The sequence below is a fragment of the Pinus tabuliformis genome, chromosome Q, assembly GCF_031772625.1.
Source record: "Pinus tabuliformis cultivar Carrire ecotype Pingquan chromosome Q, CPIR1, whole genome shotgun sequence".
In the NCBI taxonomy this organism is placed as follows: Eukaryota; Viridiplantae; Streptophyta; class Pinopsida; order Pinales; family Pinaceae; genus Pinus; species Pinus tabuliformis.
The window spans coordinates 1055749301-1055821389 of record NC_142296.1 but is presented as its reverse complement, the minus strand read 5'-3'; the positions used below and the strand labels follow the sequence as shown (position 1 = coordinate 1055821389).

Sequence of the window (72089 nt, the reverse complement as noted above, 5' to 3'; positions counted from 1 at the left end):
TTCCATCACTGCAAATTTTATTGATGAGGTAGAACTTGATGTGGTACCACTTGACATTTGTGGGATTGTTTTGGGAAGCCCATACTAATATGTGAGGAAATCCATCTTTCATCGCCATGAAAACAAGTATCACTTTTTTAAAGATGGGCTTGAATACATTGCTAGAGCACATAGAAAGAAGTTGAATTTATCTCTTGTGAATGCTGGACAAATGAAGAGGTTTGTAAATTCTAGTCAGAGTTTTACATTGTTGATGATTAAACATAAAGATGTTGATGAATTTGAAGTCTTTCAAGGATATGAATCAAGTTTGAAATCTGATTTCATTGAGGTTGCTAATCCATGTGATAAGATGTTTCAGGAGTCTAGCATCTTGTCTCCTAAAAGAGGAAAACAATATGAAGTGTAATTGCAACAAAATGCATCATTGTTGAACATTGGTATGAACAAGATGCCAGTGTTAAAGAATGCAAGGGTCAAAAAGTAGATGCAAAAGATATTTGACAAAGAGGGCATTGGTTCCAAAATATCTTCTTGTGGGTTTCATAAATTTTTGGCCTTGAATAGGGATGGTGCATAGCGATGACGATCACATTGAGTGAAGTGTCAAGCAAAATACAATGCTGGACATGCTAAGCATCATTATGACTACAGTGTTCAAGGTGAAGTGAACTTGAAATTGAATAAGTCTTCTTTGATTAAAGATCGAGGAGGAAATGTTCAGATTCCTTCAAGGGCAGTTTTATTTTCTGAATATCTTGAAAAATCACAGCAAGATATTATCTTTGACAGAAAGACAAAGACTTTAAGAGTGAAGTACCTTCATGAGGAGCTCAAAGCGACAAAAACAAAGAAAACCAAATGAGTTGAAATTGGAAGGGTAAGTAAATTGTACCCTCATTTGTTTGTTGATTGAAAATGAGATTTTGGAGGTCCAAAAGCTTCCAATGGGAGGAGTGATCCAAGGGATCAATTTAGTGCTCAAAATTCAAAGTGTTCAAAAGTGCTTGAAACTTGTACCAGTGCATAGATCTCGGAAACCTAAATCCAATGAAACTTGTTTCACTCAAAACCACTATCGTTTTCTTCCGATATCGCGTTCTGATCAAATTCCCAAACTGACAAAATATTAAAATTGAGTTGCAGGTACACCCAATCAACAATCCATACGCTAACTAGGAAGGTGACTAGGCATTTGACTATACAATTCGGGCTAATGGTTTGTTGACAAGTGTCTCCATTTTATTCGTTCATGGATGGTGCAATTCTATTGATTGTGGGCTCATTGATGTGCTCCAATGAGGAAGAGCCACGTGGTTCAATGGCTAACTACCAAGTGGCCTCCCAAATGTATTGTAAAAAATTATTATGGGTCAGACTGCGCCTAACAGGAATCGAAGTCAAGACATTTGCCAAGCAACAACAAGCCTCAAACAACGCAGTACACAATGTGACTTAACCATATGGTGGTTGGGTTTGTATTTAAGTTTTATGTGCAAAGGTTATAGCAATGTAAATTTTGAAACAGGAACTCATACTATTACTTGTTTCGTAGAGATAGCAAAAAAGTGACCCGATTTTCAAAAGGGGTGATGTAGAACACACATTTTTTTTTTAGAGCATAGTTTTTGGCACTTTAAATTTTTTTATGTACATTACGTTTTAGAATGGTAGTGATTTTCATGCTGATTTAAAAAAAGTGGTAATTCTGCATCAAGCCCTTTTTTTAAAAGACCTATTTTTTACTTTAAATTTTTTAATGTATGAAATGTAAATAATTATTTTCTAAATTTAATAATTTTTGAAATGGCCTTCTTTTTCATTTTTTTTTTTGTAGTGAGATTTTTATTTTTTTTGCATATTTAAAGAAGAAGGTCGATATTTTGAATTTTTGATATTCTGCATATTTATACACCGTTAATTAATTTTTCAATCCACATGAAATAATTGTCTCTAAAAAACAATAATTTTTAACAATTGACATAAAAATAACCATTTTCAACATAAATATAACTAAAAAACTACACATTTTGATAATTTTTTGCTAGAAATGACATGTCAAAATCACAATTTATATGAAAATTTTAACTAAAAATGGCTAAATAGTAGTTTTTTTTATGAATTTCATGTCAAAAAAAAAATAATAATCATTGTTTTTTTCAAAAAATAATGAGTAACATAAAAATTAATGCGAAAATCAATAATACAAATATTGAATGCATAACAACATTAATTGAGTGCTTATTCTTCTCATATAATGTCAAAGTCAAAACATTACAAGTATAACTAATTAATAGTTACAAAAAATGAGATTGCTTTTCAAGAATAACTTAAGTTTAATCAACAATGTCACGTAATCCAAACTCTTCGTCCTCTAGAGTTTCATCATTGTCTTCTTCCACAATATTTTCTTCTCCATTTTGCTCGTTTTCCTCTTCTAATGGATCTTTGATGTCTGTGAATCTCCCAATGTATGCCTTTCAAATCATTCTGTGTAATGGTGGTTGGGGTTCCTTTGCCTTTTTTGCCATACGTGTTTCACTAAAGTCCCCTTTCTTCAACCCAATTTCTTGCATTGCATCTGGAAGAAATTGAAGAGCATTAATTATTTGTTGAATAAAATTGTGTTGTATTGGATCTTTTTCAATGGAAATGCATTTTCTTCCTTTTTGAAGGCAACATACTAGTGTTGTACCTAATTATCAAGCACAAAATAAATAATGAAGTAAATTAGTACAATGACATATAAATTAAGAAATAACATATTGAAATTCAATTCCATATAATAAAACTTACCTGAGCGAGAAAATAAATCCAGAACCCAATCTCCTTCATTTGAACATATGTCTATAAGATAGCTAATCAATAACTGTGGTTTTTGATAAATGTTAACTATCTCTCCTTTTGCTTCTTTGTCTTCATATGTTAGTTTTCTCACAACAGAATCATAACTCAGTATTTGGCTATGACCTTTTCCATCTACCCGATTAAAAATCATAGACATATATCTATCATCTTTTGCCCAACTATCAATATGGATGAACTCACAATAACTTATAAATGGTTGATCTTCATAGTTAAGAAGATTTGACTTTTGCCTGTAACATGAAATAGTAAAAGTTCAATTCAGTTGTACATAAATGAATTTGTTAACATTAATCAAATATACATTTTAAACGTCTTACCATGTCAGTTGCATCATTGAATTTGTTTTCCCCTTAAAGCTTGACAATAACATTGCCAATTATGTGTCTGAATGAAATGTCACAAATCTCCGTAATGGTGATGACGTGACTTCTAGAAATCCCACAACCACTTTACTAAGAGCTTGATAAGTATAAGGGTCACTATCATAGTCAATGTTTGGAATATTAAAACCATGGGGAATATCTGCAATAACTAGGGCATAATCCCTTTTAGGTATGAGTTTAGCAATGTTTTCACAGTCGCCTTGTATTACTTAACATTGAATAGTGTGAAGCCCGTTCCAAATGAAATGAGTGAGTTGGGTCAAGTTCAACATTCTTAAGACGTTGCTTCTTCAGTCTTTCGATCTTAATTTTTTCAATAAAGGTTATGAAACTATATAGTGCTCCATTTGCATCCTTCTTCATCTTTTATAAAATAAAAAAAATATGTGTAAGTTATAAATTAAAAATAGTATACAGATCAATAAAAATGAATGTATAAATCAACATACCTTTTTAAATGCAAGATAATTTTTTTTTAATGTTGATGTAGAACTTGAATTTGGATAGTTGCGTACAACATCATCCCAACTATCTTCATTCAACAATTTAACCATTTGTTCTTGAATTTTCATGTAAACTTTGTGACTGCATAGATAAAGTAAAAAAAGTTAATATAATGATATGTATAACAAATACTACCAAGAACAATATGTTATATTTAAAAGAAAATTATAATCTAGAAATAAATAAAAATAATTCAACAAACTTACTTTTGAAATTCCTCAGACATTTCCTCCAATGATAATTCCCCTGACCTCACACAAGATAATATTGCTTTGACAATTTTTTCATCCTTCACTCCTTGCAATGCTCTCCAAGGTGTGATAGAAATATCTTCTGGAAGCTACCTCATTTCAAGACCTGATTTACTGTTGCTACATATCAATGGTTTAGACCTTTTGACTTTCTGGTTTTTAATGCCAATGTTCTCCCACATGCTAAAAATCTCATTAATAAACTCCCATATCTCTGCAGTTCTAATTGCCAATTGGAAAATGTTATCAATACCTTTGAATAAATCACTAACTCTATCGCCTTTTGAATTGATTTTCTCTTCAATTTGATAGCCTACTTCCATACAACATTCCTTTTGGAAATCTATAGTAACATTTAGCTTATCCCTGCCACATTTTTCTTCAAATTCACTATGAATAAATCTAACCCTTTGGATGAAAGTCATAGACATCCTATATTCATTATCTTAATTATGATCCCATGCCACTAACTTTTCTTCTGTATCTGATAAAAGAGCATAAATGATACATTTCATTGTTTCAAAACGTGAGTTATTTGGATATTCCTCCATCAATTGTCTTTGAGCTTCTATAGAATGGTTCCCCCAAGCACATAATAATTGTATTAAAAACATTCTGACTTATCAAATGCTTCTTTGTTGGGAACTTGAATTGGATCAACAAGAAGCACATAGTTAGCCACATGAGCATATGGATTGTACCTCGTCAATGTCTTCAAGTTGTGAACATGCATATGGTGTGGCTTTTTGATTTGATATTTACATTGTCCTTTACTTGCTTTATAGATTTGTTTGACATTAAGCTGAAATGTACGACCACCCTCAATTAAGTTTCTCTTTGTCAAGTTCTGTCGAATGACATTTTTTGTTTTTGTTTTGATAATGACATCCTCTCAATCAGCTCCTGGTGTAATGATTTCTCTGCTTTATTTTGAAGTTTCACTAAGTTCTTGACTGTTGGTAATGACTACTTCAAAATGTTCAACTTTACTTTTCTTCCTCATAACATTCTCATCATTAACTGGAATAGATTTATTCTTGGGCATTGTTACTTTTGGTCTTTTATGGCTCTTCTCAATGCCAATTTCATCCTCAATAACGACAACATATTATTCACTTCCAGCTTCAACTTCCTCATCTTCAAAAGTATCCTGTCTACCTTTGCTAGATTTATCCACTAGAGGCTTTTTTCTTTTCTTTTCTTTTTTGATCCCTTGGATGTAGTTTTGTAGCATCATGAATTACTACATTTTGCTTGTTTGCCATACCTTCTTCTGACACTAAGTAGAAACTACTTACAACTTTCATAATATCATGCTTTATGAAATGAATGTCTCCCAACCTAATTGAACAAATTTCAACAAAATTATGCCAAACAAAATATCATACGACAATAAAAAAAAAGTTATAAAAATATAGTGAGACAGTTACAAGAATGCAAAACACAAATATAAATAACAATACTTATGATATTTTGTGTCATCTCATTTACGATTTGTTTACACAACTTTGTAGATACCTCTCTCGTGTCATACAATGAATATGATAATTAGTATTTAATCCTTTCATGTGACTTGGGCGGTTTTGTAAGTATGTAAACAACTTCATTGTCCGGTACCGAACACATGTCTATGACCTTTCCCATCACCTCATAAATTCCATTATCATTAGGTATATCAACATATAGATATATCTGCACATTTTGGATTTCTCTTTCTTTCACATACCAGACATTTGTTGGAAGTTTCACTTCTTTTGATTTCTTCTAGTATGAAATCATCTTCTTATCGTTTGAAGCACTTGAAAGATTTGTAGCCATCAACTTAGGTGGGGTTCGTTAAACATTGTTTTTTGAAGATCCACCTTTAAGAGTATTTGGTCCACAAAGATTCACAAAAATATTCTTTGATACCATTTTCCTAAAAAAACAAGACACATATAAATCAGTGAATCACAAAAAAATAATAACTTGAATTAACAACGAAAACAATAAATGATAATTAATTTTTTAAACCATAACAATTTAAAAAAAAAAAAAAAAAAAAAATTTAAAAAGACATCGTCATGCCGCCTCACCCTGAAAATTGGCCAGCCAACCGAGTCGATCGTTGGGTCCGGCCCCCCTACCCCACCCTGGCGGCCCAAAAACTGCCCCCCCCTCTCGATCCCAAGCCCCATCCCACCCTGACGACCTAATGACCCGCGGGGTGGCGGGTTAATTCTGAGAATCGGCCTGTCACCCTCGCAGGTCGTTGGGCCATCGAGGTGGGGTGAGGTGATTCTCAGCCAGCCCCCACCCCACCTCGGCGGCCGATTCCACGAATCGGCCCACCACCCCCATGGGCCATTGGTTCGCTGGGATGGGGCAGGGGCTGGCCGCCACCCCCGCAAGCCATTTGGCTGTCGGGGTGAGGCGGTGTGCTGGGTAGCCAGCTCCACTGCCCCTAACCCACGGGCCTGTTTAGCTGCCGTGAACATTACCATGCCCACTGCGGATGTAGTGGGTAAATTTGGCCCACAAAAAATTTTAATTTAAAAAAAAAATAAAATAAAAAAAAATAAATAAATAATAAAAAAATTCATTAAACTTATTTAATTTTAAAATGTGCAAAGAAAATAAATTAATTAACCTTTCAAATGCGAAAATCCTCCGTTGAATATGTTGTTGATAGCAATGTAGTTTCTCCACAAATCCGCTCCAAGTCTTTTAATGAACCTTAGAAAACCTTGATGTGATGTGAGTAATAGTGATAATGGAATTTATTATATGGGTGAAATTATGGAAATGTTTTACTGTATGGTTAATGTGGGATTAATTTGTTTTAAAAAAAATTTAGCATGTTAGTTTTTTTATGGTGATATAGGAAACTATGATAAAGCGAATATTATGGAATTGTTTTACAGCATGGTGAATGTGGGATTAATTTGTTTTAGAATATATTATAAAAATTAAAAAAAAAATTCAATTGTCTACTAAATATTATATAGTTTAACTATTAAATTAATTTAGGTAAAAGATTTAGTTTACAATTTTAAACTTAAAGATTTATTTCGTCAAAAAAAAATTAGTTTAAATTTTTCAATAAATTGTAGAATAAAATAATGGAGGGAAATACATGAAACGAAATTTTTGGAGGGAAAATTTCATTCTTTAAGCTATATAATATCATTAGGATATTTTGCATTTGTATCATTCAACCTATTCTATTTGAAAGGGATGGATTCTTCTGATAGTGAAGTTTTGCTCTGTGAAGCATCAACATCTTTGTTGCGTAACAACTCTATTTATATTGATGAATATAACGGAAATTCTTCCACTATGAAGAGAGAGTCAATTCTTCCACTTAGTCCTAATCCTAAGGACTATGAGAGCAGCACTGATGAAAGACAGGATGAAGAATTTCAAATAAATAAAGATTCACGGTTTCCACTTAGTCTTAATCCTAAGGATTATGAGAGCAACAGTGATGAGGAGCATGATGAAGAATTTCAAAAGAATGGAGTATCATGATGTCCACTTAGTCCTAATCCTATGGACTATGAGAGCAGCAGTGATGAAGAGCATGATGATGAATTTGAAAAGAATGGAGTGTCATGGTGTCCACTTAGTCCTAATCCTATGGACTATGAGAGTAGCTGTGATGAAGAGCATGATGACGAATTTCAAAATGACGGAGTGTCACGGTGTCCACTTAGTCCTAATCGTATGGACTATGAGAGCAGCAGTAATGAAGAGCATGATGAAAAATTTCAAAAAAATGGAGTGTCACGGTGTTCTCTTAGTCCTAATGCTATGGACTATGAGAGCAACAGTGATGAAGAGCTTGATGACGAATTTCAAAAGAATGGAGTGTCACGGTGTCCACTTGGTCCTAATCCTATGGACTATGAGAGCAGCAGTGACGAAGAGCATGATGAAAAATTTCAAAAGAATGGAGTGTCATGGTGTCCTCTTAGTCCTAATCCTATGGACTATGAGAGCAGCAGTGATGAAGAATTTCAACTGAATAGAGTGTCACAGTGTCCACTTAGTCCTAATCCTATGGACTATGAAAGCAGCAGTGATGAAGAACATGATGAAGAATTTCAAAAGAATGAAATGTTGTTATGAGGAATTTGGTATCTACAGATGAATACTAATTCCCTAGGTAGGTAGCTATACCTAGAACAATAGATTTAAAGTGCTTATCCTTTTTCTATAAACGATAAATAAGACAAAGGGATCAGAAGACCTACTTGTTATTTCACTTTCCTTTTGTCTCCTTTGTTTGACTCCCATCGCTCCTTTTCAAACTTAACTCGCTCCAAAAATACCTGCAAGCATAAACAGAAGATAGAGAACCAATCAAATAAAAAGATCTATCGAATACAAGTAAATGGAATCAGATACATTCACACATATAAACATCATATATCAAGATAAGCATATGGAAAAAGGTGTAAACTGCTTTATTAGATAGAAGGAATAATTACAACCATGAAGTCTAATCCATTGCCACTCTTCTAGCTTGGGTTCCAACCAACATCACATCAATAGCACAACACTTCAGTAGCATAACACTACTCACTTACAAACTCAATGCTCACTCCAATAGTATCATAAATGAGGGTTTTGAATGGCCTTCAAAACTTAGAGTTAGTTACCATGGAAAAAGGGATGAGAGGATAGGAGGTAACTTAACTCATTCTTCATCCATTTTCGAGCTCATAGGAGATGATAAGTGTGGGAATCTTCTAGATGATTCCAAAAGATGAGAATATTCCTAGAACCCTATGTCACTTTCACTCAATCTCGCCCAGCGTAGGTCAAAGTGGGCCTAGGTGCTCTGCGGAGCACCCTAACATGGGCTTACCTACACTGAAGCACACTTACCCCTGTCCAAGGCTACGCTAGTCCCTCAAGGAGGTAATTCTGGAGGGTTTCAGGCCAAAGAACTCTCAGAGAAGGAGGCATTCAAAGATGTGACTTCTCTAGGGCATATAGCAACTGAATTAGGTTTTAATGAGCCCTAATGGTACTGATCTGAATGATGGGAGTGATGTGCCCAAATGGATCCGTAGAAGCTTCCCCCTAAAGCATGAAGTCGACAATAATAATATCGGGTGATATGCTTTACGATGTGATGAGGAGTTTTCGAAGTGGTTGGTGACCTGCATCGATTACAATACATAATATCATGATATTTTGATTTTTTTTCATGAATTGTTGAGGGAAGGCATGCCCATGCTTAGCATATAAACTTTCATTACAAGTACATAGATAGTCATCTACAGATATAGATCCATGATCGGAATGACCATCAATGTAAAGTCATTGTATGAATGATTTGGTACTTTCATGAAATCACGGCATGGATGGATGAAACTAGATCGGAGGTATTCTTTCTCGTTCAATCTTTCGCTCAAGTACGAATCTAACCATGTGAATATGTGGCCTGAATTCGAACAGGAAAGACACCGTCTGATTACCAGCCAATGATGTAAGCTGTTAACAGACGTGAGAGAAATCACCAATAATGATAATGATCCTCAAGGTACTGCAATACATTATGCATGGTGTGAATGGATGTTTTGATGTCGAACACCATACAAAGTCTTTCGGTCAAAGGCTAGTGATGTCAACCTATCACCGGAAGCGAGAAACTTTCCATTGATGCATGCAGGACTCAAGGTACTGAAAGGGTGTTTCTAAGTCAACTTCTTGGATAATGTGCTGATTTTGACAAGAAGCGACTCATCGCAGGAGGGCCTTGATGTATCCCACATCAATGACACGAAATGAGTGTAATGATTTTGGAGACGGAATTTCACTGACGACACAAGGTTCAAGAATGGCAGTCATGAAAATGAAGGTTTATGAGTATTGCAAAGGATGAATTTTAACTGAGTTACTTCTCTTGAACATGTCGGCGACACTAAATGAATTGGAAGCATTGACCCAAAATAAGAAGTAATGGATGGTATGATAGACCAAGGTATGATGACCATCAAGTAGATAACCCAACCCATATAGTCACAATGAAGAAGTGAAAGTGTCATGTTCAAGAGCAACTTGCTGCCATAAAGTGGTTTATCCCTTTTCCCATTTTCCCCATTCATTGTTGATCAATACCTCTTTATTTTTATCAAGCTTGAGGAGGATAACATATGCTTGTTGTATAATTCCACCCTTCGGGTGAATCCATCGCTATGTGATGTTTTAACGAGTCTAGCGAAGGTGAAACTCGATCTTGTCATGATGGACAAGTTTGTCGCTATTTGATGTTTTAACGAGTCTAACGACAATGATAACTCGGTCCTTTTCATGTTTAGAGAGTTTGAAAAGGGACAAAAAGGAAACTCCACAAGCTATTTTTCGTATATTTTTCTCTCAAGTTTGAAAAACCGTAAAAAAATACAAGAGAGAACCTATTGACCATGTTCAATCAACGTATTCCTTTTTTGTAAATAATCTATCTCAATTCGGAAAAGGGTTAAACTTATACTGAGTATATGTCATTTCCAATCCGTTAACGAGCTGAAAAGGACAAGCGCTCAACATATTTTCATATTTCGAGAGTCTGAAAAGAGCTTAAAGAGAACTCCACTTTGAGGAACGACTGGTGTCTAGGATAGCAACTGGTTCTGGTGATGTTGGAACTTCTCAAAAAATGTTGATTTATGTGAAGAGGCTGGCTAATGAGACCACTCATTGCAATTGTTCCTCAAAAAAGGTAAAACAACCAAGTGAAAGTGTGTGATCGGCCAAGCAGATAGTGACGATGGAAGGAGAAAAACCAAGGCTCATCTGACAGAAGAGGCTGATAAAATGGCAATCGCGAGGGTTAAAATGGAGATGGGTTCATTTTTACACGAGCTTGAACCATAGGGAACTATGCTTGGATTCAATTTCATGTTTACACAAGCTTGAAACGAAAAAACTATGCTTGAGATTGGTTTTCGTGCTCCCAACATGATGACTCGATTCTAAGTGCATGCCCCTCAAGCTTCATTGCATTCACCTAAGTAGGCTACTCATGGCTATGAGGTGAATGGAATGAAGGTTCATATACGAGAAACAGTGAAAGACTCAACTAGGATTTTACGAGATCTACTCAAAGACTCGACTTGGAACTTTGCTTTAGGGGACCTTGTTTCATTTTTTAATGAGCTTGACATAAGGCAAGGAACTCTGCTCAGATTCCTTGTTTAATTTTTTAACGAGCTTGACACAAGACAAGGAACTATGCTCATACTCCTTGTTTCTTTTTTTAATGAGCTTGAAACAAGACAAAGAACTATGCTCATACCCTTTGTTTCATTTTTTAACGAGGTTGACACAAGACCAGGAACTATCCTCATATCCATGGTTTCATTTTTTAACGAGGTTGACACAAGACAAGGAACTATCCTCATGGACCTGTTTCATTTTTTAATGAGGTTGACACAGTGAAAGAACTATGCTTATCTTTTTTCACAACCCATAAGAGGTCATGATTTCCAATAGATTTTCATCAGATAGGATAACAATGCTCTGGAAGGCGAGATCTGGTTCCAATACCCCGAGTACATAATATACAACATCACGTAATTGATCATCCGTTGATGTAGGCATGGAACGGGTTGCCAAATAATTAACCCGTGGCAGCGAAGATACCATTGGGATAAAAGAACTATTTAGGGAAGATGGTTGGCTGGAAGCCATATTTGGACTGGAAAATGAAAGCTGGTCAACGGTGACAATTCTACCTTCATGCGGGAAACACATCACTCAAAAGAGTGTTGAAACAATAGCTCCCATGTCATAAAAATAGTCATGCCCAAGAAGTAAATTGTAATCTAAAGGCCCTGGGACTACCATCATATTGAGATAAACAATTTTTCCTCCCAAAGTAATAGGCAACTGAGGAAGGATCCCTAATGGTTGATTGGTTCCTCTATTAAAAGCCAACAGATTCTGGGTAATAGGCACAAGTGGTGGCGAACCGAGCACTTGCCAAGTAGTGGAGGAAAGGATACTCACAGAGGCACCTTCATCTATAATAGTGCCAGGTACAATCATATTACAAACCTGTATTATGATGTGGAAAGGCACATAAGAAGGAAGACAACATCCTGCCAGTCGATTCCAATCAAAGGAAGTGACCAGACTACTTGGAGGGGGTACCGTAAGAATGTGAGAATTAACCCCTTGAGTTAAGATAGCGGGATGATTTTCCTCCTGTCTTGATGGAACAGGAGGATTGCCCCCAAGCTCATTGGAATCTGAAGAAATGAAAAGAACCTGAGTGGTATCATATTCACTCTCTTCGGGAAAGGTACAATTAATTGAAGGTGAAATCGGGTCAACTGTTTCCTCGACCTGTGATGGGTCAGGTATAGACTCATGAGATTCACATTCATAGAGAGTGGGTTTAACTGATGGTTGATTTGGGTTAGTCACTTTATCAACTAGTGAAGGATTAAGGGAGAGTCTCTTGTAACCAGATGGAAGTCGTTGTGGAGAAGTAGGACGGTTATCCAACAGTTTTTTGGCTTCATCCAGAGAGGGAAAAAGGTGAATGGGGTGATTCCCTTCACATAACCTACAAGGAAACTTAACTTTACCCTTCTCTCCATGAACTTTACTACCACTAGTTGATGGTGTGTCACTAGCATGATCCCTAGAAGTTGGTGACATAGGATGATGTGAACAAGAAGACCATTCTTCTAAGATTTGAGGAATTCCATAACAATTTCGAAGAAGATGGTCTCCCATACAAAGTTTGCAAGGATATTGAAGTTTGCGAGGATTATAGGACGGTTTCTCATTGGAAGTTGCAGTCAAAGAAATGATTTCTTGGTTTCTCCCTGTTGAATTTGTTTCTTCTTCTTCTTCTTCCCTTTCTTTTACTATTGTCAATACTTTCACCATGCGAAGAGGAAGGAGGGGAGGAAGAAACAACCGAGGAAGAAGGAAAAGGGTCAACTTTAGGATCAACTGGAGGTTGATTTTGTCCAGTTGTAGGAATATTCACTTGCGGGGCCAAGGAGGTTGAGAACAACCATACTGGCAAACCGATGGTAAGTCCCGAAAGGGACAATGTAGCCATATAAGGAGCACCAATATTTCCAAAAGGAGGAAAAGGACTAGGATTCCCATCAAAAGGAATTCCTTGATCGGTGGACTCCAGAGTTGTTGCCATATGTCTCAACCTAAAATCAACTAAGGAGCGACGTGGCGAATTTTATCTGCGGTCAATTAATTTAATTTAATCAAAATAACATAACAAAACAAAATAGGGATAATCTAGGCAAAAGGATTACCAAGAAACTGTGAAATGTAGAATACCTCCCAGCGAACTAAGAAGTATAGGCAGGCAATCTCCCTGAATGTTGTGTTCGGTGTATCACAGTGTACAAGGTGGTCGACTCCGTTACCTAAGGATGGATAGAAACCTAGTGTTGTCCTCCCATATATACCTGAAAGTACGTGGAGGCCCAATCCGTATTAGTGTTGTCTAATACGAAACCGCACAGTGAGAGCATTCCAATATACTTTACGTACTGTAAAATTTCCCTATATACCTGAAGGTACGTGGACGAGCTATGATATACTCACGTACGTGGAATGGGGTGTCGCACTCGGGATGTATTGCAGATAAGTTAGCGATAGCTACTATGTTTTACGACGCTAGAACACGTCTCTAGCCTAGAACCTCTAAATGTTTTGCATTAGGTGACAATGCTCCATTAGGTTAATTGATGTTAATTTTAAGTTGATCTTGATTAAGAATTTGCCTTTCAAGGTTCATCACGTGAGGTATTTTCAATTCCTAGAATGCAACTAATATGATAAGCATCCTTTTCATTCAATTTAACAATGAAAACCTTAGCTAATAGTGATAGAGAAATCAAATTTCTTTTAATCAAAGAGAAAAGAGCACAATCTAATGCAATTTCCCTAAAATATTCCTATGAGCACAAACAAACTCTTTTAATGCACAATGCAAGTTTTTCTTTTCAATTCCCTTAATGTTTTGATGAACAAAAGGAAACTAATACACATACAATCAATCAATTTTTTTGCAAGAACGAAGACTTTACGACAGTTCCGTTTCGAAAGAAAAGAAGACTTTTATGACACTTTATTTTGAACAAAGATTAATCGACTTTAAACTAACTTTGACAATCAATTGATAGTGAGATCATTTAAGAAACACTAAACAATCAAGGACAAAGTAGGGCTGACAAAGGAAACACAAATTGATTTCAGAGACACAAGCATCATTTCTCTTTCAGCAAGCATAAAGAGAAAGAAATTTGGTAAAAAACCCAATCCAAAGGTGGAAATTTGACGTAAGTTGGATCAACGCAGGTCTGAATGGGAGACAGTGTGCTAAATTGCACTGTCTCTAAGCCAAGGGTGCACTGATCAGCGTAGGTTTGAATGGGAGATAGTGCATTGATTAGCGCAGGTCTGAATGGGAGACAATGTATTGATCAGCGCATTGTACCCTAACCAAGGGTGCACTGATTCCAGCACATTCCTAAAGTAGGCATTCTAGTGCAAATTTTGACCAAAAAACTTCAAAAGGTTGAAACAAGATCAATGGAAGCAAGTAAGGTCTACTAGAGTGTACTAGGATGAAGGTAAACTACCCGAAATGATGATTGTTCCCCAATATGGTCGCCATTTTGTTATGAGGAATTTGGTATCTACGGATAAATATTAATTCCCTAGGTAGGTAGCTATACCCAGAACAACAGATCTAAAGCGCCTATCCTTTTTCTATAAACGATAAATAAGACAAAGGGATCAGAAGACCTACTTGTTCTTTCGATTTCCTTTTGTCTCCTTCGTTTGACTCTCATTGCTCCTTTTCGAACTTAACTCGCTCCAAAATTACCTGCAAGCATAAATAGAAGACAAAGAACCAATCAAAGCAAAAGATCTATTGAATACAAGTAGATGGAATCAGATACATTCACACATATAAACATCATATATCAAGATAAGCATATGGAAAAAGGTGTAAACTGCTTTATTGGATAGAAGGAAGCATTACAAACATGAAGCCCAATCCATTGCCACTCTTCTAGCTTGGGTTCCAACCAAAATCACATCAATAACACAACAGTCTGGCAGCATAACACTACTCACTTACAAACTCGATTCTCACTCCAACAGTATCTCCTTACAAATTCTCAAAGTCCAGCTCCCGATCACTTAGATGAGTGCTCAATTTATAGGCCAAAGGAGGAAGTTTTGTCATAAATGAGGGTTTTGAATGGCCTTCCAAACTTAGAGTTAGTTTCCATGGAGGAAGGGATGAGAGGATAGGAGGTAACTTAACTCATTCCTCATCCATTTTCGAGCTCATAGGAGATGATAAGTGTGGGAATCTTCTAGATGACTCCAAAAGATGAGAATATTCCTAGAACCCTATGTGAATTTCACTCAATCTCGCCCAGCGCAGGTCAAAGTGGGCCTAGGTGCTCTGCAAAGCACCCTAACATGGGCCTACCTGCACTAAAGTGCACTTACCCATATCCAAGGCCGTGCTGGTCCCTCAAGAAGGCAATTCTGGAGGGTTTCAGGCCAAAGAACTCTCAGGGAAGAAGGCATTCAAAGAGGTGACTTATCTAGGGCATGTAGCAACTGAATTAGGGTTTGATGAGCCTTAATGGTACTTATCTGAATGATGGGAGTGATGTGACCAAATGGATCTATAACAAGTGTCACAGTGTCCACTTATTCCTAATCCTATGGACTATGAGAGTAACAATGATGAAGAGCATGATGAAAATTTTCAAAAGAATGGAGTGTCACGGTGTCCTCTTAGACATAATCCTATGGACTATGAGAGTAGCAGTGATGAAGAGCATGATGACGAATTTCAAAATAAAGGAGTGTCATGGTGTCCACTTAGTCCTAATCCTATGGACTGTGAGAGAAGCAGTGATTAAGAGCATGATGAAAAATTTCAAAAGAATGGAGTGTCACGGTGTCCTCTTAGTCCTAATCCTATGGACTATGAGAGCAGTAGTGACGAAGGATAGGATGAAGCACTTAGTCCTAATCCTAAGGACTATGAGGGTAGCAATGACAAAGGAGAGGATGTAGCATTTTCAGTAAGTAAATAGTCACATTTTCGACGTAGTCCTAATTCTATGGACTATGAGAGAAGCACTGACAATGCACATGAGGAAGAATATCCAATAAACATCGAGTCAAATTTTCCATTTACTCCAAATTCTAAGGACTATGACAATAGCACTAAAGAAGGGGAAGATGAAGAATATCCTCCAAGTCAGTATTTGAAAAGCACAAATGATCATAGTGTGGATAAAATTCCTCAGAATGATGATGAAAATGCTTATGAATGATGGAGATGTTGCCAAGAAATATGTATCGAGGAGTAGGAGAAAACCTTTTCATATCAATCCAAGATGTTCTAGTTATACAAGGGGTAGAGTAGAATATTTGACGAGAAGAAGTTCTATCAGCGCTCTCATTTCAAGTGAATGTTGTCAAAAATATTGCTTGAAACATATGGATTTCAAATTTGCATTAGAGAAAAGGAAGAGATATTTGTTAATGAATAAAAGCATGCAAAATTAATATTTAGTTGGGTGCATGAAATCTACATTGTTAGGTTATGATTATCATATTGGGTATTTATTTATCTGTAGAAACGCTTTCAAAATGTTTCATTCGATGGGTAATTTTCATCTCTCGAGAATCCAAGAAAATTTGGAAAAGGATCCCACATTTTATTCAAAAGTATGTCATAAACGACAGTTTGGGCCATTATCAAATACTGCAATTTCATGGATGAAAGATTTCTTTTCAAAGCATGGAGAGTGTATGCCAAATAGAGAGACAATACATATTCTAGATAATTTTTCAAGACGATAAATCTACAACTTATACAAAGAATATGCAGAAGGTTTTGAGGGACATGGCCAGTTTATTACATATCAATATTTTGTGAAGGTATGGAAGAAAGAATTCAACAATGTTCGTATTCCTAAGAAGACAAGGATGGGGATTTGTAGTACATGTGCTTCTCTTAAATAAAAAAGGGACAAATGTGAAGGGTCAGAAAGAGGTAAGTATTCATAACTTTAACTTTTAAAATTGTATAGTCATCAACTATGAAAATGTATTTCTTAATGGCTTTCTTTTATGTTGTGTAGATTCAATTGTCAAAGAACTTCAGGAGCATCACGAACAACAAACAAGTGAAAGGAAAAAGTTCTACAAGCATCGAAAGAAGTGTTATGATAATCCGAATAAATATTTGGGTTTGATAATTGATGGTATGGACCAGAAGAAAACACTTTTACCACATTTTGTTCGCACACCCAAAAATTTATAGGAGGAAAATTTTATTCAGTATCACTTGGTTGGTTGTATGGTATTCAATGGGAAAATGTTGCCAAGGGTGTACTTCACAGCTCCAAATATTCATAATGATGCAAATTTGACAATAACCATAATTCATGATGTGATTTCTCATTGGTCTGGTAATATTCCTGAAGTTTTGTATCTACAATTGGACAACACTTGTGGAAATAAAAATCAGGTTGTTTTTGGATATTTAAACATGCTTAGTGAATTGAGAATTTTTCAAAAGGTAAAGGTTGGTTTCCTTCTTGTTGGGCACACTCATGACCATATTGATCAGAGGTTCAGTCGTTTTTTAGTCACATTGAGGAGGAAGGAAGTTGGGAGCTTGCCATCATTAATTGAATGTATTAAGAAATCATACATGCCAGAGCCTACTTTTGATGTGTTGGAAGAAACTGTTGACATGCGAAGGTATATTCTTGGATCACATGGTGAGGAGAAATGCATTGAACAACTTAATGACATTAGCTTCCAACATCAATTTCGTATCAAAAAAATTGATGGGAAAACACTAATATGGGGGCAAGAAGTATTCAACTAATGCAGAATGGGCACTGTCATCAGGTTTGGAATTTTTGAAGATCATTCCAGATCATCCAATATTTGCATCAAAAATATTGTTATTACAATCAGTTGGTGAAGTTCATAATGCATGTAGACAGAATAGAGATATAAATTATTCTGATTGCCTAGAATAAATTTAAAAATGTATTAGATATACATATGAGTACTTTGACATTGCTGATTCAGTTTGGTGGGAGTCATTTTTCAATAATCAAAGTGATATCATTTCAACAACAACAAATGAAGATTTACCTTTGAAAAATCCATTTATATGGCCACAAAATGTGTCAAATGAACATGAGGAAATAAACATTGTTGAACAACAACAATCTCAAGGTATTATTAATTCTTCACAGGCAGAGGAAAGAGAGATGTATATTGGTTCCAGAAGATCTCGTGCACAACGTGAAGCCATGGAAGACCTTTACAGGGGTTCAATACAGGATATTAAGGAGGGTTGCATGATTGCAGTGCTAGAAGATGGAGATCCCAATGACTATCCATTATGGGTTGCTAAGGTTATAAAGGTCTTTACAGAAAATGAGGATGTTACAGGTGTTGAAGTACATTGGTATGCAACAAATACACACCCATTCAATGGTGTGTATAATCCAGAGATGGTAGTTGACAAAAAAATGGCAGAAAGAGAAAAAGAAAGGGTACAAATATAAATTGCCACTGCACAGACCTCTTAAAATTGGAGGATGTTGACATACTTGTTTATGACTTCAATTTAACAAAGAGAGGAACTCTTCACTTCAAGACGATAGAGATTCTGAAAAGGTTGTTACTAGAAGGAACAATGTTGAGATGGGAGTCTGCTGAAACCAGTTTTAGATCCAGAAGAATTTTGAAACCTGAAATGGTGGGCATGCATGTGGACTCAGATGGGGCACTAATTGATGAAAGAGAAGAATATGGAATATCTTCGTCTGCATCCAGTGATTCATCTGAAGATGTGAATTCTAATGCTGTGCAAGAAAATATGAGTGATTTTGAATAATTGTCTAAGACAGTTTATATAACTGATGCTTGCATCTTATCTTGAAATAAAAATTTTGATTTCCATATAGTGTTAAATTAGAAATTATGAGTCATTTTTATGTTGTTGGATTATATGTCTTAATTATGATGATTTTTATTGTTTAGAATATCTATAATGCAACATTAAATTAGAGATATAATGTATGTTTCATTCAATATACAAATAATGACATTTTGATTAATTTAGTCATGTAATTTGTTCATAATGTCATGGTTTTTTAATTTTATGGTTGAAAAAATTCCAATTTTTTTTGTATTTTTAATGTTATGGTTGAAAACAATTAGAATTTTAGCAATCTTTAGTGTGATGTTATTATATGTTTAACAACATGGATGAAAACTAATAGAATTTTAATGTATTTCAGATTCCATTATTTTATCTTTATGGTCATTACTAAAACATGTTGAATTTATACTTAGGAAAGAAAAATATTATTCTACCAAAAACACCAGTGTGTTTTTTCCTCATAAACAACTGTTTTTTTGCACATAAAAATTTGGTTTTACTGGCATTTTTTAAAAATGTTGAAAATTGACCCTAAAAAAAAAAAACTATCGTTCTAGTATCAACACTTTTCGTTTTCAAGGTGTTTTTTGCATGAAAATTTCGTTTTCAATGCCATTTTTAAAACATGTTCAAAATCGGCCGTAAAGAAAAAAACCATCGTTCCAGTATACACACTTTTTGTTTTTAGCACTGTTTTTGATGTTTTTTCGGGGTTTTTTTGCCAAAGTTCCTTTTTTGAGTTTATAATTCTCGTTTCAAAGTTTACATTGTTTTATGGAGGAAGGGGCTAGGTCTAAACCCTAACCCATGGTCACACCCCACACCACAGGACTGTGGCGGAGGGGACCTAGGGCTAGGGCTTAGCCCCGTCCCACAATCCCAATGCCACACCACAATATCACATCAGACCACAAGAAAAGAACCTTGGCAGAGTTAAATGGGGGCTAGCCCCGGGTCACAAGACCCATCGCATGACCACGAGCGAAGAGCAGAGGGGGCCAGCCCCAGGCCACATGGCCCGTTATATGACCTTACCACCGAACAATTGGAGCGCGTCCATAATGTAGCACTCAATGTGGAAATATAGCGATAAGGCCTAGTTCTATGGGGTGCATGAGACCCTGTGTTTTTCATTAGGGGCCCAGCCCGTAGGGGCGGGTGGTTAGCCCCAGCCCCTGGGCACATGGCCCCCATACGACCTCAAATTTCAGAAAGTGAACAAGTTAATTGTCTGACAATTTCGCTTGTCAGGTGGGATTGTAGGCCAAGTTTGCGCTCCGTTTCCAGATTTGGGGTGCTCAAGCTAGATTTGGGTCAAATTGTAGGATGGTTAGGTAGGGAAATTGGGAAAAACTTGTAACATGCATAACTTTCTCAGTTTTTGGCCAAATGAGGTGCAGAAATAACCCATATGGGGGTTTTTTATAGTTCTGGATCCATTGGAGACATTTTATTTACATTATAAGCATTGTAAAGCCATGAAAACATAAATTTTGAGCACTTAATGAAAGAGACCCTGCAATGGAAGCTAAACCAAGGGATGTAGCCTATGAGAGGGGTGAACTCCTTTATCATGTTTGTTGTTATGTGTTTCTGATATGGTATTTTGTCTCTGTTTTGGCTGTTAATTGTGTTTAAAAATCACTTGTTTGTGTGTTTAGTAACTTGATCCATTACCTAAAACACATATAAAAAAATTCACTTGCAATTTGTTCAAATCTTCAAGTTTTCATACACAGACCAATGAGCACCCTAATGAAAATACTGGTTTTTACATCAAAAGACCACACCTCACCTTGGTTTTAAAATAATGGCCCCAAAATTTATATAACCTACTCGTCTATCTGACTGGTAAAACAATGAAAGAGTTATTGTGAATTTCACATTTTAGACAACATAGGGATAAATTTGACCAAAAAAATTGGATGAAGAAAAAACATGCATGTGGAAATTGTGCATAGTGACCTATGTGGTCCCATGAGAATTTAGTCATTGACAAGTCCCAATTATTTTATGATATCCATCAATCCCCTTCCAAGAAAAAATTGGTTGTGCTTTCTCATGTACAAGCCATTAGCTATGAAGTCAAACCCACATATTTATACATCATAGATTCGAACAAATATTAGCTCATGCATAATATCCAAACCCTTCTCAAAAAATTTTGAAGCTAAAAAAGCTCTATTATCAATGAATCAGGTGCACCATGTGAACCCCATAAAAATGCATGTTGGCAGTCACGTCATGAATATGCAACGTCGTATATTCTTTGTATATACAACATAATTTGGTGCATTTTAGGGCTCACAAGACATTTAGAGTGAACATCAAGACCAACACACTTATTCTAAACTTATAATATATAAAAGGTCTCTCTAGAGATTCACATTCATTACTAACTGAGAAGACACTCCAAATGCTCAAAATATCAAGAGAAGCTCAAATATCGATCACCTTCGCCCATCAACCTAAACAAGGATTGCTTTTTCTGAAATAAAAAAGACAAAATGTCAGCATTTAAACAAATTTCTCCAAAGAAATATGAGCAAAGATAAATCTCCAAATCATGAGAGAATTGACTTCCTACCAATGCCAAGAGATCGATCGCTTTTTATGTGTCGCTTGGTTGATTGAACTTGCGGCAACAATCTTTGAGTCCTTGGTGATACAGAATTGGGTTTCCCATTAGGAGTTGTGGAAAGAGAATGTCTCCATATTATAGGAGTTCCCTTCTCCTGAACATCTGGACTCGACCTTAGAGAATGACCACGCAGCTTTGCTTTTGTGACTAAGTAGCAATCATGCAACTTGGAATCAATCAACTACCTTGAGAAGCATGTTCAATATGCTCAATTTTAACAAATCCAAATGAACTGTCTCTTGTGGGTTCATGCTTCTATAATGTTATTTAGCATATCCTCCTGCCTTAATAGTATTTTACGCCTAATAATAACAGCATTGTGATATATACCAAATTGAGTATCTAAATTCCTTTACCTTGTAGCATTTCATTGTAGCATAGTCCTTGCCTTTTCTTGATATTGTAACATATTCTTTGCAACATCCAATACAATTATTAGTATTACAAATTTAAATATATATTTAATGAAATCTCAACCTTTAAACTTTTATTGCTAATATAAACCAATTCCGCTCACTAAAATGTTGTAAAGAAAATGTAATTAACTTTTTTTGTGAGGATTTCTTATTTCATTGACATGATCATCAAAATGCAAAGCTTTCATCTGGTCAAAGAGGATCTGTGTGTTTTTCGGCGAAGAAGACGGAGTTGAGACTTGCCTTGAAACAGAGAATACATCACCGGAGTTGAGACTTGCCTTGAAACAGAGAATGAGCGACATCATCAATCATCACGCATAGAAAATTATTATTTGATAAGATGAGATTAGGGGAGAGATTCCTAATGTTGTGCAGGGACTAGTAATTGATATAGTACTGGTCCCACCAAACTACCATAAATTGAGACTTTTGAAACCAATATTTAAACAAAAATAAATAACATTAAGTATAAATAGGTATTAATTTATGTCCAAAATTTCCCCATACATTGACTGGGCCCACAACTGTCCATAAATAGTATTTTACTAGTTAAAACTGCAAACCATATTGACCCAACTAGAAAACAGCTAAAACCATAAAGGCTTCCAAAATGGCCTATTCCAGAAGTACAAAGCAGCAGTCACTTCAACCCCCACTCATCAGAACTGCAGCTTTGCATCCCAAAGGAATATGCCTACCTGCACATAACAAAAGGGAATGTATGTCAGCCATAACTGTTGTGTTGTTCAACAACTAAACACCCTATGTTCAATAAATGACACCCAACCCAATAACATTTAAACCCACTTTGTGCAATAAATGACACCCAGACCCAATAACTGCAATAAATGACACCCAACTCACTCTATTTCTCATTAAAACAAATCAAAGCACATGGATCAACAAATAACCAATTCCCAACCATTAGATCACATCAAATTAAATCCAGACCACACATTCAAAATGAAGCCATTGAAATCCATGTGCATCCATGTCCACCAATTAAATTCAAGTGCCCAAAACTATAAAAGAAGTCCACCCACTGTTGAAGTTGCATCTTATGCTTTCAAACCATTTAGCAAACTTGAAGACAACATCACAAAACAGTTGCCAATATATTCAGTTTAGTTATATGAATTACAACTCATTCTTCTTACAGTTCTGTTTTCATTGTTTTCATTTATCAGATTTCTTACATGATCTGTCTGGCCATAACTACTAGAAGGATACCTGGATGGTTTCACAAACAGCCATTGAAAGTCATTGTTCTTACAGTTCTGTTTTCATTGTTTTCATTTATCAGAGTTCTTACATGATCTGTCTGGTCATACTAAATATTCACAGTAACTAAATATTCCGAGGGAGGTTTTTCTTGGTTTTCTTGAAGATAATAGGGACGCAGTTCAAAAGAGTTCCATGCTACTGTAGCAAAAATAAATTCAAAATTTTATTTAATAACCATGCGGCAACAATGATGAGAACAAGAGCAAACAATCTTGATTATAATTTATCATAAACTAGAGACACATCAACAGGGCTCTTTAGTGCCTTCATTACATAGGTAAGCCTATGTTTTTGGTAGTCATTGCTTGATGCTGGATAGTGCACAGAAAAACTCTGTTTGGCTTTAACGTTCAAATTCTCTCTGATCCAGGAGTCACCCTTGGATCTCATCATGAATTATTTTGGCGGTTGAAAGCATTTTAATTTAAATTGGCCACATTGAGATCAAGATCAGAACAATTGAACAGCAACGCATATGGAAATTTACAGAAACCAGAACAATCAAACAACAACGCATATGGAAATTTACAGAAACCAGAACAATCGAATAGCAACGCATATGGAAACCAAGATGACTCTAACGATTGCTTCCGAGTCAAAGTTCAATTCCAGTAATCAGAAATTATCCCAATACAGTTTAGCGTCAAAAGAGACTTCACTAATTTGAATGAGTATGGTATCAAAAATCATTGTGGTATTGGCATGGACCATTATCTTTGTTGTGTTTTATAGTGAGATATGGGCTCAAAGGAATCATGCTTTGAGATGGTCAAAGGAGGAAAACAAAACATTGATAAACTACTTGACAGTTATCCTGGTTTTCATCACTTCTGAGATTTTGGCATTGCGTCTTTTTATTCTTCCTTGAGATTGTTGCTTGCAAATTTCCTCTTCAACTACTATTTCCAAATCAAACCTATGGTCTCTCCAATGAACGCAAAATTGAAGATTAAACATATTCCATGCAAGTGGCATGTTTTACTTAATCAAAGTAAAAAAATTTATGTGGTGTGATCATGGGTCCTGGTTATTCATGTATTTCATGGACACCTTGATATGGTATTCCATTCTCACATCCTTCATTTTTTGTGGGAATATTCTCCCATCTTGGTGAGATAAGGAATATTAGACATTTGAGGTTGTGAGTGCTATCCAAAACCTAGAGAAAATATTAAAATGTAAATCCATCAATGTGAAAACTAATTTTTGCAGGTGGCCCTAGAAGGTGAATTTTGACTGCTTATTTCAGGAAAACGAAGAAAATTTTTGAAAATCCACGAGAAGTTGCAGTACCGAGACATTTCTGGCAATGCCAACTATCATAGAATCCTACTTGAATCCATATAAAAGTTGCTAAATTGATGAACTATGGATTTACTTGGAATGACATTGGCAAAATTTTGACACTACCCTATTAAAGTTAAACATTTACTCTCATTATGAAAACAGATGAATACATGGAAAAATAGCTTAATTGCAAAATTTCCTGGATCACTTTGGGTTTGGGTTATAAGAATTTATAAGCAAGTGTTACATTGTCGGTCATTTGGTGCCATTGTCAGCCTACACAACATATGTACTCCACAAAGATCATAAAGAGTTACAATTGGAACTAGTGGACTCTTCAAGGAATCTGGCACAGATAGATTTACAAGGGTTTAAAGCAAAAAACCTTAGGTTAGGTATTAATGGGTGGCATTGTCAGCCTACACAACATACAGATTCCATGAAAACCATGAAGAGTTACGACACGGAATTATGGACTCTGCCAGGAATCTGGAAAAGATATATTTACAAGGGTTTAAAGCAAAAACACTTAGGCTATGTATCAAAACCCCCGATCCATTGTAAGGCTATTAATACATGCAAAAAACAGCATTTCAAATGAATCTAAGCCACATCAACAAGAAACAACATCAGAAACACAAAACAATTTCATCTCCATTACAAAAACAAAATCCCACTTCACCACTGAACCCTTAATGGGATAGACAGAGTATCAAGCCATCCCCAAGGGTTCCAATATCGTTCTGGTCTCCCCCACCAAATAAAGAAGAGAGGCAGGGGAAAAAATCCAGGTGATTTTGACAAAAAACCTCGCTCTCAGAAACCTACATCTAAACCGAAATAAGTCCCCAGGGACAATCGGGTCTGCTTCTCCGAACAACATCCAACCAAACAAAAGATGAATGAATAAAACTCATTACTAAAAAAGATAAAACTTGATCATTTCTAAGCACTCATTCCATCGAATCTTGAAAATTCACATATCAAACTTCAAAGATATGAAGTAGATGACTTGACTCGCCCTAATCAGGGTATAGATTGGTAATACCAGCATCAGATTTTTCAAAAAAACATCACAAAAAAACATAATGATTTACCAACATTGGAGCTACATGAAAACGAGTATAAAGGATCGAACCCATGACATACCTCTACAGAGAAGTTGCAGTACTGAGACATTTTTGGCAATGCCAAACAACAAAAAAAATGGAAAATGATATTTGAAACAACTATCATAGAATCCTACTTGAATCCATATAAAAGTTGCTAAATTGATGAACTATGGATTTACTTGGAATGACATTTGCAAAATTTTGACACTGCCCTATGAAAGTTAAACATTTACTCTCATTATGAAAACAGATGAATACCTGGAATGGTGGCCATGGACTACAATGGAGAAGTTGCAGTACTGAGACATTTTTGGTAATGCAAAACAACAAAAAAAATGGAAAATGATATTTGAAACAACTATCATAGAATCCTACTTGAATCCATATTAAAGTTGCTAAACTGATGAACAGGTAGGCAATTGAGAGACTACGAAGTAATGCAATTCGATTTCCTGTAACATAAGTAATGCAATTCGATTTCCTGTGACATAAGTAATGCAATTTGATTTCCTGTAACATACATGTTGATAATTTCCTGTAATAAAGGATGATAATTTCCTGTAATAAAGGAAAAGTATTTTTGCAGAAGTAATAAAGCATAATTTACAAATATTCTAATGTCTAAATGCATGCAATAATTTTATAGGTTGTTGCATCTATGGCAAAAGGAAGTTACTCTGCTCGTACAAGGAGAAGTGGTAGGAGAGTGACAAGGGGTGTGCAGCTGCAATGCACATCGTCTGATGATAACAGGGCAGCTAATGTCAATGCCAACAATGCACCATGGAACATTGTTGAGGATGACCATGTGACAGTAGCTGATGTTAACACACCATCATCCATAGAACCACCATCAACAACAGTCCAAGGGCAAGCTCAACTAAAAAGATCAGTGCTATAAGAGGATGCACAAAAGAACAAATGTTAGTTGCAATTGATGACATAGAGTTTAATGGATACTCAGTTCGGGCATCTGTAAAAAAACATGGTATTCCTCCCTCATCAATACATTATTGGATAAATGGATTGACTCATACAAAACGTAGAGGGCCTCTTACAATTATGATTGAGGAGGAGGAGGCCGAGGTGGTTGAGTGGTGTAAAGAGATGGCCCAACTGGGACATGGGCTAGAGTTGATACAACTCAAATCAACAGTTGCTCAAATCTGTCAAGGGAGGCCAAACCCATTCAAAGATGGGTTTCCTGGTAAATCATGGTGGTTTGGGTTTAAAAAAAGGCATCCAGAACTTGTATTGCGTACTGCTGAGGGCCTTGACAGAGGCAGAGCATTAAATTTGCGCCCTGCAGTTGTGCAAAAGTTCTATGACACACTTTCTAGTGCTTACGATAAACATTCTTATGGAGCAGACCATATATGGAACTGTGATGAAACAGGTTTACAGGCAGGGAGGAATTGTGGCATGCGGGTAATTTCCAAGAGAGGGAGCCGAAATGTGCCAAATATTTTGCCCAAGAGCAGGGAGTGGATAACTATTTTATGTTGTGTCAATGCAATTGGTACTTCAATCCCAAGATTTTATCTATTCAAAGGTAAAAATCAACTGAAAAACTATATACAGAACTGTGAACCAGGTGCATGCATGGCTGCACATCCCCATGCATGGATGACTAAAGAACTGTTTCTACGTTGGCTTTTTCACTTTGCTGCATCAGTACTAGGTGGCGTCTCTCCTAATAACAGACACATTTTGATATTAGATGGCCATGGGAGCCACATGGCTGTACAAACAATTGAGGAAGCAAACAATTTAGGCATCGATCTGTTGACATTGCCAGCTCATACCACTCACAGACTGCAACCCCTTGATGTTAGTGTGTTTGGCCCTTTCAAGAACTATTTCAAGTCGGAGCGCGCTGCATGGATGGCAAAGAATCCAAGGGTTGAGGTGAAAAGGTTTGAGTTAGCAGAGCTTGCAAGTATAGCTGTTAAAAGGGCTTTGACACCATCAAATATCAAGGCTGGCTTTAGGAGGACAGGAATCTGGCCACTTAACTATGATGCTCTTATGCATGATACTGGTTGTAGCCAAGCGTTTCATGTGGATGGTCAGGAAGAAGGGAATGCCCGAACAGGTGTTGAAGTGCAAGAAGTAGATGACCAAGATGATGTTGTTGCAACTGGTAATATGATTTCCCTATCTCAAGGACACTTATATGCTGAAGATGATGAAACTGCATGTGAAACACAATATAACAATGAACAAATTCGCAGTAACATGGAGATCGTTCCACCAACTCAAGAACATGAAATTCCTGTTGCTGATATTGTTAATGATATTGTTGAACATGCAGTTGACAATGACCAATTGACATTGCCAAGCCAAGTAACCCCACCTTCATGGCTAGCAAAAGCAATGATCAATATGAATGCACATAGTGTCTCAACAACCAATGAAGAAAGCATGAACATGCCCTCACAACCAGCAGAATTGAACAGTGAAATTGTTCATTTTTTTGTGGACAATAGATCAATGGAAGAAGATGAAGGACATAATGAGGCATCAAATGAAGATAATGATATAGTTCAATCTATTCCAATAGATACTGAAAGGGAAGTACCAAGCGATGACATGCAGGTGGGAGGGGTGGAGAAGACACTTGGACGGTTCCTAAAGCTACCAGTAGAGAGAGTATCAATGAAAAAAAAGCAAGGTGCATCGGGTAGTCTTCGTCTGCGCTGAAGCTCATAGTTACTCACCTCAGAGGACTATATAAACCTGTTAGTTGAGTCTGAAAAAAAAGAAATTTGAAATGCAAGAACTAAAACAGAAAAAGAAGGATCTAGTCAAGGAGAAGAAGGCAACAAGGATTGTTGCAGCACAACGTCGAGCAAATGAAAGGATTGAAAGAGATAAAGCAAGGCAAGTTAAGAAGCAACAAAAGCAAATGGCAAGATAGGAAAAGGAAAAACGAAAGGCACAACAAATGCTTGAAAAGGAACAAGGGATGATCAACGATACAAGAATAGCTGATGAAACCAGGATTATTTCAAACTCATTGGACTCCATTGTAGATAATACACCATTATTCCGAGATCTCATAAACATTCAAGTGCCCCACTATTAGACTAAGGGTTTACCCACTTGCCTTGTTCCTACCAGAGTTGGTGTCAATTCTCTGTATGCTCATTACACACCTCCACTTAATGTAGGGGTCAGTAGTGCAAATGTGAGGTATGGGTACTCAGTACCTCCATGGTTGGAAGCTGCAAATTGGAATCAATCATATGGCAGCAATCAACCATTTCCTAATCAGCCCTTGACTGGTAGGCCAACCTACCTGGCTCAAGAAGGTAACTCGGGGAGTTTTGGCACTCAAGATTCTCAGGGCCATAAAGAATAGGGGTGTCATATGTTTTTGGTTCTAACCACATTATGATGTGGATTTTGGATGGATTGTATCTTTTTCTTGGCACAGAAACATTTTGGCTTACAACACTAGATTGTATCTTTTTCTTGTCACAAAAACATTTTGGCTTACAACACTAGATTGTATCTTTTTCTTGTCACAGAAACATTTTGGCTTACAACCTAGTAGTGATTTCTTGTGGCAACCTAACTGTGTGTTGAAAAGAAATTTTCAATGGAATATGTCTTTCTGTAAAATATTAATTTGAATCAGAGCAGGAATAGAGCACTGGAAAATAAGTTGTTGGTCAATTTTGACAGCGTTGCATATGCAGCATTCACTCCAAAAAAGAAAATTGCTTTGATGTTGATCTGAATCAGAGTTGATTCATGATTCACTCACAATTCCTGTTAGATGGAGTCATGGACACAACCTTATGAAATGCAACACATAACAGGCCATAACAATAAAATAACAGATTCAATACACGATTCCCATATACTTCTTACGATATACAGCACTAGAAAAGAGCAAACTTTACTCAAAATAACGAATAATGTACCAATAACATTTATGACCGTTTTCCAAGTAAAATCTTATAAAGGTGGTCAATGAGGCCTTGACAATGACCAACTATATCTGCAACATTCCTTCAAAAAAAGAAAATTGCTTTGATGTTGATCTGAGTTAGAGTTGATTCATGACTTAGCAAGCATAACTCGCAACTGTTGTTGCATGGATACAACCTTATTAAATGTAACACATAACAAGCCATTAGAAAGATAGTTCCAACATCTCATTCTTACAATAAAATAATAGATTCGACACTCCATTCCCATATACTTCTGAAGGTACATAGCACTAGAATAGAGAAAACTTAACTAAAAATAACAGATAATGTACTAATAACAATTGAGTGTTTTCTAAGTAAATTTTTATAAAGTTGGTCAATGAGGCCTTGACAATGAGCAACCACACCTATGGAAGCTCGTACTCAATTACCAAAGTACTCTAATGCAAGTTAAACGTTAGCAGAAAAGGACTATGGATATCCTTCATTCACAAGCAAACACAACCGCAACCATTCATGGGTGGGGCAAATGAAATTTCACCCATCTGTGAAAGAACTAGATGGTGCTAAGCCAAAATAATTTATCATCGTCCTCAAGATCCCTTTCCATGAACATCTGTGCTTACGGTACAAGAATGAGTATTGAAAACATAAAATAAATATTGGTATTTCTGCTTTAATTTTCCCATCTCGTCCCATTTAAGACAACTATGAGACAATATCCATGATAAGCTTCTTTCTCACAGAATTAAGCAGTAATTTCCAGCTTCTAATGAATCATAAATTTTGAAAAAATAATCATGTCTATCAGCATAACATACATGCAAGGCTTAACTTGCAGTTTCAACAGGCTAGACAAGCACCAACAAATAAGAAGAAAAAACTATGCTTGCCAGTCTAAATAATGTTCAAGTCAGTCAACTGCCTCCCCTTTCAAAATTATTCTTAATCCTAGGTGGATGCAGTCCTTAGGATATTCAATCTAAGGCTTAAAGTGTTGAGATAGGGAATTTCCATGTTAATAATCTAGGTTTGAATCAGAGCAGGAATAGAGCACTGGAGAATAAGTTGTTGGTCAATTTTGACAGTGTTGCATATGCAGCATTCACTCCAAAAAAGAAAATTGCTTTGATGTTGATCTGAATTAGAGTTGATTCATGATTCACTCATAATTCCTGTTAGATGGAGTCATGGACACAACCTTATGAAATGCAACACATAACAGGCCATAACAATAAAATAACAGATTCAATACACCATTCCCATATACTTCTAAAGATATACAACACTAGAAAAGAGCAAACTTTACTCAAAATAACGAATAATGTACCAATAACATTTATGACCGTTTTCCAAGTAAAATCTTATAAAGGTGGTCAATGAGGCCTTGACAATGACCAACTATATCTGCAGCATTCCTTCAAAAAAAGAAAATTGCTTTGATGTTGATCTGAGTTAGAGTTGATTCATGACTCAACAAGCATAACTTGCAATTGCTGTTACATGGACACAACCTTATTAAATGTAACACATAACAAGCCATTAGAAAGATAGTTCCAACATCTCATTCTTACAATAAAATAACAGATTCGACACTCCATTCCCATATACTTCTGAAGGTACATAGCACTAGAATAGAGAAAACTTAACTAAAAATAACAGATAATGTACTAATAACAATTGAGTGTTTTCTAAGTAAAATTTTATAAAGTTGGTCAATGAGGCCTTGACAATGAGCAACCACACCTGTGGAAGCTCGTACTCAATTACCAAAGTACTCTAATGCAAGTCAAACGTCAACAGAAAAGGACTATGGATATCCTTCATTCGCAAGCAAACACAACCGCAACCATTCATGGGTGGGGCAAATGAAATTTCACCCATCTGTAGTGTAGTATAGAATTTTGGAAAAGATTTATGTAATCCTTTACTAAGGCTTTGCAGTGTACTTAGCAGAAATGGATTGGGTGAGTTCGAGGTATGAAATCCTTTACTTGGGCAATTGCCATCTAATTGTGGTTCAAATTCATACTTTTAGAAGGGTTCTATCTTACTGAATCTAAATACTGTTGCCATTACAGCTCTGTGTGATTGGAAATCTTTGCCCTGAAATTGTAGAAGAGGCCAAAGCTATGGTTCCATCCCTTAAGGTAAGCCTAAAGTTACATGTTCTTTATGATCGAAAGGATGTTTCCTATTAACTCGTGAAATTTGATTAACATAACTACGCTATTGCATTTTTATTGGTGTAACTATGTTTTGCGATTTGCATAGTCACTTCATTTATTTTGGCTTTTATATCTTTAAAGGCATAGAATGTATGTTATACCAATATGTAGTGCCTTAGCAGTTCTAATACCACTAGTCATTGTTCTGAAATGATTTTTTTTTATATGTTATAGACAAAGGGACGTGCATGTGATGATGAAAGAACTGAGAAAATGCTTAATGATCTTGCAATGATCAGGAAATTTGAATAGGATATTCTAATTGATCTGCTCTACTACATGGTGCATATACGGCTCGTGGAAATATTGAATGTGCTCTTGGTGAAAAATGCTTGAATGAGGCATTGTTCAGAAATTTTTAATTTTTGTGTTTGTCCTCTCTAAGGTGAAACAACATTCTGTGATACCTGTTGCAATTAGATATATAAATATGGTACATATCAAGATCTAGTTCACACACTAAAGCTTCCCATTACTGAGATGCATAGCTCACGGCCTATGTTTCTTTGTCTGTATATCTTTGACAGTTTTATAAAGCGTTTGTGACTAGTGTTATGGCTTTAAGTAGTTTAGTTACAACACAAATTTGGTGGAAGCTTTTCTTGTTAATAAAATCTTTAGCTTCCGGACAAAATGTGATTATTTGTGATCAAAGAGTCTTTTCATTGTATCGTCAAAGTTTTTATGCATCGTGTATCTCTATATGTAAGGATTTTGCATTTTAAAACCCACAATTTCTCTCAAATGAGAGCTACTTTTAGTGTGCGACTTTGCTTTCTACTTCTATAGCTAACTATGTCTATAGATAGTGAATTGTTTCTTTTTATATTATAAATTTTCTGTCTTGAAAACTACCCCTTTCTTGAATACAAACCTTACAAAAAAAACATGGAAGGATCCGACTTGGCTATGGTCATTCTACTCAAAGAAGCTGAGATTTAGAATGACCTGATAGTTGTTTAGAAGTTGGTAAATGTACATTGTAAACTAGTTGTGGCATAGTAGCATACATTAAAAGCCCCCAAAAAGGTCTTTTAGCCAGGATGACATGTTGTCTTAAAAGCCCCAATAAAATAAATAAATTTTGAAAACATAAAATAAATATTGGTATTTCTGCTTTAATTTTCCCATCTCGTCCCATTTAAGACAACTATGAGACAATATCCATCATAAGCTTCTTTCTCACAGAACTAAGCAGTAATTTCTAGCTTCTAATGAATCATAAATTTTGAAAAAATAATCATGTCTATCAGCATAACATACATGCAAGGCTTAACATACAGTGGCGCACCCTACATTTCCTTTCTCAGATAACAGAATTAATAAACCAGTGCACTTTATCCCTGCAAACAAAACCCTAAAACCCTAACTTGCAAAACCCTAAACCCTCAAAACAAAACCCCTAACCTACAAAACCCAAGACCTATCTGCAAATTTAACAAAAATTCCACAAAACCCAAAACCTGTTTGCAAATTTAACAAAAATTCCAATAAACAAGGTGAGGTGTTGAAAAACACATTAGAAATGGCTGGTAGGATTAAAATCCTACCGGACAGAAGCCATGTCCAAGTCCAAAGCTCGCCAAACCTTCGGCAGACCTTCTCCAACACTCGACACACCTGCCACACTTACAACAAGTGGGAAATTAGCAAATGGAGAAAAAAAAAAACAAAAAAAACCACACAAAAACCACAAAAACTTGCCATTACCTGTAAATGCCACCTTCGACCTTGAACTGGTTGAAATTGGTACTGGCTCCTCCCTAAATAGCAAATAACGCTAATTAAACAACCACCCAGGAAACCCTAAACCACCAGCGGTCCAGACTGAACAACAATAGTAGGCGGAAAACCACAAGAACAACAGAAACTCTGTTCCAACCATGGATTCGTGCAAGCAAACAATGGCGGACATTAGCTCAACCATGGCAGACGAAGCGCGCAGGTAATGGAGCCGTCCTGCGCCATCGTCGGCGGAGGGCTTCGAACAAACACCGGACCCGACCAAAAAACCCATAGGGAAACCACACATCGCGGCAAATAGGCGGAAACGAGTGGGCGGAAGGTCAACAAACCCTGTTTTATTGCCTGACATGCTGCACAACATGTGGCAGCCCACGCTGGACGCGTGTCGTACAACTGCATGTGCTGTCCACGTGCTCGTAGGCCAGGTGGAGGGGAGGGCGCACAGGTAATGGCGTCCCTCCCCTAATCTATTTTTTTTTAATAATAAAAATTATGACACCTTTTCGAAAAGTATTTTCACTTCTGAATCAAGAATGAACTGTGAATTTTACATTGTAGTTAATTAGTTTATTTTTGAAATTCCCTATTTTTTTTATTAAATAGAATTAAAAAGTTCAAAAATTTCGATCATTTAATCATTCCGATAATTTCAATCCTGCAATTAATTATTTTTCTTTTATAATAAATGAAAATGTCAAGGCAATTCAAAACCTCAATAATTTCTTACAAAATTTCTCATAAAGTTGAGAAGAAAAATATCAATATTGGAAGAAAAAATTATATGACATTTATATTTTAATGGAGTATTCGTCCTGTATGTCCTTTATGATAGGTGAAAATATTTGAACATTCAAATCCTCAATAATGTTTTACAAAATATCTCTTAAATTGAGAAGAAAAATATCAACCTACTTATTAAAATTGAAAAGGAAAAAATATATAAATTTATATTTTAATTAATTATTTGTTCTTCCTAATAAGTTAATACTCAAGAAAAATACAACCTTCCTATCAAGATTGAAAAGGAAAAAATATATAAATTTTATATTCTAATTAATTATTTGTTTTTTATAATATGCGAAAATGTTTAAAAACTTTAATAATTTTTTACAAAATTCTTCTTAAAATTAAAATGTAAAATTTTTATGAATTTTATATTGTTAACCAAATATTTGTCTTTTATAAAATATAAAAATATTAGACAAAAAAAATACATGAATCGTGCAATCTAATCAATTATTTGTCCTTATTCAATATGTCCATTCAAAAACAGATTTTGGTATTATTTTCATTGCAGGGAGAAGAACAAAGGAGATGGAGCAGTCCTAATTTTCTCGAGAATGGAAGAATCTACACAATGGTTTGAGGGAATGTACATAGTAAATTTGTATATAATTTTATTTTTTCCATTGATTTTAATCAAAATATGATTTTGTTTTTTTCTTCTAAAATTTTAATTATTTGTATATATCTAAAAATTCAAAGTTATTAAAAATTATAATAAACCATAATTTAATTATATTATTTTTCATATTTATCACCATAATGTATGCTAATAATATATTTAATAATATAATATATAAATCACTGATTTAATAATTAATTTATTAAAATAAAAAATAAAAATCATATTTAAAATAAATTTATATGTTTAATTTTTTATTGATTATTTTAAATTGATCGAAAGTAATATTGTCATTTATGGTTCATCAATTCATTTGTATTTATAAAATAAAAATCATAGTTAAATGTAATTTCAACATTTAATTTTTTATTAATAATATAAATAAACTATTTTTAATTAAATTTTAAATAACAATTTATTCACTAGCGTTATAAACATAATGTAATTATTTTTGGTGAGGGTTTTTTATTTCATTGATATGAATATTGGAATCATGGTTGATGATGATAATTTAATCAAAATGCAAATTTTTTATAAGTTAATAAAATTTTGGTTAAGCATTTAAATTTCACATTAATATTTAGACCAATACGCCTTCTTTTGGAACAGACTTTCGTCGTTCCTTTGTCTCCCGTGCTGACACGTAGAGAGTTATGCCCGCTGGACTTTTGTCGCGGTAAACAACACGATATCTGATCAAATAGTTATACACCTGCTGGACTTTTGGCGCGGTAAACAACACGATATCTAATCAAAGAGTTATACACCTGCTGGACTTTTGGCGCGGTAAACAACACGATATCTGATCAAGTTAGTGCGCGGTTAATCAACCGAATAGAAGAATATAGAAAACAAAAGATACGTTGTGACAAGGTGAAGAGGCTGAATTTTTTTAAATTTTTATTTGGGTAAAATTCTCTTTTTTCACCCTTTTGGTTGTTAACCTAACCAGAGTACTCTTCTATCACCACGGCCACAGCCATTCTAATCTGGAGACTTGGCCTTATGCTCCACCATAAATGATGTCCCTTCTGGGTTGTAGACTGATCAATTACCCTTGCATGTACAAAGATACGTTGTTACAAGGTGAAGAGCCTGAATTTTTTTAAATTTGTATTTTGGTAAAATTCTCTTTTTTCACCCTTTTGGTTGTTAACCTGTGTAGGAATATCTAGACAACTATATTCACCCCAGTGCAAACCTCAATCCTAGTAAGGGATTCCAAGCTATGTGATGCTTACCCAGCATCGGAAGGGCCTAAGTAAAAGCAAACCAGGATCGCACGTCTGCCCGTTTTTCCTGCCCTTTCCTTTCGCCCGCCATAAATCTAGCAAGCGGCGCCTTAGTAAAAGCAAACCAGGTTGATAGTGGGGTCCAGGGACCTTGTGAGCTTCGAGAATCAAAGCAAACCTGAGCGAGAATGTAGGTAACCGTCACACAAAGCCTGGCACTCCAGAGTAGGGTAGTAATGGCGCATTCTGTTGCGGTCCCTGTTTTGCTGTGCACAGCTGTTCTGATGCACCATCAACTTTTCTGCGGTTTCTGTGCTTCCATGACCTGGAGCCTTCTTGGATCAAATTACCAGCAGTCTTGGATCAATCTCACACAGTATAAAGGATCAAATTACCAGCAGTCTTGGATCAATCTCACACAGTATAAAGGATCAAATTACCAGCAGTCTTGGATCAATCTCACACAGTATAGCACTGTTGACGAACAGGTAAGGGCGCTGAAAATCGAACCAGAAGAGAACATCTGCAGGACATCATCAGGTCATCGTCTCTCTCAGTCCTCTTTAATTTTTAACCTCTCTCAGTCCTCTTTAATAGATGCCCACTATCGTTTGGCTGGAATCGAATGAAGTGGAAGTTAAGAGGCATAGAAACTTTGTACAGAAACTAAATGATTTCTCATAGCTGTCATCTTCTGCATTCTCTGATTGTCGCTGCTTATACTCAACATTCAACGGTTATGGTCAGCTGTTTGATGTGGAGTAGTCTTTAGTTCCAGTGTCGAAAATGGTTGGCGATATATCTCTAACTTGAAAGGATATGTGTCACTAGGACCAACAAAATAATACCCATGCTGCCTTGATTGCCAGTGTATATGCCTGCAGCCATTCTAGAACTTTTACTTCCATCTTTATTAGGGACCGACATGTTTTCACCATGGCTTGGGAGGTCTGTACTAGCTGCTTAAATGTTTTTGAACATTACCTGCAGCCTGCTCCCTATTTTGTTCAGGTTTTTCTGTTATGGCATCATATTTAAGCTGTGATTTGGGAGCTATCATAGTGCCTTCATGCACCACTTCGTGGAAGCATAGATTCATTGACTGGAACTTTTACTTTGACATCGAGTTGATGTAATTCCATGTTTTTTAGGCACCGATATGTTCTCACCATGGCTTGGGAGGTCTGTACTAGCTGCTTAAATGTTTTTGAACATTACCTGCAGCCTGCTCCCTATTTTGTTCAGAGGCATATTTCTCTGTTTTTCCAGGACACAAATGGGTGCTAGAATGGTTGACTGGCCTGTCTCCATCGTCTCCAACATAAGTAGGAGCTCATTTAGACACCACTCTGATTCGGCATAATGAGGAGAGAAAATTGCCTAAAAGTCTCCAAATCAAAACCATTGGGCTATGGTTGCAGTTGCAGGAGTCGCAACGCAAACACATATGGCAGACAGCATTTGTAAATGGATAAACAAGAGATTTTTCTTCCAACTTTCCCCCTTACAGTGCAAGGTTTAAGTTGAAACGATTTTAAATAGTTTCAATATCAACACATGAACTTCGAGTTTCACTGATTTCAATTCTCTTGCCTGCTACATTAGTTCTTGAATGGTGTCTTCTTGCGTAAACATTAGATGCATGAATGGTAAGCCTACAAGCATGAGTAAGATATATATTCATAATCCTTTCTGATACATTTTTTATTTTCACTTTTTTATTTTCACAGCTTCAACTGATATCCTAGAGGATAACATCCCCAGAATGTTCTTCAGCCATCCTTCCGAGTCTATACTTAACTCAATAGCTTCAACATTACCAAAATATCCTGCACGGTTTAAGCTGAAACGATTTTAAGTAGTTTCAATATCAACACATGAACTTCGAGTTTCACTGATTTCAATTCTGAAACTTTCATATATTGTTCTTGGCAAAAATTAATCTATAGAAGAGACTGTTATGGCATCATATTTAAGCTGTGATTTGGGAGCTATCATAGTGCCTTCATGCACCACTTTGTGGAAGCATAGATTCATTGACTGGAGAGGACCCTTCCTGTTTGAAAGATGATAATTTTCTCTGATTCGGCATAATGAGGAGAGAAAATTGCCTAAAAGTCTCCAAATCAAAACCATTGGGCTATGGTTGCAGTTGCAGGAGTCGCAACGCAAACACATATGGCAGACAGCATTTGTAAATGGATAAACAAGAGATTTTTCTTCCAACTTTCCCCCTTACAGTGCAGGGTTTAAGTTGAAACGATTTTAAGTAGTTTCAATATCAACACATGAACTTCGAGTTTCACTGATTTCAATTCTCTTGCCTACTACATTAGTTCTTGAATGGTGTCTTCTTGCGTAAACATTAGGTGCATGAATGGTAAGCCTACAAGCATGAGCAAGATATATATTCATAATCCTTTCTGATATATTTTTTATTTTCACTTTTTTATTTTCACAGCTTCAACTGATATCCTAGAGGATAACATCCCAAGAACATTAAATCAGTGATGCATAATAGCTGGTGGTTATTAGTGAGCAGTGCACACACCTGCTGTGCTTAATGAATGAATGGCAGATGTATACACTTTATAAATTTTACCCAAAATTTTATCATTACCGTACCATTCAGTATATTTGAAGGGTTATTTGGGAATCTGGGATTTTAGTCGAATGCCGCTTTCTGACAGATTTGAAGAATTTCCTACGGTATTCATGCTGTCAACCATTTGTGAGGCACTGAAGTCTATTTCGTGGCAATGTTATAGTATCTTAAGCAAGTGCACTATGATTATGTTTTGTTAATTTATTAACAAAATTAAGCCGGCCTCCATTGTAGTATTATTGTTCTCTTGTTTTTCTTTTACTTAATAAAATATGATATCCCTATTGTATCTTACTGTATAAATATTTCTCTGTTTTATTAGAAAGTGCTTCCAGTTATAATGCTCTGAGTAGTGAATGTGATTTTTTTTTAACATATTAGTATATTTTCTTATTAATATGTGTGGTTTTTATATGAAATAAAGTGGATGACTACTCGACCTCGAAGGTTTGGCTTATGCCAAAAAAAACCAATAGCTTCATAAGAAAAGAGAAACTTCAGATCATGCTAAAGTATGCCACTTAAATGAAAAGTGAAACTTTAGAGTGTGCTAAAATATGTCAGTGAAGTGGGGCGTTGAGAGTGATCATAATTGCACTTCTTTGCACTCAAGGCTTTTCGGGTGACCAACAATGTCACTGGTTTTGTGAATGGTAAGTAAAGCAAACCCAATAGCTTCAACATTACCAAAACTGGTTTTGTGAATGGTAAGTAAAGCAAACCCAATAGCTTCAACATTACCAAAATATCCTGCACGGAGAAGCTGAAACCTTCATATATTGTTCTTGGCAAAAATTAATCTACAGAAGAGACTGTTATGGCATCATATTTAAGCTGTGATTTGGGAGCTATCATAGTGCCTTCATGCACCACTTTGTGGAAGCATAGATTCATTGACTGGAGAATACCCTTCCTGTTTGAAAGATAATTGTTGTGGATACAAAACATATGCTCTTACAACTTTTCAATAGCATAAGGTGTGCACTTCAAGGTATACAAACTGTTTGCTATGCACCCATTGTCTCATTGTGCATGGGGAGTTCAGCACTTGCTGCTTATGGTTTTTTTATCATCCTCACTTAACACCTGTTGTGTCAGCACAATTGTTAAGCATTCACCCCTACTTTCCTCTGTGGTGAACATGTCTCCAACATCAACATCTGCTGGTTTCCAAGGAGAACACAGTCCGTAGTAGGGGCACGTTCTCATGATCTATGTATTTATTGGGCTGAGGCTCCTCCCTATTTCTCTTCAACACGTGTCATTCACCTCTAAATTCTGCATGTGTGGTGCATAAGAAACTGGCATACTAACAATACCGTAGACAAAACATGGTGTGAGCACACATTCTTAGAGCAAATTTCCATTGTCCACACCTAAGGATAGGTAGGAGGCGAGTTCATCAGAAGCCCTTCGTCTTTCACATCATACTCCATTTGCCTCTTTTTAACTTTGTACAAAAAGAAAATGGGAATTCATTTACTCCTCTTTTCCAGATCGTTGCATTTAGATGGGTTGGTCAGGCTGCAAATAAATAGAAACTGCCCATGATAGTCTGCAATCTGGCCATTGTTGTGTGACTGATGGAAACTGTTTGTTGTTATGGTCTGGCCGCTGTTTCCAGGGTCCTGTTTCTGACAAGAGGGTGGAGCTATACATGGTCTTTGAATAGCGTGTTCGCTATATGCAATGGCTACTATTCAACCTCCCTATAATGTGCAGAATTGCACAAGCACAAAGAGTACACCCGAATATAGCATATTAAAGCCAAAAAAAAAAATTGTGTCTTGTTCACAGAATAGTTAATATATCGTATATGCCTCGATTGACCCACATCTCTTAATGTGTAGGATCAGTATTAGGATTGGCTGGGAAATTTTCCTATTTCATTGATGTTTTGACGGTACTGTAAGCCTATAAGCATCTTTGAGCCACTTGAGGTGCTTCCGAATTTGAACAATATGTAGCTTGTCCCTGAATCAAATAACAAGCATTTTGTTAATGTGGACTACCTTGGGTGGCTAATATGAGAGGCTATTCTCGCCCCCCGTGTAGGTTGTGCCCTTAAAATTGTTTAACCATCAACAGTTAGCCTTGTTAGATTAGATTCCGCATTCATGTCACATCTCCTTTGACTAGAATTTTGTGTTGTTGTGAAATTGATGAATTGCAGGTACTCCTATCACGGGAAAAAGAAACCTCCTGTTCTATTATGGAGACAACCTTGACAACGAATGCCATTCCTCTATTGCTGAATGGTTGCACCGAGATTCAACCACTACTTCAGATAATCGATGTCGGTTCTGTTACCTCATTGAAAACAACATCCTCGCACTTCCACATTACTCTATCTGATGGAACACATCAACATAAGACTTTGCTACCATCCGCATATGGCCCACAGGTTGTCTCTGGAGACATCCAAATTGGCTCGTTGATTCTGCTCAAAAAAGCAGCTTGCACAGTGCTCCAAAACTCCTCGTAAGGCCCACCATTTGAAATCACCCTCCTTTACTTTTTCCCCGCCTATATGTTTTTTTGCATGGAAAGAAGGCAAACGGAATCTTCATTAATCCAATTCTTACTTGTTTACATAAGGTCCATCCGAGTCGTTGAGCTTGAAGTTGTCAAGCGCTCAGCAGCGTTAATCATGGACACATCGACGTTGCAACATGCACAAGTGGGTTCAGCCCAATTTAGTTCTTCATCAGCTGACGATACCTTGCCCTCTGTAGTTACTCCACCAACTACAGCAGCAACTACAACAATTCCATTCACGGCACTCAACCCTTACTGGAAATATTGGTCAATCCAAGGTAGGGCATCTGCAAAGACATCATTGAAGGCGTACAACAATGTGTGAGGCTCAGGAAAAGTTTTCGGATTTGACCTTATCAACCGTGATAAGGAAGAGATCCACCTTTCTGCATTTGCTGAATTGGCCGAATCTCTTTACAATCTAATTCAGGTTGGGCAACTATACATTGTCTCAAATGGCATAGTGAGAGAGGCAAATCCAAACTACAACCACCTCAAGAACAAATGGGAGATTTACTTGTTTGCTGCTTCCACTATCAATCCATGTCCCACAGATGATCCAACGTTTCCTTACCAAAGCTTTCACTTCAAGACTATTGCTGAAGTAAAAAGTGCAACTCCAAATACAAATGTGGATGTCATTGGTGTTGTTACCTCCATGTCACCTGCATCAACAATTCGACGAAAAGATGGAAGTGAAACATTAAGGAAAACACTCATACTAAAGGACAAGTCGGGTTTAGCATTGATGTAACATTATGGGGAGACCACTGTGATTATATAGGACAGCATCTTTCTGAATTCTACTCTTTCAACAACCCACCAATTCTTGCAATCAAAGGAGGTCGCGTGTCAAGATCTATTTATGCAAATCATGGAATTCCAGAGTTTTGTATGACTGTGAATGTAATCAGTAAATTGGTTGGGCATTCTCTTTTCCTTGTAGTATACATATATGAACTTTGGTATTTTATGGCTAAACATTTGGCTTGAAATAGTTCTGCAACCATCTCTTGCATGTTCGGCATGTAAATAATTCCATTTCTGAAATCACAAATGAATCTTGTCCGTGCAACAAATATGCATACAGTTTTTAGACAACAATGCCATTTCTTCCTCATCATGTTGACAATCCATTTTTCTCATAGATTTAATAGAGTCTTCTTATGTGTTCTATATGTTTTTAGGAAGATATTATGCAGACATGAAATATCTTTGGGTATTGTTGTTAATGTTTTTCTCATAGATTTAATAGTGTCTTCTTTCGTGTTTTTCCCTTAGAACTGCCCTTTCTTGCCTTTCTCTTGGGGAATTAGTTTTTCAATCATGGAGTAGTTCTTTTTCCTCAGTAGGATTTTGATACTGCTCTCTTCCCAGTATATATCTGTATAATCAATTTCTAAATGAATTAATGAAATTTCATTCAGAAAACTGTTATATGATGTTTTCTCATCTTCTCTAGCCCGAGTCTGTGAATGTCGAAGAGCATCCAATAAGTCTGACTTCCTGGTATAATCAGCTTCCAGATATTCTGTTTCTCCATCGGAGCTGGTTATCCTGCCATTGTATCTGCCAAACAGTAATGACTAGCTTGAGCCACCAAGAAATTAAGAATAAATTACCAATACCCAGATTTATTAGCAAGAAGCCTTTGTCAATGACACCTTCATGTTATGGTTATCACTATATCTTTAATGCAGGGTTCTCCATGTATTGCATGTTTATAAACTCTCTAAGACTCAAAAGGAACTGAAAATTGTATGGCAACCCAGAATATGGAGGAGCCGTATGAGTTTAAAAAAGTGGACATTGAATGGATGTGCCAATATAGTTTGCCAATTTATCATGGACTTTTGTTCACGTTCTGTGAAAGAGATTTTTTGTAAATATACATATTAGCTTTTGCAAAGAACAAGAATTACAAAGACAAAAATGCCCCTGCTTATCAAGTATATTTTACACACCTTTGAAAAATAGTATTTTATGAGACATCATGGGGCAACCAAACTCACCTAATGATTCTCTCTCGGTAATCAGTAAGCCCTTCTCTTCTTGATATGGAGATTTGAACCTGCCAACAGAAGTTGAAAAAACTGCATCTTTGGATTTAGACATGTCCATCTCTTTAAATTTGTCACTGCTTTTAAAAGGTGGACTCCCGTGCCAGACTGACTGCGGGGGAGGAAGATCACAATTTTGCAAGCTCCCTTTGATCAGCTCTACGCCACCTAATTCCACCCTTCTCATAAGATTTTGCATTTGTACAGTTCAGATAGTGGTTTATGGAACCTTCAAGCCCAGTACAATCCATCAATTTATCCATTGTGCATGCCTGATCTTGACAACCATCAACAGCTGAAGCTTTAAAGGCAGAGTTTTCCTCATTCACTTCCCGTGGGCAGCATGTATCATTTTTGCTTTGTCCACATGTTTGTCCATTGGAACAATTACTCAAATCTGAGTCTGTACATGCAGGTAATTGAGCTTCAGTGATGCTCAATTTCCTATTGTACAAAGAGTCACAACCAAAATTGATCTTCCCTTTCTCATCCAGTGAGAGGCTTGGATTCATCTTGATCCAACTAGCTCTGTAATCAGATATTGCACCAACGGGAAATTATATTTGAAAGCAAACGGGTTCTGAACCACCAACTATAATCTATCTGCAATAGTGCAAAGCATATCAAAGAAAAGAATTGCATTGAAGGTCACTCCAAAGCAGCTTGGGCATTAGATCTCAGCAGCAAATATATGCAATCCTTCCTTATCACCTGCTACCAGCAGTCAAAACAATAATAGTGTGAATAGTAGGCTGCTCACCCATAAGAAATTTTCAGGCATGAAAAGTCAATCAGGTACCACTAAATTTAGCATCAAGCCTAAACGATGGCATCCTAGCTTACTGAATACAACTATCTGCATAGCATTTAGATTCTTTTTCATCAATTTCTTTACATGGATACTATTTTCTGACCAGAATATTTATAATGCTTGCTATACAAATGAGACAGGCTACACACAGAGAGAAATAGGGGCAGAAATAAGCAGTAACACTAAACCCAAACAAGAAATGAGATGAAAAACATCAAAGGCAATAACTCAATTTCAAAATCTCAATAATAATGATGTATACAATTAACTCTTAGAAGCTATAATATATATACAACTGAGTCATGACTCAACTAAGTCCACTCTCAATTTATTGACACATGTAATCCTACTCATCCTACATGATGCACATGCACATGCTAAATTATGAGGACTTTAGGACAGGTCTTCCCCTGTTAAGATACAAATTTAATTGCCACTGGAAGCTGAATTTATGGACAAATTTATTGTTAAGGAGGGGAAACGAGATCCTATAATCTTCTGGGTCGATTTTCTGCATTATGAGGAGAGATTCACCGTTGTTTGATGATTAGAGGAAGTAGCTGTGCATGCAACTCAAATTTATGGGTTCCCCTGATTATTGAAGATCGTTTTGAGATGGAGGGTTTAGTTTCCTTCCTTGCTGGAATAGACTGCGGGTTCATGGAAACAAATTCTATTGCGTATTCACTGTGTTGGGGGTTGAATTAATTGTTGGTTTCTGGCAACAACCTTTACCATGAGAGATTTGTATTGCTGGAGACACTGTCATAGTCACTGCTGTGTGGATGAAGGCAATATTGCTGAGCCACATACATTCAAAGGCTAGAGGAGGAACGACACATTCGTGGTTTGTGGATTGTAGCATAGCAGACTTGGACACCCAACGCACGAGGATCATTAATATACATCTGTGTAAGGGCATAATCTCAGGGAAAGGCTTGGACTTCTTTTGTTGGAAATAGGGCATCAGAATACTGGGCAATGTACCTATCTATCCGTTAGAAGGAGATAAGGAATCTCTTTTCTCCTGCTGACAACATGTGGAGAAGGCAGAGAGCGAGTTTCCTTTCACTATATTGTGAGTTCCCTGTCCCCATGAGTTGCTGGAACAATTTTTTTTCAACAGGCCGTGTTTAACAAGTTGATGTCTCTGTTCAATTTCTCATCAAGTGGAGCATATTCCAAGTTATTCTAATATGCTAGCTATGACATATTTCTACTTGTTCATACTGTGACTTTATGTCATTAGCATATGCCTATATGTTTAAACATCAAATCCAAACTACATCTACCACAGCCTACATACAGTAACAAAAACCACCAAGAGCAAAATTTGAAGTTGATCTGTTAGAATTAACCAGTCTTATTTGCCAAGATTATCTCATGAAAGTTGCTTGGGCCATGTAAAATTGAGCAGAAATATTGTGATGCCTAAAAAATTGACTTGAATAAATATTGAAAGGTCTAAGTCTAAGACCCTATTGAGCCTATTTGCTGGTGTCATGAGTAAGTGTTCATGCACGTTGCTGAGGGTTTTATGTATTGAACTTTTGTTGGCCTGTTAGTCAAAGACATGGATGAAACCTTCAAAATTTTCCTTAATAAAATAAAAGCAACCATCAACCGATTCAAAACCACTTTTGTACAGAACAATAATACAGAATGACAAATGTTACCTTTGTTTTGTTTATGTTAGTCGATTGTGAAGTGCATTTCCATGTCTGGGTTTTCGTTCTACAACTAATGCTTTTGCATGTTAACATTGGAAGATTCTCAGTTTAGGTGAAAACTTAAAAGTCAGAGCCAATAATGGTATATGGAATAGTTACCTTTGTACAGGATGATATTTTTTCTTAATTTAGGAGACTAATTGTATGTCATGATGTTGATCTAAGTTATCTCTATATGAATATCTGTCATATCTATTTTCCCTGATGAGAGTTCACAGGAAATGTTGGAAAAGTTTCAAAATTCTACAGATTATACTAAAAAAGATATACGATATCTGTTAGTACTGTTTCAAGAAACGTTTGCCTTGAAAGCAATAGTGGTAATATGATTCCCACAAGATGTCAGTCATGCAACTACCTTGATGTTCTATTGAATGTGGAAGAAGGAGCATTTTCAAAAGGGAAATGATCATCATCGTTTCTGGTTTTCGAGCTTCATTATGTGACGGGCATTCATCAGTGCCTTATTACATGAGATATACGTACAAACCCAAACACATCTAATGTGCAAATACCCATTCTTTAAACTGAAAACAGTGTGTTTCAATACAAGAAATGAGGAAATAGGAGGACCTTGTTATGACAATTTATCACAGCTTTTCTGATGCACTTATAGAATCCAAAGATGCATTTCTCCAGCATCGACATATACAGGTCATCATGAAGGTCAGATTTTGCTAGGTTATGCTCGATATCAATATTTTATGCTACTTTTCAATGGATTTGTTCTATTTGGGATGATGAAGATCGGTACAGAAATCTGCATATAATTTCCAGAGTGATGTTCTTTTACGGTGAGAGTGCATTGATGCTCCCGTGAACTAGCCAATTGCTCTTACTTCCATGGAAAACAAGGTTCAGGTGCCAAAGAAACAGAGCAGGGGAAGCCATGGTTAAATGACAATCCATATCTGACAAAGTTTAAAATAAAAATTCTGGAACATGCAAAGGAAGCAATTTTTAGGCATGGAGGAGGAGAGGTAATTCTGTTATTTGTATCTTGCCTCAACTATTTAATGAAGTTACTAGGGTTCTTGCAATGTCTGGTTCTGTGGTCAAGAAGGATGAGATGCTTTTTTCCCGGATTGGCTTTTTGTCCATTATTTCGCATCTTATGAAAAGCATCTTACAATTACTTAATGTTTTAGTTATAATGTGAACCACCAATGTAAGTGATTTGTTTTAATATTTGCAAATGTAATTCGCCGCTTTTCAATTACCATGTTCAATAGTTTCGTTGCCTATCTATAGAGGTTTCCTCCTTTTAATAATCCTATCGGCCTCTCATTGTACCTTTTGGGACAATTGCTAGTAATTACAAATAGATAATAAATACCATTAAAAGTTTGTTTTAACAATTAAAAGTAATATCAACAAATTAATCAAAATTAAATATTGTTCCCAAAATCAATTCATTAAGCTAAAATAAGTGTTTATAAGTGATAGATGATTTTTTTGTAATCATATCCTTTCATTGTCTATAAAAACATAAAGAATGAATATGATTCTTAGACAATTAAAAACATTGCTAGTGTGAGTGGATAATAAATCAAATCTAACATAGAGTTATGGTTCACATAATATTGTGTTATAAAAACATCTGCCTTTTATTTTGACAATAATTACAAGTAGACATAAACATTAATAGAATCTTGGCCCAACAACTATAAGTGAAAAAAACTATGATTATACTAGGCAACACTGAAATCTTCTAGTATTGAAATTTTCACAAACTATAATGTAGAAGAACCATGGGAATTTGATGCATGTGTATCATTCCATGTTTCATTTGCATTGCTAAGCAAATTGAACATGCTTCATCTCATTTTCCTAGAAGCAAAAGAATTTTCCCTTAAGCAAAATCATTTTCCCTCAAATCATTTCTGAGGGTCTCCAATACCATGACCACATCTCTCATAGTTGGTCGTTCGTTAGGTGAATCTTTTGAACAATGCAAACCAACTTGTAGCAAAGAAAGTAGGCATTTGTATATACTAGTTTTTTCAAATTCATCTCCATCCACCTTGTTTAAAAGCTTGTGGTCAATTACTTCCTTCACTTTGTGTGGAAATGCTAGGTTCACCCACTTGTGAAAGTTTAGCTCTCCAGAAAACATGTCACTGGTTGGTCGCTTCCTCGTAAGCATTTCTAATAACAAAATTCCATAGCTATAAATATCTCCTTTGGTAGACACTGCCTCATCTGATCCATACTCTGCATGAAAGATAACCTTCATCAAATTTTACTCAACCAATCAATACAAAATTGCTTATGAGAAAAGACAAGTACAAATCTAGCATTCTAAAATGTCATACCTGGTGCAATGTAGCCCACAGTCCCTTTCAAAGCAAGTGTTGAAGTAAGTGGCTTGGTAGAGGTTCCATCAATCAATCTTGCAATACCAAAATCAGTTACATGCCCCGACATGTTTTCATCTAGAAGCACATTGTTGGGGTTTAAATCACAATGCACTACCTGCACATCAGAGTCATGATGAAGATATTCAAATGCATGGGCCACATCTATGGAAATGTCCAATCGTGTTTTTAGCCCCAAATCACATACATCTTCACCATTGTTATCATCTTTATTAGGGTACAAATGCTCCTCCAAGCTTCCATTAGACATAAATTCAAACACTAATCCTTTGAAATGGGGATTGGAACATGAAGTTATGATCCTCACTAGATTTTGATGTCGAATCTTTTGCAAGACACTACACTCTGCACAAAAACTATTTTCAACCATGTATTTTTGCAAATGGAAAACCTTCACAGCAACAAGTGTGCCATCTTTCAAAATCCCTTTATAAACCAAACCAAAATTCCCTGCTCCCAACAAGTTTTCTTCGGAAAATCCATTAGTTGCTATCTGAAGCTCTTGATACGAGATCTCTTTGTGCTCTAGATTTTGCGAAATGGATTGTGAGGAATCAAAGCCTTGCATACACGTATTCCCTTTCCAAAGGAATCTCAAAAGTAGGCAGCATAATATAAAAACAATTGCTCCACTCATTGGCAATAATACTTTTTCCATAAGTGCAGAATGACCGCTTGGAGTTTTACATGCAACTAAGTGGAATTCTTTTGGTCCGCAAAGGCTAGGATTTCCGATTAAAGACACAACAATCTTTCTGTTTGCAAAAATCCCTCCTTCTGGAACATCCCCTGTGAGATAGTTGAAGGACAAATTCAAGCTTTGAAGCATTTTTAAGTTTTGGAGAGGGACAACTGGTATTGGACCTGATAAGGAGTTGGAAGAGAGATCGAGGTTTGCAAGACTTTGTAAATTTCCGAGTGAGTCTGGAATAGGCCCTTGGATGGCATTTTGAGATAAGTTCAATAATTGTAATTCCCTACAACCTCCAATTGCAAGGGGAATTGTCCCAGTTAGTTGATTGACAGAAATGTCTATAACTTGAGCCATTGTAATTTTACCAATCTCCATGGGTAAGGAGCCTTCTAATAAATTCCATGACAAATTCAAATAGAATTGGAGATGAGAAAGTTTTGCAATTTCATGTGGTATATTTCCTGTGAGCCTATTGTGAGACAAATCGAGCAATTCCAAATTTGTACAATCTAGTAAGTTGGAAGGTATGCTCCCTGATAAATTGTTATGATGAAGATGGAGTCTTCTTAGTTGTTTAAGGGGTGCCAGGGAATTTGGAATCTTTCCAGAGAGAATATTTCTACTAATGTCCAAGAGACCAAGGTTTTGTAAGCTTTCAAAGTCATCAGGGATGTTTCCTTCTAATCTGTTGTTACTTAAACACAATCTTTCTATTTTTTCAAGCTTTCCTATATGTGGAATGGTACCATTTAAAAGATTTTCACTTAAATTTAGAAAGGATAGGCTACTAAGATTGCCAATATGTGAAGGGATGTTTCCTTGTATTCTATTGTTTGATAATGACAAGTGAGACAAATTGGTAGAAAGTCTTCCTATGTCAAGGGGCAAAACACCACCTAGTTTATTGTTGTGCAGTTTTAGTGATTGCAGGTGAGAGCAATTGGTAAGAGATACAAGAAAGAGTAGGTTTGGAGTGTTTCCACTATCGAGTTGATTAGAGTGCAAGTATAATTTTTCAAGGAGAGATAACTTACCCAACTCTGTAGGGACACTCCCACTCAAACTGTTATAACTGAGATCTAATTCTATGAGTTTAGAACAATTTCCAAATGAATTTGGAATGTTTCCACTAAGTTGATTTCCCCATAAATAAAGCATACTCAAATTAAACATATTTGAAAAAGATGCAGGAATAGATCCTACCAAATTATTTTCGTATAGCATAAGCGTTTGTAAGTTGATGAGCAGCCCTAATTCTTGTGGAATACTACCCCTGAGATTGTTCGTTGCCATATCTAAGTAAGTCAAAGTGGATAGATTGGAAAACACAAGGGGAATGGTGCCTGAAAATGCATTTTGACGAAGGTCGAGCGATTGCAAACGGTTGAGTAAACCCAACTGTGGCGGAATGGGATCGACGAGATAGTTTATTTCAATACCCAAGTCAGTCAAGGTAGAAAGATTACCGAAGGAAGAGGGAATGGTACCTATGAGGTAGTTCCCTCCCAAGTAAAGGTGTTGCACATGTGGGAGCGAACCCAACTCCTCGGGGATAAATCCAGTCAGAGCATTGTAGGAGAGCGCCAAGTGAACCAAATTTCTGCAGCGGCTGAGTTGACTTGGAATGGGACCGGTGAAAATATTCTGATCAAAACGCAAAAGAATCAAGGAGGAAAGGTTTCCCAAGAAGGAGGGAATGGTACCTGTGAGCTGGTTGTATTCCACGTGGAGTTGTTGCAGATTTGTGAGGGAACGCAACTCTTGGGGGATACTGCCCGTGAGATTGTTGTTGGAGAGCATCAGGATACTCAAATTTCTGCAACTACCCAGCTGACTTGGGATATTTCCTTCCAAGTCATTATCTGCCAACTGGAGCTCCCTCAAACGAATGAGCCGTCCCAATTGAGGCGGTATATGACCGTGGAACGCATTGTGTGGCAGGAGCAGTGAGCGGAGAAAGGAGAGATTGCCGATCGAAGGAGAAATGGAACCGCGCAGATCCATGTGAGCGAGGTCGAGGGACGCCACTCTGTTTGGATGATGGCGGCTGCAGGTAACACCTGTCCAGTTGCACAAGGGGTTGGCGGGACTCCAATCTATCATGGAATGATGTGGATCGCTGGTAATCAGATTCTTGAATGCTACCAGGGATTGTCGATCATCGGGAAATGAGTGGGTGGGGGTGAAGCAAAAAATGAGGAGCAGCAACAGCCTCGGAAAAGCAAGAGCAAGAGCAAGAGATGACATGGTCGCAGAGATGGAAAGTGTAACGCAGCCTTCCCACAGCATTGGAAAAACAGAAAGAGACGCGGGGCGAGTGTTTCGCAAGAGGGAGCAGAAATGAAGTGCGTTTTGTGAGAGGCGAGGCAACTATTTATAAATAGAAAAAGAGGATCTAGGTGTGTGTTTCGGCGAAGTTAACGGAGTTGTGAGTGGACGTAGGTGTGTGTTTCGGCGAAGTTAACGGAGTTGTGAGTGGCATCATGCATCATCGGTCATAGAATATTATTATTTGAATCCAACTACTTTCCACAAAGTGTTTTTTTTTCGGCGGCCACCATCTCAGAAGTTACTTTTACTTTCAAAGATGGGAAGTAAAGATATCAATATCACTTTCAAAGATGGCAAATTTTTTTTTTTTAATTAATTATAAATATTTCAATATCACTTTTAAAGATGAGACTAAAAGATATCAATATCACTTTCAAAGATGAGAAGAAAAGATATCACTATCACTTTCAAAGGTGACAATTTTTTTTATATAAATTATATATTTTAATTAATTATAAATATTGATTTATTCAAAAGTCTTAACAAATTTGAAATGGAAAAAGTTACATGATTTCTATAATTTAATTTAATTAATTATTTGTCTTTCACAATGCTGGTGGAGTGTCTATTCAAAAAATGGCTTATCCAATGTATTTTCAAATTTGAAATGAAAAATCTACATAACTTCTACAATTTAATTTAATCAATTATTTGTCCTTCACAAAGTTGGTGGAGTGTCTATTCAAAAACCACCTATCTAATATATTTAGAGAACCCCTTTCAACAACTAATTGTTTAATTTAATATTAATAGCTTTTTACTAGAAAAGTGAATTAAAACTAAAATATTATTATTATCATTATCATTATTAATTTATCTACTCATTTTATAATCCCCCAATTCCATTTCCATTTTCCATAATACGCCCTAGTCACCCAACCAAGTCCCAAATTGATTTAGATTGGACCACTATATTACTTGTCTTTCATATTGATCCTTTCATAGTATAAAATTTGGAGGAATTAGCTCATAGGACCATTTTTATCAATCGGTCCCAACTTGGTGAATTGCAGTCTAAAGCCATTCAGAACTAGTTTGGGGCATTAAATGGTGTTATTTCTAGTAGGTTAAAATTTTCCTCTTAAACATCACACCACCTAGTGTTATTCTACACTCAAATACCTTTCCAAGAGTGCAAGAAAGACCCCAAATGAAATTTGTATGCACCCAAAAGTTTACCTTCCTTTTTTTACCACCATGATTGGAGAGGATGCCATGTCAACCTCAATTATACATGGAAATGGAGCTAGTCACATGATCGTGAAGAAGAAGACTCTAGAAGAGTTGTAGCTCTAATTGATAGTCTAAGGAGTCAACATTAACCATTAGTATGCTATTGGGTTGTGTTATATCCAAACCGCTAGGAGGAAAAGGGGTTCCATTCTAGTGGACTGCATTTTGTCTCAAAGAGGAGAAGAATAAATGAGAGTGGATAGAGAAAGAGAAAACAAAGAGGGCTTGTGTATTGTGGCATCCCACAGGCCACGTGTCTCACTCCTTTGTACTTGAATCCATTTCCATCCAGAGAAAGTGAGAGCAGAGTGGCTTCACTTTTTAACTAGGTTTTCTCCCATAAGGGTTACTTAGATCATATCTTGTGTTCAATTTATTTTCTAAGTTTCATTTTTCTATCCTCTATTTTCTATATTTTATATGTTGCATGCACACGCATAATATAATGATTAACAAATACAAATCGAAGGAAAATTTAAACTTCATCACATAGATTTCAAATTTTTAAGTATAATTTTCTCAGATCTTTTGGGAGAAAATTACTAGTAAAATATCCATGACAATTTATTGATCATATTAGTATTAGAGCTAGTTTCTTTGGATATATTGTTGGGAGTGGTAGGGAATCTACATTTATTAAGCTTAATGTCAGAAAATCCTATCCATGGCTGATGAATAAATTAATAACCCTCAATATTCCCACAAAGGAGAGGTTTGTTCAACTGGAAGCATAATTTGCAAATATAAACTATAATGCGAGTCTCCTCATGGTGGTCATGACTAATAAGTTCTAGCTATTCGAAGAATACTAAGGTTATAATACAGAGCTCATATTAGAGACTCGGGTATCGAGAAGAACTAGAGAGGTATCCCAAGAAATAACTTGAAAAGGAACAATCTAATTTGAGTGGCGTCAACCATTCATTGTCCCTATTCAAGATGGAAGAAAAAGTTGGAATAAAGACATATCAAGGTGAGATTGAATTATTTAAATTAAATCATTAGTTGGAGAGGTTTACTTTAGTGTTCACCACATAGAGGAAGAACATAAAATTTTGTTCTCATTTCTGGTATGTAGAGGACTAGTGGATCAAGTGGCATTACTTCAAGTAGAGACATGGACAAATTTTACATGAGTACACCATCGAATTTAGGAAGATGGCAATAATGTTAGGTATATTGATAAAGAACCCATACATACTCCCCAAGTATATAGGGGAATTACACATTCATATGTGGACAAGTGAAGTTGTTTAAACTAAGAATGGTGGATGAGGCTAGCATACATGCATTATACCTATAGGACATAGGCTAGAAGAAAATTAATTCAAGTGGGTCAAAGTAGAAGGAGTGTCGGAAATATTCCAAGGAGGGGAAGAAGAAGATATGAGGGGAAAAGACAAAAGGATAGTAGCCATACCACACCAGTTAAAATATCTTAGCAACCATTGCAACCACTATAACATTAATGGTCATACAAAGGAAAAGTGTTAGAAGTTATATCCAACATAGCCCATGTTGAATTTCCACAATCTTGGGTCTAGGATAGAATCTTGAATCTTTGACACTAGCAAACAAATAATCTCAACAAGAACTACTTTGCATAGTGGAAAATATAAAGTAGTAAATCACATATGCACAAGTATAAACAATTTTTAACAAAATGTTGTACAATAATGTACAATCCAATCTTCATTATGTTAAACCAATCTGAATAATAGAACAATCTATGGGATACAACATATAATGAAAATCATGTCGCAGACTCTATGTCGTATCTTATCTTGTCAGTTCTTCACTCCTGATTTGTTCTCTAGCTGCCCCTTAGTCCATAAGAGGACAACACATAAAGTCTCCAGGAGGGTTGCCACTTATCACTACTGCAAGTCACTTTTGTTGCAATGAAAACGAGCATATTCAATCTTCTCTCTAGGCTGGCCAATACCTAAGCTCTAATCTACCAATCTAGCAGCCTCTTTTGTCCATCAAAGAGCTACATATAAGGCTTCAACCTTCACCCAATCTTCATTTTTCTACGTCACTTTAAGACTGCTTGTCAAGGGCTACTTTGGGTAGCCAACACACTGCCCTCCACTAGTCCAATGGCAACCAACACTTCACTATAAGTTCTGCTCCTAGTTGAGGTCTCCAAATACCTAAGTTAACCTCAACACATGGCACTTATAGGCTGCAACAACTTTCCACACTCGGACATGATCCCTGACATCAAATCAACGTGAATTTAACAACCAAGGTCCAACACATACATGCATTCATCTTGGACTGAGGTTCTATTCTAATGTACTTTTTGTGGTCTGGTTAGGGCAAGACATAGGTTCACATCACCCCTTCAAAACAACCACACAGACCTCTTTTATGTTGCGTCTATGGTCCTTCAAGTTCCCTTCTTCCTCGATGTTGTTTAGGGTGAATACTCAGCCCCAAACCAACCCCACTTGAGCTCTATTTAGGCATGCAACCTAATTTCTCTGGTCTCTAGGGCTGTAGTTTCATAAACATGGACTAAAATCCCTCAAAACCTCACCATCACACCTCTGAAATTTGTCCAATAAATGTGACTGTCTCACTGCTTAGAAATTAGACTTACAAGAGGAGAAACTCATCCTTACTCAGTCCAAAATTCATCCTTATGCCTGGGGTTGTACTCGTGTACTAAATATGCCTCCTCGCAGGTGAAAACTTTCCCAAAAATGGACCCAATCACATTCATCCTTCTCCTTATGAGCTTGATTGCCTTTATGAGTTAGATTTCTTATGAAATGATGTGCTTGGATGCTCTAAATGAGCCTCACATACCTTCTATTTATACACACAATAAGGGTCAATGAATAGACATTTCTTTTGGACAATCACTTCAAGCCCACATGACTTGAATGCCCAAAACCCCATTGTCAACTTCAAAAATTCATAACTCCATTTCTACAACTTGGAATCAGATGATTTTTGTTGCGTCAGATTCATCTCAATGAGAGATATCATCCTCATCCATCACATGTTGAAATGTGTCCACAGTTTTGGCCCAAATCACGATAGGTGAAAACCCCCAAGCTTGGGTTCCAAGCCTACATGTGACTCTTGTGGCACTTTGCCCTCCAAACCCTGAACCTTAGGGTTTGGAGTACCTCCGAAGCTACTCAAAAATAAACATTCGTTGTTAGCGAGGGAGGTACTTCCAAGACTAGGAAGTAACTCATCATCATCACTACTTGCAACACTCACCCAACTCTTGGCACTCACCACTGTAGAAATCCCTTAAGCATGAACTATGCCTCTCTTGGAAGTGTCATTTTGACTCTTGTCACCCAACACCATGTGCAACTTCAAATCCCATTCAGCTAGAGTCTCAAAAACCTCTTGTGACCCTGTCATATGTTTCGACACACCATTGTCCATGTACCATCCATCCTCATCAATAAAATCCTGCAATAAATGAGATATCATAGCAAAGTCCTCCTCCTCCAATCTCCTGGTGAGAGCATTTATTTCAGTAGAAGTCGCAACATTGGTGACCTGCTTCCCTTTATTCTTCTCGTCATCTCCCTTATTCTTCATCGGACATCTTGACGAACAATGACCCATCTCGCCACAATTGAAACACATGAATTTACTCAAGTCCTTCTTATGCTTACCCTTCATTCATGATGCAAGTGCCATGTCATCATCTAAAGCCCTCTTCTTCAAATGAAGATCCTCATCGCACAACTCTTCTTGAATGAAGTCATCACATAGCCTATTCCAGTGCAGAAACTTCTCTCTAGCAACGATCCCTTTGATGAAGGGATTTCATTCCTTGGTGAACCCTTTCAAGGAGATCCTCACCATATCTTTCTCCGAAATAGTCAAACCGATGCCAACAAGCTCATATTTGACCTTAGACAATCTCATCAGATGTCACTCATTCACCCTGTATCATCTTGGTGGACTTCAACTTATCCTCCAATACCAATACTCAGTTCTCATTCTTATTATGGAATAAATTTTGAAGGGCCACCCGCATCTCATGTGCAGTGTTCTTCCCAAACAAATGAGGTATTAGGGGATCCTTCACACCATCAAGGATGACCAATCTCACCCTCATATCCAAATCCTCATACACTTCCATCTCCTTTGGGTTAGTTGATTTCTTGATGGATTTCTCGACGAACTCTGAGATCTTGTTGACCTGCAAGATCAACTTGATCATTTCCTTCCGTGGACTATAGTTAGACAACCCCTCCAACATGTCCTCATATTGGAGACCAGTCTGCAACTTCAACATTGTCACCTACAATGTGACCAACTCCCTCTTAAATTGTACTCGTTGTGCATAACTCTGATTCATTGTCTTCCAAAGTAGCTCAGACACCCTCTAATACCATGTTGAATTTCCATGATCTTGGGCCTAGGAAAGAATCTTAGAATATCTAATGCTATCAAACCAAGAATATCAACAAGAACTACTTTGCACAATGGAAAATATGAAGTAGTAAATCACATATGCACAAGTACACAATTTTTAACAACAATATTGTACAATAATGTACAACCCAATCTTCGTTATATTAAACCAATCTAAATAATACCCTAGTCTATGGAATATAAGATAAAATGACAATCATGTTGCAGACTCTATGTCATATCTTGTCCGGTCGGTCCTTTGCTCTTGATCTTCTCTCTAGCTGCCCCTTAGTCCATCAAAGGACAACACATAGAATCTCCAGGAGGGCTTCCACTTATCACTGCTAGAAGTCGCCTCTACTGCAATGAACATGGGTTGATCTAATCTTCTCTCTAGGCTAGCCAATACCTGAGCTCCAGTTTGCCAATTTAGTTGCCTCTTTTGTCCATCAAAGAGCTACACATAAGGCTTCAACCTTCACCCAACCTTAAGTTTTCTACCTCTCTTCAACACTGGTTGTCAAGGGATACTTTAGCTAGCCAACACGCTTCCCTCCACCAATCCAATGGCACCTAACACTTCACTATAAGTTCTGCTCCTAGTTTAGGTCTCCAACTGCCCAAGTCAACCTCGACACATCGCACTTTTAGGCTGCAACAACTGTCCACACTAGGACATGATCCACAACATCAAAACACCATGAATCCAACAACCAACACATACCTTCATTCATCTTGGACTGAGGTTCTATTCTACAACAATTTATGTGGTCTGGTGAGGGCAAGACATAGGTCCGCATCAGCGCTTCAAAACAACCCCACATACCTCTTTTCTATTGTGGCTAGGGTCCTTCAAGTTACCTTCTTCCCGCTGATGTTCAGGGCTAATACACAGCCCAAACCAACCCCAAACCAACCCCACTAGACCTCTCTTTAGACCTATGGCCTACTTTATTTGGTCTCTAGGGTTGTGGCTTCATAAACAGGGACAAAACTCCCTCAAAACCTCACCATCACACCTCTAAAATTTGTCCAATAAATGTGGTTGTCTCACTGCTAAGATATCAGACTTACAAGAGGAGAAACTCATCATTACTCAGCCCGAAATTCATCCTTATGCCTGTAATTGTCCTCTTAAACTGATTCTGCCTCCTCACAAGTGCAAACTTGCCCAAAAATAGACCCAATCCAACTAAATGAATTCCTCGTAACCAGCTAATAGTTATTTTGAAACTACTATAAATAAATATAAATACTATTATTTGAGTTTTTAATATATTATGAACAATATTAACTATAAGATACATAAATTTTATTTACAACAATTTTTTTACTATATAAAATATTTACAATATTTATTTTATTCTCTAAAATTATATATATATATATATAATGAATACTTGAGAATACTTTCGACTCTTTTTTTCCAATTCCAATAATCAAAACAATAAATTTAAATATAATTAAAATTCTTAAAATTTAAGGATTAGTGATAATTTTACAATATTTAATAAAAAGTAAGTTAAAGTGTTCATACCATATAAGAACCATGGGAAGCCAATTATCGATGAGAATCCTTTGAATATCTACATGGGAAGACAAGAAGACTTGAAATATAACATTCCTATCAAAATTTTTTTATATAAATATATATTTTAAATATATATTTTTTTATTCAAAAAGTTAGACTTCTCAAAACGATTTGCCTAATATTTCTATAAGTTTGAGAAGAAAAAAATATATGAATTCTACATTTTAATTAATTAATTATTTGTCTTTGACAATGGATGGAGTGCCACTCAAAAATTACATGCCCAATTTGTTTCTAGAAAGCCTCTCAGTGACTAATTATTTTATTTAATAATAATAGTTTTTTACTTGAAATAATTTTATTTTACTTTTTTCATATAGTAAATTTCTATTCAATCAATTTAGTATTTTTTAAGCTTATTATTTTATTTTATTCCCTTTTAGTTATTCATTCTTATATATTTATTATTATTCTATTTCATTTTTTCGTTGTTTTATTAGTACTTTTCGTTCATTTAGTTGGTTATTTTTATTATTTTTATTATTAATTTTTAATATTATTAATTGTTAATATTATTAATTAATTAATTTAATTAATTTATTATCACTTGATTTATTATTTTACTTTTATTTTTGTTTTGCGCTTTATTTTATCTATTTATTTTTATTCTCGATTAACTCTTAGTCATATCCGTGGTCTATTTTTGTTTAATTTCTCTTTTATTTTATTTATTTTTATTTTTGTGTTTGTGTATTTGTTTTATTTTACTATTTTAGTTCAGGTTTTTATATCTATTTATTTATTTAATTTGTTATTCTCGTTATCTTTATTTTGATCCTGGTCCTCTGGTCAATATTAGCGGTTGGGTCAAACTAGCCGTTGGAGGCTCTGCTAGTTCTATATAGCATGCTAAGCTAGATCTGTTTTCTTCATCTTGTCCTGACGATGAACCACACTGGTTGGTTCGAAACGCGTCGACAAATGACTTTTTATGTGATTTACGCCGAAATCTTTCTCTAACTTAATATGGATCACAGAAGCCTAAACTCTATTATTAGTAAATTTCTATTTAATTCACCTATTCTTTTTACACTTTTGACCATTTAATAGACTCTTGAAAATAAAATATCCATTAATTACTTGATTAACAAAATTTTATTTAATTTTGAAAAGGTAAAAATATATTTTCTATGAAATTTCTCTAAAACAATAAACCTATATAAATTATAATAATTTGAAATGAAATTTTATTAAGCTTGAAAAGCTAATTAATATGAATTCTACATTATTAGTTATTTTATTTAATAAACGTTTAAAAGTGAACACTCTATTTTTTAGGTAAAAGTATATCTAATTTATTTAAACTTTTTGAAATTTTGAAGATTCTGTTTTTTAAAATAAGCTAAAATTATTAAAAGCTAAATTTCCATCCATCATCAATTATGTGGTACAATAATTTTTTACAAAATTTCTCTCAAATTTGAGAAGAAAAATACAACATTCCTATCAAAGTAGACTAAAAAAAATTATATAAATCTTATATTTTAAATAATTATTTTTTTATTCAAAAGTTAGACTTTTCAAAACCATCTACCTAATATTTCTATCAAGTTTGAGAAGAAAAAAATATATGAATTCTACATTTTAATTAATTAATTATTTGTCCTTGGTAATGGGTGGAATGTCACTAAAAAACTACATGCCCAATTTGTTTCTAGAAGGCCTTTCAACAACTAATTATTTTATTTAATAATAATAGTTTTTTACTTGAAATGATTTTATTTTACTTTTTTCATGTAGTAAATTTCTATTTAATTCACCTATTCTTTTTACATTTTTTACCATTTAGTATACTCTTAAAAATAAAATATCCATTAATTACTTGATTAACAAAATTTTATTTAATTTTGAAAAGGTAAAAATATATTTTCTATGAAATTTCTCTAAAACAATAAACCTATATAAATTATAATAATTTGCAATGAAATTTTATTAAACTTGAAAAGCTAATTAATTTCAATTCTACATTATTGATTATTTTATTTAATAATAAAATAGTTTAAAAGTAAAAGTGGACCCTCTATTTTTTTGGTAAAAGTATAACAAATTTATTTAAACATTTTGAAATTTTGAAGACTTTGTTTTTCAAAATAAGCTAAAATTTTTAAAAGTTAAATTTACATTCGTCATCAATTATGTGGTACAATAATTTTTTACAAATTTTCTCTTTATATTTTCAAAACCATCTACCTAATATTTCTATCAAGTTTGAGAAGAAAAAATATATGAATTCTACATTTTAATTAATTAATTATCTGTCCTTGATAATGGGTGGAGTGTCACTCAAAAACTACATGCCCAATTTGTTTCTAGAAGGTCTTTCAACAACTAATTATTTTATTTAATAATAATAGTTTTTTACTTGAAATAATTTTATTTTACTTTTTCTAGAAGTTCTTTCAACAACTAATTATTTTATTTAATAATAATAGTTTTTTACTTGAAATAATTTTATTTTACTTTTTTCATGTAGTAAATTTCTATTTAATTCACCTATTATTTTTACATTTTTGACCATTTAGTAGACTCTTGAAAATAAAATATCCATTTGTAATCACTCCAGACCCGAATATTTTTTTTCTTTTTTTTCTTTTATGGTATTGACATTATCGGAATTTACACGATACATTTACATCAATATATACAATGATTGGAAACCTTAATAATTCACCAATTGCACACATTTGCATGCCGCAATGGAATTTTATGTTTCCAACGTACTAGTTATGAAGTTCATTTAATTCGCAGCTTGGGTGACATGCATGTTTTGTCCGCACGACATTTGAAACATATGGTAACTTTCCTTTTGTTTTCTGTCATCACATGGCTTGGTTACGGGTGTCATTAACACTTTCCGCCCATTCTGTACGAGGACGGGCAGATTGACCAGGTCCCATCGCTCGCTTGGTAATCCCACTTCAATCTACGGTGAGGATCGTCCCTCGCCATCAAACGGTGGCAACAGTTTCGCGGGTTCCAACCTATACCACTGGGTTCTAGGGTGACGGTGCTCATTTGGATGGGCAGCGCCTTGAGGAGCCTACTCTGGTTTGGTCCATGCATTGCAGCTCTAACAACCGACTTGTAAGGACCTATGGTCTAAGGCACGACCACCATGCAAGTGTGACGAGTTGGTTAGCCAAACCAGCACACGGTTGAACGATAAAATGATAGAGCAAGATACTTGGAGCATGCGTGCGAAATTATGGAGGAGCGAGTCACATGTTTATACGATGAACGAGTGAGGGCGTTCATCCTTGGTGAGCCGACGATGAAGAGTGTTGGTTGGGGGTGTTGGCGGATGAGCCGACTGTATGGTAGACCAAACGAGGGCATCGATTGATGATGAACGCGGGTCAGTTGAGAGGTGGAACGACCGCATAACAATGCATATATATTGAACGCATGGATGGATCATTTGACATCAAACATTCGAACTCAAGCATTCGATCAAGGGATGCGAAGGAGCCTGCGGTGATAAGGGAAAAGTGCGAAGACGTGTTGGGAGGTTGAGCGAAGGCATAGGTCTATGCGCCCGCTCACGGGCAAAGCCACACGGTGACATCGCACAGGTTTCTATTACCAAGTAAAGGCGTGGGCAAGGTCGCCCATCGTTCGAAAGAGCGCGGGTAAGCCTCAGGTGAGGGCACCCGCCGGGCAAAGGCAAATGACATGGGTGTAACTTGGACGAGAGCGCCCAACGTTCGGTTGGTGAACACAGGTAACTCGTGGGTGAAGGCACCGATTGTTTGGTGAACGAGTGACTCGGGTGAGTTGCTCGTCGTGCACGAAGATACAAGGTGAACGAAGTTCGGTTGAGGAGTGCGGTTGGCAGTCCGGTGTGAGGGCGCGCCCGCCCAACTCATGCAAGGAACTTGGTTAGCACACGAAGGTGTAGCCTTGATGTAAAATTGGCTAAGTATGAAACTTGGTGTTTCCAAGTATACTTGTAAAGCTTTGTAAACATTATATAATATATTGTATTCGGGCAGACTCATTGTTTAGGGAGTTGCCTCTCCCTTTATACTGTGAAATTGTGTTCTTCATGTATAATTGCTGATGATAATGAATGTGTATGGGTGTTCATTGGTATAAAGGAAACATAATAATTGCTTGGTTGAGAAACACAAACTAAGTAGGACATATGGTTAGGCATAGTCCATGAACATAAGTATTGGTGAAAAGAAAGTGTTCGGTGGTGCCGCACCTCGCCAAAAGCAGTTGAAAAACTACCGCCGACTTGGGGGCGTGACAGTTGGTATCAGAGCTGGTCCAAGTTTTGCAGGAAACTTGATGAACTGAATCAAGGAGCTAATTCTACGAAGACCGAAGACTTGGAAGGAAGTTCAAGTTTTGCAGGTGACAGGTGGAATATCAGGGTGATTCAGGTGAATAGTGAAACAGGTTTAGCAGAGGTGAAGCTTTGTGCTTGGGCCAAGCTAAACGATAAGACATGGCAAGTTTGGAAGAATGTGAAGGGAAGCTCTTGCTCACATTATACAGGTTGAAGCGGATGAAAGAAGAGAAACCCGGATTCGAGATAAACTTGAAGTATTGGAAAAGAATGTTGAAGACGAACTTCTTCAACTTGGTTGGACAATGGAGCAGGATGAAGTTGCAGATTGTGCTGACAAGGAAGAGGAAGCTGTGATGATTGAGGATGTTGCAGATGTGACAACAATGGAGGATGAACTTGAGATTGATCAAGTTGGACCAGGATCGTGCAGTTTGCAAACATGGATGGATGAGGATACTCACATGGAGGAGCCTCATGATGATGAAGTAAGTATTGATACTTGTGTTTCATTTGAGCATTTGGTAGATGGATTGTATGCAGGGAAGGGCAAAGTCAATTTGCCAATCCTAAGGAGGATATTACCATGGATGTGTATAATGAGACCTTGTATGGAGAAGCAAGGATTGTTGACTGTTGCAGGACTTGTTGGGGTTGTTTGTGACCTTATGGTGGAAGGTACAAAGGCCCGTGACAAGGGAGGAACATGATGATTATTGCGAAGGATTGGGTCATGCTTTAGCCACATGGAGAATTGGCTAAGTGCACGGCATGACTCATGGACAGATTGAGGAGGGCACGCACTTGAGTTTCTTGGGTGGACTCCTCATGGCCGAGAGCAAGAGCCAGTCTTGGTGGAACCTTTGGTGGGGAAGCTATGATGGAAGGTACTCATGATGATGATATGGTTGGGTGACGAGTTCACTAGACCGAAGATTTCAGACTTGGATGAGGATGACCGATTGTTGTGATGAGTCTACTTGGTTGGACTACATGGGAAACTTAGTCATGGACATCAGGTTGCAGACATGGAGGATGGCAGTCTTATGCAGGGACATTGTGTAGGAGCACTTGTAGAGGTGTCACTTATGGGCATCCAATGAGGAGTGCCAAGGCAGGGATGTTGTGCGGATGGATTTGCTGATGTGACATGGAGATGTTTTACTTATGAGCCGATGGAGAGGTTGTGCACTCTTGTACAACAAGGCTATGGACTTGCATGGAATTGTGAGCATACTATGGAGCATTCCTACTACGTGGAAAGCTGAGGCATCTTGCAGAGACCTTTGGGCCGAGACTTGTATGCTTGCTGAGATGTTGGCGGAGATGACTCATGGAGCTCATGATGGTATGAGATTGTTGTGACTTTGGAGTGATGTAGTTACAACGAGATGATGCCTTGGTGGCAACACTTGGGCATGGGTTGAGCCGAGACTTAACCACTTTTGACACATGGGAGCTGATTGATCTATGATCATGGGCAACACATGGATAGATGAGACAAGTGTATACTTGTTTCTATCGCAGGCTTGAGGGATGGCACATTGCAGATATGATGGAGGTTGCTTCATGGACCTGGATGTGGCACATCGAGAGTCGGAGTTGATGAGATGATCTCTTCATATTGAGGAGATACACATATGGATGATGATGTTGGGATAGATGGGGTTGATTTCATGCAGCACATTGACACTAAACATCATGGACAACATGTTGCAGACGAGATGGAGATTACTTCATGGACCTGAGCATGTCTTACACTTGTATGGAGATGGATTCTTGATCGAGTTGAGGATGTGATGGGATGTTCTGAGAAACGACTGATGGTGGCATGAGGATGTGCATTCTCATGGTTTGAGCGGATAGTTGGACTGATCACCCGACTAGTTCAAACATGAGGGGATCCAGTGTACAAAGATGTGTTAGCATTTGTTGGAGTATCATGGCAGCAGTTCACACAAGGATGATACATGATTGGGGAACACGATATGTTGCAGTGGGCATGTAGCTTGAGATGGAGGGGCCAACCTTCCACGATGGAGAGCAGCATGTGGAGATTGTGACAGGGTGGTTGATGATCATGGATTGAGATGATTTCCGATGTATGACATACTGATGGGGTGTATACCTTGGTATGGTGATCTTGGTCACAAATGGTTGTCGAGACAAGATATTGTCGAGGGCGACAATGATTTCAAGTGGGGGAGGATGTAAGGACCTGTGGTCCAAGGCACGACCTCCATGCAAGTGTGATGAGTTGGTTAGCCAAACAAGTGCACGATTGAATGATAAAATGATAGAGAAAAGATACTTGGAGCATGCGTGCGAAAGTATGGACAAGTGAGTCACATGTTTATACAATGAACGAGTCAGGGCGTTTATCCTTGGTGAGCCAACGGTGAAGAGTGTTGGTTGGGGGTGTTGGCGGATGAGCCGACCGTATGGCAGGCCAAACGAGGGCGTTGGTTGATGATGAACGCGGGTCGGCCGAGAGGTGGCACGACCACATAACAATGCGTATATATTGAACGCACGGATGGATCATTTGACATTGAACATTCGATCAAGGAATGCAAAGCAGCCTGCGGTGATAAGGGAAAAGTGCGAAGACGTGTTGGAAGGTTGATTGGAGGCGCAGGTCTATGCGCCCGCTCACAAGAAAGCCACACAGTGACATCGCACATGTTTCTATTACCAGGTAAAGGTGTGGGCAAGGTCGCCCATCGTTTGGAAGAGCGCGGGCTGTGGAGCACTGGAAAGGTATGTTTTTGACGAACAATTTAGTGACTTTTCAGTAACAATTGTAACCCTTTCTGCATAATGAACTTAAAGAAATAAAGAATTTTAATAGAATGTGTGAGAATTAGTATGGAAAGCTTAATCGCTGATAATTGTCATTTTTCTATGCAGGAAAAGGTGGAAACGAAGAGCTACTGTCCAAAAAGGAAAGACAAAGGAGGAATAACTGTTGTCCCTCTAGAAGGAAACTGGATGCGAACGACATCGAACAGATCGAAGCAGAATGACCCAGGGAAGAAAGAAGGGTTACCAATTCGGCGGAACAGGGAAAGAAAAGTAAAGGATTAACGGCTTGGCGAATCCCTCAGGATCTTTGATCCTGAGGGATCGTTGTTTTGCTTATTTTTGTTACCTAGATACCTCCGCCGTTACTTTTATAAAAAGGAACAGCACCGTTAAGCAAAGGGACCTTTTTTTGATGTAATCTTAAGTTTCAGACTAAACTTTGATCATCGACTCTCACTGAGACTTGGTTTGCTGTACGTTTGTTGATGCGTTAATATAAAAGACTTGGTGTTTATTTCATCTCTGCATCTGGAGTAATCTAAGGCGGTGTACCGTTGGAAGCTAAGGGCCCGGCTCCGAAGGACACTTGCTTTTGTATCATTATAATTTGATTTCTGCGTGATTTGCTTATCTCTATTGCTCAGCAATCTGACATACTTTTTATATGCTATTCCATGCTCTATTCCGACTAATCCATTAATGGTTTCTTCAGGAGATTTATATAGTGACTTTGTATCATATGAGTGAATCCTTTCAGAGTTGATTGCATGTTATCAGTCTAAGCCAGCTATTTCTGTTACAGAGCATTTGTATTGAATATTACTGTTATTGGATTCGTGTGAAATCCCAATCATTGGAATCCAGAAGTAATGTTGTTCTGTTTGGAAACATAGTCATATCTTCTTTAACCATCAGATTGCTATATTAGCGTGGTGTATATATATCGTTGATGCTTGCAGAATGTAAGTTTGGTTCAATAGAGAAAGTTTAGTTCTGACTCGCGAGATTTAGTTTATGTGATTGCTGTTCCATTTACTGCTGTTCTATTTCAGACTTGTTGTTCCATTTCCTGTTTGCTGTTCCATTTTACTTTCTGCCGTTCTATTTACTTGCAATTGCTGCTTTGGTGTGAGAGAAGGTCTAAGGCTGTAGAGAGCCTCAGCTGTCGTTGCCTAGCTCCCATACCTATGGTCCATGCTCTAATTTTCTTTCCATCAGTTTCTAGAGGGATGTGTTATCCCTTCCGCACCCTTGACTAATAAGCTGCCTTGTGTGATTTTATGCCTTTAAAGTAATCTAGTCTAGCATCCATTTACCCTTGTATTTTATGAACACTGTACTACTAAGCATTACTCTGACGAATAGCATCAGATTGAGATACTCTTTGCAATAACAAAGCGTTCCCGGATTGACTTATTAATGTGGCATAACTAGAGGTGAAAGAGACCCTTGTTACAGCTCTACATTTTGGCGCCGTTGCCGGGGAAATAGTATAGCCATTTGTCTTTTACAGAGTAGTGTACGAGTCTGCTAGGGGAGAGTTGGATTTTAAAAACGGAAGGTAAGAACCTGCGTACGGAGCATGTAAAAGCCCTGCTCCACCGTCCGCTTTCCTGGCAGAATTGTGGGTTGAATAGGATCTGGTAGTTTAAAGAGTGCATGACTAAGCAGAAAAAGTCAGAAAAAATTATCAAACCTCCATTCAAACCCGAAAAAGCCAAAGGGCCGGTGACCCTTGGCCGAACAACCTTCATAGACGAAATCTATAAGAAAACTGAATCTCAGCCATCAGTAGGGCCCAAGAAAACCAATTCTAAACAGCCTACTAGTTCCCTTCAGGCCGCAGGATCACCATTTGTAGCCTTCGCTGAGGTGCATAGTCAGACTGATGAACAGGACTTTCAAGAAATTGAAAATTCTATTCCAGAACGACTGTAAGAAGGGAATCTAAGCAATATTTGTGAAGGAGAAGGGGAAACAGGGGAAGTTGAAGAGCCAAGATCTCCTCCTAGGATAATTCAGCCATTAAATAGCCCAGATAAAGGGAGCGCTGCAAAAATCATTGTTGAGGGGATTCAATCTCCTCAAACAATAAGGACTTCTATTATTCCGGACAAAGGAAGTGCTATTAAAACAATCCCTGTCAAGGCCGTTCCTTCTCAGCCTAGGAATACCATCCTAGAAATTCCGGAAGGTTATTGGCACATATTCAACCCTATGGCGCAGAATCAGCCAAATACGCAAACCTCTACATTACAATATCCTATAGTGGATTCCGCAACAAATGCTCCTATGAAAGCAATTCCCCTTCAACACATTCCTACATTTCACGGACTTACATCAGAGGACCCTGATGCATTCTTATTTGAATTTGATGTGTTATGCAGGGGATATGATTACACCATTGACCCCCAAAAATTAAAACTGTTCCCCTCCACCTTGAAAGGGGCAGCTTTAAGATGGTTTATGGGTTTAGGTGGTGGAGTTATAAATAACTTGGAGCAAATGAAGGAATCTTTCCTAAAGAAATATCAAGATTACTGTAGGTCTAGAGAACTGAAAGATGAAATATTTCAGATGATAGCTAGACCAAATGAAACATTAGAAGAATATGTAGAACGTTTTCAGTATAATTTACAAAGATCTCCATATGCATCACTACCTCTGCCTGATAATGTGTTAAAAACAACATTGATCAGAGGCATGAAGGAACAATGGATTGAAACATTAAATATCATGGGAAAAGGGGATATTTATCAAGAGAATTTTGCTGACATCATCGACTTATGTATCAGGAGCTCGAGAGGTAGCACAAGGATAAAACCAGCAGAATATGATCGGTTTGTCAGAGATAACAAAATATCAACAGAAGGAGTAACACGTGTAGAACTTGGGAATTTATTAGAAAATTTTAAAACTGATATTCTGGGGACATTAACTACACAACTTGATATTGTGCAGGCTAAACAGAAGCAGATGGAGGCAGAACAGAATTTGGTGATCTTCTGCCCCCGATGTAGAAGAAAACATAGTCATAAGGAATGTCCACTGGATGCAGTTCAAACATGTGCTATTTGTACAAAAGACCACCTTACTGAGAGCTGCCCCTCACTTCCTGGATTGAAGGCAGTATATAAGGAAGCGGAAGAAGAGCCAGAATCAGCATACTTCATTAACCAGCGTCGCCAATGGCAACCAAGGCAATCTGGTATGTTTTCAGACCCAACTTCTTCTTTCCAGCCTCCGCAGTATAATACTCAGCAATATAGTATGTGGCAAAACCAATCTCAACCCCCATTTCCGAACTGGTCATCACAACCCTTTCCTTCTCCAAATCCGTGGATGAATCAGACAAGCCAATTTGGTTGGCCGAATTTTCCCTACGCTCCACCATATTGGCAGAATAACCCATATCCTCCACAATGGACCCCCCCTACTTCACAAGGTTCACCCTGGCAGACAAACTGGCCAAAATCGACATATTAGCCAACAGGAACTATTCCGCTCCCTCAACCGACTCTACCAACTTTACAAAAAAATCCCCAGTCTAATATGAGACCGCAACTCCCAACCCAACCCAATCCCAATCCAAATAATAGACCGGTCCAATCCCTCCAAATCATAGAATCATCAGAAATCGGACCTGATCTGAGGGAGTGCAATGATCTTCAGTTAAGATCTGGACGTATAATAGAAACAGAGGGAGATAAAAAAGTTCACATTGAAGATCAATTACCAACAGAACAGTTGTTACAACAAGAGGGTGTAAATAAGGAGCAGACTCATCAGCAAGCAAGTACATCCTCCCCTCCCTTCCCAGAATGATTAGTCATACCACGACCTGTACAATATCCAGACTTTGATATTCTGGGAGAGTTACAAAATCTGTACATAAGAATTCCTTTCCTCCAAGCCATTCAAGACATCCCTATATATGAAAAAACTATAAAAGAATTGTGCATAAAAAAATCAAGGAGGAATGCAACCACTAACCCAAGAGTCCAAGTAATCGGCACTTTATCTGACCTGTTATCAGGAACACCCATTAAATATGAAGATCCGGGAAATCCAATCGTAACTGTTCAAATCTATGGTCAGACCCTGACTAATGCTTTAGTTGATCTAGGAGCTGCAATTAATATTTTGAAAACTTCTACTTGCCGAAAGCTCGGCATTACATCGGTAGAACCCACTTCTACTTTGTTAGAATTGGCTGACCGATCTGTAGTTCGACTAGAAGGTACTCTATATGATGTCATGGTCTCTATAGATTCCTGGGAATACCCAACCGATTTCCTGGTAATTAATCCAAAAACCCGACTGGATGGACACCCGCTAATTTTAGGTAGACCTTGGCTTGCTACCGCCGATGCTTACAATGGTTGCCGGCAGGGAAACATGACCATAACCAGAGGACCAAATATTAAAAATCTTGTCCTATACCATCCAGCATAGCCAAGTCTGTCAATGATAAAAACTAACCAGCACCCTCTATCATATCTTACTGACAATATCAGATCACCATTGACCATACAGAAGGCCCTGGACTTTAAAGACCAAACATAAGACGATGCTATCAATAACTTCATTAGTCAAACTGAATTTAGACCTCATACACAGTGTTTCATGATAGAAGCTGCATTCGATAGCGAACTAGAAGAAGATCCCTTGAAAGACACACATGACCAAACGATACCTGTGACTTCTGTTGCCAATAGCAAAGTAGTGGAAATTGAACTGAGAAAAACTCTAAACATCAATGCCAACCTTACACCAGACCAAGAAATAAAACTCATCCATCTGTTACGGAAGTATCAAGAAGCATTTGCGTGGGATTACCCTGATATGAAAGGGATTGATCCCCAATTGTGCACCCACCATATTTATATAGAAAAAGATGCAAGACCTGTCCGTCAACCGCAAAGAAGACTCAACCCTCATTTAAAAGATGTTGTAAAAGCTGAACTTCAGAAACTTTTAGATGTTAATTTTATTTACCCTATTTCTGATAGCAAATGGGTCTCTCCGCTTGTGGTTGTACCCAAGAAGAATGGGAAATGGAGGATTTGTGTGGATTATAGGGAGTTAAACAAAGCCACACAAAAAGATCACTTCCCTCTCCCATTCATAGACTAAGTATTGGACACTTTAGCAGGAAAGAAATTCTTTTCTTTCCTGGATGGCTTCAGTGGATACAATCAGATTCAGATTGCCCCTGAGGACCAAGATAAGACTACCTTTACTTGTCCTTGGGGAACGTTTGCCTATAGAGTTCTACCCTTTGGCCTATGTAATGCTCCTGCCACATTCCAAAGGGCTGTTCTTAGCATCTTTGCAGATTTAATAAATGATGGACTTGAAGTGTACATGGATGACTTTACACCATATGGAGATGATTTTGACCCAGCTTTAGATACTCTAGAGAAAATCCTACAGCGTTGCATTGCTACCAGGCTTTGCTTAAGCCACGAAAAATGTTATATGATGATGACGGAAGGGCATATTCTAGGATACTTTGTCTCAACAGCTGGCATTCAGGTAGATCCGGCCAAAATTCAAATACTTTTGCTTATCCCCACTCCCACTACTCAAACAGAGGTACGCAGCTTTCTTGGATTTTCTGGGTATTATAGACGATTCATAGAACATTATTCACACATTGCTGCACCTCTATATGCATTAACTGGTAATGTTGATTTCATGTGGACAGAAAAGTGTGACCGCGCTTTCCAGGAATTAAAGAAGCTTGTATCAACAGCTCCAGTCCTTCGAGGACCAGACTGGAATTTACCATTCCAAATCTCGTCTGATGCCTCAGATACAACAATCGGTGTAGGAATTTACAGGGTAAGTTCCACAGAAAGAATACCAAAAGGACACCGCTCACAACCAGATCTCAAATCAATACACCAGTATTTTTGACGTGGTTAAAACCCTTAGAGTGCAAGGAGGGAAACAGTCCACGGCCTGTCCCAACGTGGGTACTACAGGCAATTTATTAATCAAAGAATGAAAATTTACATAAGCTTCTCTCATGCACGGATTACCCGAACAATGACCCTCCATGCGCTTTAAATAGAACTCATGGACCAATCGGGTGTCAAGCCACGGATCAAGTGTCGGTAATACCGAGGTGAGAGTGAACCGTCGGATCACTACATATCGTGACCGTCGGATTGTAAGTTACAAAATGTACAACGGTAAAGAAACACACTTTACCTAACTCTATACTAGACCAAGTTGAACTTAACTATATCCCATGTGTCGGAATATCCTAACATCCCCCCTTAAGAACAACTTGGGATAGGATTGAAGGATTTACAAATATGAC

The 72089-nt window shown here is 36.9% G+C and overlaps 2 protein-coding genes and 1 pseudogene across 2 annotated transcripts; 1 reads left to right on the top strand and 2 right to left on the bottom strand.

The window, feature by feature from the left end:
* Positions 1 to 37856: 37856 nt before the first annotated feature.
* On the top strand, positions 37857 to 42514 carry LOC149223134 (replication protein A 70 kDa DNA-binding subunit C-like). Its single transcript, XM_089385776.1, has 2 exons — positions 37857 to 41376; positions 41494 to 42514. Exons 1-2 carry the CDS (start codon positions 41108 to 41110, stop codon positions 41756 to 41758), a joined length of 534 nt encoding a protein of 177 aa, XP_089241902.1. The 5' UTR covers positions 37857 to 41107; the 3' UTR covers positions 41759 to 42514.
* A 137-nt stretch (positions 42515 to 42651) lies between these two features.
* LOC149223133 (uncharacterized) lies at positions 42652 to 47341 on the bottom strand (annotated as a pseudogene).
* Positions 47342 to 47572: 231 nt separating this feature from the next.
* On the bottom strand, positions 47573 to 51436 carry LOC149223132 (uncharacterized). The gene is made up of 2 exons (XM_089383233.1): positions 48350 to 51436; positions 47573 to 48248 (listed from the first exon to the last, which is right to left on the bottom strand). Exons 1-2 carry the CDS (start codon positions 51393 to 51395, stop codon positions 47887 to 47889), a joined length of 3408 nt encoding a protein of 1135 aa, XP_089239359.1. The 5' UTR covers positions 51396 to 51436; the 3' UTR covers positions 47573 to 47886.
* Between the last annotated feature and the right edge of the window lie 20653 nt (positions 51437 to 72089).

Bases quoted from the DNA above. Each gene is read 5' to 3' on its own strand.
- LOC149223134 (XM_089385776.1), top strand. From the start codon at position 41,108: ATGGAGACAACCTTGACAACGAATGCCATTCCTCTATTGCTGAATGGT. The intron at 41,377-41,493 runs GTAAGGCCCACC...TGTTTACATAAG, and splicing joins ACAGTGCTCCAAAACTCCTC to GTCCATCCGAGTCGTTGAGC.
- LOC149223132 (XM_089383233.1), bottom strand. From the start codon at position 51,395: ATGCTGTGGGAAGGCTGCGTTACACTTTCCATCTCTGCGACCATGTCA. The intron at 48,249-48,349 runs GTATGACATTTT...TCTTTCATGCAG, and splicing joins TGTGGGCTACATTGCACCAG to AGTATGGATCAGATGAGGCA.